General features: G+C 35.7%; 7 protein-coding genes across 10 annotated transcripts in view; 3 read left to right on the forward strand and 4 right to left on the reverse strand.

Moving 5' to 3' along the window:
- Nucleotides 1-6,146: 6,146 nt before the first annotated feature.
- On the reverse strand, nucleotides 6,147-11,307 carry IAA9 (indole-3-acetic acid inducible 9). Of its 4 annotated transcripts, none has more exons than XM_021976799.2 (6): nucleotides 11,084-11,307; nucleotides 9,116-9,818; nucleotides 8,802-9,028; nucleotides 8,472-8,613; nucleotides 7,181-7,242; nucleotides 6,147-6,575 (listed from the first exon to the last, which is right to left on the reverse strand). In XM_021976799.2, exons 2-6 carry the CDS (start codon nucleotides 9,781-9,783, stop codon nucleotides 6,538-6,540), a joined length of 1,137 nt encoding a protein of 378 aa, XP_021832491.2. In that variant the 5' UTR covers nucleotides 9,784-9,818; nucleotides 11,084-11,307; the 3' UTR covers nucleotides 6,147-6,537. The 4 variants fall into 4 exon arrangements, with proteins under 4 accessions (XP_021832491.2, XP_088110850.1, XP_088110851.1 ...); XM_088254724.1 differs by having other exon boundaries at nucleotides 9,116-9,815; nucleotides 11,084-11,301; XM_088254725.1 differs by lacking the exon at nucleotides 11,084-11,307 and adding an exon at nucleotides 10,358-10,503 and having other exon boundaries at nucleotides 9,116-9,815.
- Nucleotides 11,308-16,722: 5,415 nt separating this feature from the next.
- Nucleotides 16,723-17,566, forward strand: LOC110746871 (hydroxyproline-rich glycoprotein family protein). Its single transcript, XM_021947099.2, has 2 exons — nucleotides 16,723-17,134; nucleotides 17,332-17,566. Exons 1-2 carry the CDS (start codon nucleotides 16,904-16,906, stop codon nucleotides 17,491-17,493), a joined length of 393 nt encoding a protein of 130 aa, XP_021802791.2. The 5' UTR covers nucleotides 16,723-16,903; the 3' UTR covers nucleotides 17,494-17,566.
- An 8,336-nt stretch (nucleotides 17,567-25,902) lies between these two features.
- On the forward strand, nucleotides 25,903-29,228 carry LOC110772361 (Homeodomain-like superfamily protein). Its single transcript, XM_088254196.1, has 2 exons — nucleotides 25,903-26,886; nucleotides 28,283-29,228. The coding sequence occupies exons 1-2, from the start codon at nucleotides 26,011-26,013 to the stop codon at nucleotides 29,018-29,020; spliced, it is 1,614 nt and encodes a 537-aa protein (XP_088110322.1). The 5' UTR covers nucleotides 25,903-26,010; the 3' UTR covers nucleotides 29,021-29,228.
- A 1,125-nt stretch (nucleotides 29,229-30,353) lies between these two features.
- On the reverse strand, nucleotides 30,354-32,351 carry LOC110772359 (transcription factor bHLH93). The gene is made up of 4 exons (XM_021976796.2): nucleotides 31,467-32,351; nucleotides 31,113-31,283; nucleotides 30,823-30,990; nucleotides 30,354-30,714 (listed from the first exon to the last, which is right to left on the reverse strand). Exons 1-4 carry the CDS (start codon nucleotides 32,118-32,120, stop codon nucleotides 30,628-30,630), a joined length of 1,080 nt encoding a protein of 359 aa, XP_021832488.1. The 5' UTR covers nucleotides 32,121-32,351; the 3' UTR covers nucleotides 30,354-30,627.
- Nucleotides 32,352-46,984: 14,633 nt separating this feature from the next.
- On the forward strand, nucleotides 46,985-50,870 carry LOC110744642 (Glycosyl hydrolase family protein). The gene is made up of 6 exons (XM_021944633.2): nucleotides 46,985-47,897; nucleotides 48,206-48,372; nucleotides 48,474-48,571; nucleotides 48,690-49,040; nucleotides 49,367-49,783; nucleotides 50,072-50,870. The coding sequence occupies exons 1-6, from the start codon at nucleotides 47,127-47,129 to the stop codon at nucleotides 50,668-50,670; spliced, it is 2,403 nt and encodes an 800-aa protein (XP_021800325.2). The 5' UTR covers nucleotides 46,985-47,126; the 3' UTR covers nucleotides 50,671-50,870.
- A 9,924-nt stretch (nucleotides 50,871-60,794) lies between these two features.
- On the reverse strand, nucleotides 60,795-65,998 carry LOC110773243 (DNA-binding protein, putative (duplicated DUF1399)). Its single transcript, XM_021977743.2, has 9 exons — nucleotides 65,839-65,998; nucleotides 65,342-65,511; nucleotides 64,911-65,028; nucleotides 64,569-64,823; nucleotides 63,637-64,092; nucleotides 62,607-63,145; nucleotides 62,150-62,348; nucleotides 61,738-61,893; nucleotides 60,795-61,630 (listed from the first exon to the last, which is right to left on the reverse strand). Exons 2-9 carry the CDS (start codon nucleotides 65,497-65,499, stop codon nucleotides 60,995-60,997), a joined length of 2,517 nt encoding a protein of 838 aa, XP_021833435.2. The 5' UTR covers nucleotides 65,500-65,511; nucleotides 65,839-65,998; the 3' UTR covers nucleotides 60,795-60,994.
- A 4,639-nt stretch (nucleotides 65,999-70,637) lies between these two features.
- The window catches only part of LOC110773242 (endoribonuclease E-like protein), a 3,193-nt gene continuing 2,875 nt past the window's right edge, over nucleotides 70,638-70,955 (reverse strand). The window contains exon 6 of the mRNA XM_021977742.2: nucleotides 70,638-70,955. This exon is cut by the window's right edge and continues 74 nt beyond it. Coding sequence (XP_021833434.2) covers nucleotides 70,816-70,955 — 140 coding nt within the window. The 3' untranslated portion in view covers nucleotides 70,638-70,815.

Here is a 70,955-nt window from a genome sequence, read left to right on the forward strand (position 1 = left end):
TATGCATGCATCCAAACATATATATGTCTAAATTAATTCAGCAAAAAATATATAATATAATTTAAGCAAGATATAAAATTCCAAGGTGTGACAGAAATATACAATTGAGCTATGATGAAAGGTAATTAATTATGTTCACCTTTTGATCATTTTCTTAAAGTAAACAACTTGGTAAATAAATTAGTACATGATTTACTCTCATACACATTCTAGTGCCATTATAACTTGGGGAGGTAAAGTTAAGTCACATGGTTAAGCATATAATATAATCAGTTTCCAAGCAAATAATTAATAATAAATAGGATTAATGATCATACAAGTTTATGAAATTTGTAAGATTTTCCACTCTGGTTGGTAGTTGCGATGGGTTCTCATTATTGGGGCACATGCCATGAATATAAACTGCTACGATCTCTGTCAACCCATCATAATACTTGCATCCAAAAAGAAAATGCTAATTATATATTAAGAGTCTTCCTGCAACAAGATCAGAAGATGCGTCCAATTCGTTCATATTGGTCTCCTAACATTTGGGCATTAGGCAATCCAATATAAGAGGTTTGTGAGAAAGGCAAAAAAAAAATATATATTTAGTTAATTAAGGGCTCGTTTTGAAGTGATTTTGGATAGACCAATAATCACTTTTATGGAGAATTATTTCTCCGTATGATGTTTTAAGTGTATATATAGAGAATCACCTCCTATGTGCTTCTTTCCAGAATCACATAAAATTACTTAAACGTGCTTCTCCCCAGAAAAACTCAGCTCATTGCCTACGTGAGATTCAAAGGCTTTGACTTTGAGGGGATGAAGGGTGCCACCCCTAAGTTATAAGGTATAACGTGGAAATTTTGATACCTCTACAATGATCGTATTTATTAAATTTAGGCCTTAAGCTGAAAAAAGCCTAGGCATCCAAATATTAATGAGCAAACGTTTTCGGAAGAGGCATTTAAGGCCTGATTTTGACTCTCACCTTCCAATCTCAGATCTTATTAAGTTTCTATTTGTTTTTAGTCAAAAGGAAGAACAGAAAGAGAAATCAAGAATATTCTAAATGGCCAGGGAAGTGAGTCCGCCTCTTTGCACCCAAGTTTGAATTTCCCTCTCTTAAATTAGATTAATTTAGAGGAAATTCGAAATGACTGTAAAACATGCCACAAGTACTCCTAATTAAACCATCCTTATCAATCTCTCTCTCTCTCTCTCTCTCCCTCTCTACATGCAATGAAAATATTAGCCATGCACGTTCCCAGATTTCATTTCCGCAGGACCAGCAATGTTTTGGAAGCTGCTGAAACTTAAATGCAAACATACTTAAAAAAAACATGATCAATCGGTATCAAACGGCATCAATTAGAATTAAATTCATGTCGTACGTAGCTAGGTGAAAAAATTAAATACCAAAATTGTGACACATATGCATAAAATAAATGGGGTAGTAGGAAGAACACGACGATGGCTTTAAAAAGAAAGATTTGCAGCCATTGATTCGTACGCAGCAATGTGGCAGCATATATACAGCTCATATATATATATATATATATGAGCTGTGTCAAGGCACTGCTGAAAATGAATGCTTTGATCAGCATATACAGTACAGTGAATGTGTTGTTGAGGGCTATATATATATATATATAAATGTATGCATAGAGTCTATTTATGCCCAAAACGTACTTAAAAGAAGGATTGAAAGGAATGTGTCAATGCAAATAAGAAGAAGTCTTCATTGCTGTTGGGACCTGTTTAGGGCATAGAGGAAATGAGAATGATGGACAACAACAACACTGTCTTGCCATAAAAAAGAAAATGTTCATTTGTATCGTTGACGCATATAAATAATCGTTAATTAATGTCGATGTATACGTTGATCTATGAGTTATCGACTCACAGGTAGTGGCTTTGGTTTAAGGGAACCCACCAAACGAGTCTACATAGGGCATGCAACTACTTGTTAGTTTCCTTTTATAGGAGTAGTGTTTATCTACAATTAGTTGTATATAACTTCGTGTCTATCTCACGTAATGAAAGGATAAATACATTATTGTTGTCTAACTAGCTCTTTTTATAGGATCGTAAGTACATGATTTTTTTTTAGAAAAAACAAAAACAAAAAAAAGGAAAGTGAAGAAAAACAAATGAAATCATCAAGAGCATGTGTATGTGTACACTACAAAAAAAAGTGACAGCAATTACTATTATTTGGTGATATTTCGTGACTAAAAGTCACCAAAGAAGTAAAAAAAGGGTGACTAATGTCTTTTGTCATGGCCACAAATATCACCAAATAATGGTGATTGTTGCCATTTTTTTTTACTAGTGGTATGTGTATGAGTGGTACTTCCCTTTATATTTATAATTTTGACTTGAAAATGTCATAATTTTCTTTATAACGTCACTTGTGCAATTACTCTTCCCTTCCACTAACAGGTGGAAACATTAACTTCACAAAAACAACAAAAAAACAGATTCTTCTTTTAATCAAGTACTTGACGTGTACTCCAATTCCTTTTTTCCAAATTCTTGCACACAAATAACTCTGCACAAACAAAACTTAGACTGTTCAATTTAGACAGGACAGTAGTTATACAGATGATTTCTTTTCTAATTTTTTTTCTTTTTAGGGGGAGGGGTCTTTAATGTACGGAGAGGGGGATTGAACTCGAATACAAAGAGGCGGACACACTACCTTAACTAACTGACCTAATCCACGTATACCAATTTCCTATGAATCATTGTTGACTCTAAAAACCAGATGCAGACAAAAAAATATATGAATTACAATTAGTTTGTTACACAAACTAGACAGTTGTGAGAGATGCTGAAACCGATAATCCAAATGATGAAAGGTCACACTCAGCTGAGTCAGCTCAACTCATGGCACCTTGATTCATATGAGTTGTTCCATTACCAGCAGGTACATGAAAATGATCACTCAGCTCCCATGACAGCTCAAATGGCCCATTTTAGAAGAACCACCATAACTATAGACATCACCAGTGGCAAAAAAAGGGATCTATGGAGAGAGATGCTCATGTTATTTTCAAAGGGTCTAATAATATGTACACATTTTTGGGAAACATTGGGTGGCCGAGAGGTTAAAGCGATTGTTCAATGGATGGGGTCGCAAAACAGCTACCTTTCTTTCATGTAGTTCCTGTTCTTTCCAATCTTACCTTGTAGTTGTCTAAGGTTTGCAGTTCGAGGAGATATCCTTATTTCCGTCAATTGAATGGATGATGTGGTCACGTGCCTCGCTCGTGATTTAAGTCCAATATAAAGGTTTTAATTGAAATCGAGTTAAACTACATGAATTTTACACGCCCTAAAATGTGTGTGATACATTATCATGTTGTTAAAAACATAAAAATTCATTGAATTGTATGAACTCAAATTACAACTGCATTTCTATACTTGAATTTTCCGACTATTACATCATAATTAAGGTACGTGACACCGTGCATATATTGAAATGATCATCATTTTTCTCGAAGTTGAAACAATCTTAATTATGATATCAAGTTTGAAAAACGATTACAACTTGGGTGAAATGATCATGTCTAACGTTGCAAAAATTGATCAACATTAATGGGATATGTCGCCTCAAGGCTCAACATTAAGGAACAAATTTACCAATTTCTAAGAATTACTCAGAAGCAATTCACTAGTACTTGTGTCCCCCACTATCAGCCCAGCAAAGAATGACCTTTGCCGTCAATCACATTTCTTTTACAGTTTACTGCTGCCACATCTGACATCTGAAATCTGTCTATTTCTTCGAGGAAGATTTGAGCCACATGATGGGCTTATTATTGGTCACTGTAAATTATAATTTTTTTTTTTAATCTTTGCTATAATTTTAACCAGACGAGAATATTCCCAACCGAACAACTTCAAATGGACAAATGATTCCAACGAATCTCACTAACCACCACAGCTTTTTCCCACTAACTTATCATTGATTTCAACTAATTTTACCGACCCCTTCGGATATCGTTTGATATTTGTTTGAATAGTTTACAATTTTTCGTGTTGATTTTGTGCTTATGTCTAAAATTAATTATACATACGCACTTATAATTTAGATTTTAAATACTAGAACATACAAGTACAAAATGGATGTAAAGTTTCCCCTAGAAATCACTCTCCTAGACAATATTGCATGTACTTATGGTGTTGGTGAGCAAAACATCAAACATTGAACTACTAATATTGGTTATGGAACAAAATGCGCATACAACTGCTAACGGGTATAGCCAAATGGAAAAATAATCTTAACTTACAAACTAGTGATTTCAAGTTCGAATTCCCATAACACTTTGACAATGTACGTTTACCCAATTTAAATTGGATGATAAAAAATGAACCCAACCTCGAACTTATATGCTCAAAACCCGAGCTAGCAAGACTCAAATGACAAGGCCATGTTTAAGTACAAACTTTGTCAGTTATTTTTAGGACAGTGAGGTGCAGTTTATATGTCTGATTTGATAGACAATAAGATCTATGAAATCACCCTTTAGTTTCCACCAAAAGTATTGCTACTTCAAATTTACATTCAAAACAAATATCACAGGTTCCATGATAGATGGGGAGAAAATGACAAAAAAAATATATATAAAAACTCTTGATCAAGGGCTATGATTTTTTATCAGTCAGCAACAACATCATCATAAGCTACCCACTTCATATGATTGAAATCAAAAGTAACATGATGGTTCATGGAATCTGGAATTAATAAATCAAGTCATAAACAATATTAAATGTAATTAATCTCATGATTATGCTTTGCACTCACTCACTAACCTCACAAGAATAATCCAAGGAATTATGAACCAACCACAGCATCACCTGGGCTTGAAGCCAACAAACACCACATGATCAAGAAAATGGTCAACATTGCAGAACAGAAAAGTCAAAAGGTGCATTCATCAAGCTCATATGAATTAATTGTCACATCAAATATAATGACAAATAAAGAATTGTGGGCGGAAAGCTTGGTTTGATAATGCTGCAGCAATGGAGCTATTTGGATGATGTTTTTATTTATATATATATAAAAGTGGGAAATTAAATACTGGAAAGGAAGGCTTACCCTTGAAATAAAATTAATAATTATTGCTTCCACTTATGAAGATTATGATATACTTATTATTTTAGCAAATCTACCAAATATTCCTGCCACAAGAAAGTGATCGATGGAAGTATTTTGATGCATCAAAAGTCAATGTGTATATCCACTGAGCCGGATGCTGCTTTATTTGAGTTACTGGATCTGATTGCATCTCCCCTGACCTGAATTATGAAAATTGACAAAGTACCAACCAGTCACCAATGTGCTATCTAGCTAGCAAACATCATTTTTGGCTTTGAACTTGGGATTATATCATAATTGCCTTTTGATTTTATGAAAATGACTTTTATACTTTTTGTTTTTTATATTTTGAAATAAACTACCGGGCTAGCAGAGACCTAGGAATATCTGAGTTCAGTTTTTGTTTTGGGCCTTTCATCTTTCCAAGGGATATACCGTGCAGTTCCTTTGAGCTAAAGCTTCCGAGGTGTTGATATATATCCCGGCAAGTGGCTTATCCATGTGCTTCATTTAGCAATTACCTCATTTTGATTCTATTTTAATTCCAAATAAGTAAAATCTTGAGAGATTGGTCGACCCACCTAACCCGGCCTACCCGATTTTCGGAGGACTTGGATGGACGGCAATCCAACCTCGAACCAAATTCTGAACTTAAATGAAGAGTAAGCTAAACATGCTTCAGTTTGTTAACAGACAACGGCCTCTACTCTATGCTCTAGTTAATATACCAGGAACAGGAAGCACTTGAACATTTTGTCTATACCTCCTACACTCCGACGGCTGAACATGATTATGACTGGTAATCATATATAGAACACAAAGAGACAACATCTTTGCCACATGGGGCGGTAGTCAATGTGCAGAGAATAGAATCTCGCAGATTAAAGAACATGGCCTGTTGAACATAATCTTAATGCATCACGTTGACTGAGTTATTCATAAATCTGAGACAGCCAGGCCGGGCAGCAACAAGACCTATTTATGGCCCGGTACGAACCCAGCCCAATCTAGCCATTAATGAGGAACAAGGCTGAGCATGAGGCCAAGTAAAGAAACCGGCAAAAAGGGAAAATTAGTGACATTACTGAAAAGGAAGCCTATAAAGAGAGTGATGAAGAAGCATTACATGCAAGAACAATAATCAGCATCACAAACTTCAACTAGTTGGCTATAACATTATGAACTCCACAAATCCTAATATTCTTAACATGTTTTAAGATGTTTCATAATAAACAGACTAAAAAACAATGGCTCATTTTTTTCTTCTTCAGACAATCAAAACATCAGCAAGACAAGATGCTCAACATGATACTGCCATCCAGCCCAGGCCATACTGTCTGTGTTCTTCCTTCCAAGTTCCAACTTTTGCAGCTTACTCCTCTTTCCCCACGATAATGTTCAATTGAAAATGGGAACCCGAAACAGTCGATTTCAGGCACTGTCTAGTTCCTGTTTTTGGATTTCTCCATGGCTCTAGGAGCTAAACGAAAAAAACCAACAAAGAAAGGGCAGTATAAGAGTACAATTTACCATATGAAACTGAAACCATCACTTCAATGCATTCTACCTCGAACAGATATTGCAAACATCATTTATGCTGTCAAATTCAACCTTAGATGAACTCCACTAGAAAATAGTTCATGTCAAAATACCAACTTTACTTGTTATACCCTTTCACTGCAGGGCTCGGAAAGTCAAAACAGATTCTCCTATATCACATGATCTTCTTTGCTTAGCATTCAAGTCAACTAAGACAGATCTATTCATTGCTGGATACCGATCCTCAACAAACCAGCCTACAAAATTCACCCCTCATTCACTGCCTAAAAAAATTTCAGCCTATATTGTTTTATAATCATTTAATTCCCAATATCCATCTGATAAGGCCATGAAAATATTTATCAACTGGTCCAGCTGAGCACGCCAACAAGATAAATTTGGTAAAACTTAGAAATGTATCTTTCTACCCTTTTGTTTACAGACATAAACACTCCCAAACCTAATATGACATTTTTTACCACATAAGATGATTATTATCAGCCCAATCAGTGCAAATAGTAGTAGGGGAGATCATTAAAGACAAACCTAAGCCAATGGCATCGGAGCCCTTCATTATCTTCAACCTCTTGCACGAATCAATAAACATCCTGTTAAAAGTCGAATTGGAGTTAAAATCGCAGATGCATTACATAAATCAAAAATAAAAATGCCTGAGATGAGTATCATGGCCTATGGATACATGATATTAGAATGAACTACTTTTCTTGCCTTTGTTTTTTTCCCCATTATTTCCCTTCCTCTTTTGTCTGAGAAAAATGAGACTACTCATGATTGCTGTTAATACTTAAAACTCTTGAACATTTTTGCATCCATAGAAGGATATAAATTATACAAAACAGAAGAACTTAATTTTAGCATATGGAACAAGGTTTCTTGAGTTGGTAGTTTATCATAAAGTAACTAGTTGAAGTCTTTCTACTATCACATTTTCAAAAATTTATGAGTGAGCTTATCAATTAAAAACTTGTCAATTTTGAAACTTTAATACTACAAATGGACCTTCCTTTTATTTATTTATTTATAATTATTTTTATTTTAATCATTATTAATATAGAAAACATATACAAATGAATATGGAAATTGAGGTATAACATGTATAATTTAAATAGTTTATGCAAGAATTCATCTGAGGTAAAAATATTGTATGTCAACCAAACAAGATTCGTGCATATTCTCATATTTCCATCAACTCAGTAAATGATACTATGATGGTCAACCTCACATCCTTAGTCACAGTGGATTTCTCTCTCTGTAAATAGGAAAATAAAAGTTGCACGATAGCTTTGTTGTCCATCCCATCTTGCACCCCACATCATATGATCAATGAACTTGCATACATTCTCATCGCATGGACTCAATTAATGTAAAAATCAAAGATAGAGGATTTGAATGTAGACTAAAGCAGACCATGCAATCCTTGAGATGCTTCAGAATCTCAAATCTCTAGTTTCTTGGATGGTTTAAAATGTACAATATACTATCACCCTCCTGACATGAGGTGGGTAATGCAGTATTTCATTGATAAATCTCTCGCCCTTCTAGTATCACCCACCTTCACAAGTGAACTATAATATTCCTCACTCAACCATACATGTAAATTTTACCAACATACATCAAATTTTTACTGTTAGTTAAGTAAAAATGGCTATAACATTTATACATTCAAATGATATGACAAATATAACTTCGAATGAAAAGCTTAACTTTTGGAATAAAGCAACAATGTTTCTACACTAAATAGTTTAAAAAATTGTCTTTGTGGATGGAAAGCAATAAGAGAAATATTGGAACACTAAACGGGTAAATCAGAACTTACTCCCATGGGACATCCCCAACAAGCATCCAGTCACCATCCTTATCCTCATATGTAAGCACATATTCTGATCCATGAAGAAGATCTCTCAGCTTACTCTCACTCAGTCTTTCCCTTCCCGGAGCTCCATGGGATCCATATTGCCCTGAAATCACAATTAAAAAATGCACAAATTGGGTTCATGCAGAAAATGGGATGGTTTTCTCTGTTTGCCCTTTAGAAATCTCAGATTGCAAACATCCATCAATATCCAAGCATGAAATGACCGCATTGATAAGAAAAAGAAAATAAAGGCACGATATTACTATTAAATAAACTAGAGCAATAGTTCACCTATGGTAAAACAGCTGAACATCTTTTCGAGAGCAGAAGACAGCTCTTGATATGTAGAGTAGGTTCTCAGATCTACCTTCCTCAAGTAGGGAGCACCATCCATGCTGACCTTGACAAAAAGACCACCAGGACCAGGTTTTCCATTAACTTCGTCATTATTCTTTGAGGTGGTGGCTAAAGAATTTTTCCTAAATGATCTAATTGGAGGCCACCCAACAACTTGTGCCCTGTCAAACAAAGATGAAGATACGATTACAAACAACCACAACTTTCATATAAAGCTTCACAATCCTCAAATGAAAATTTCATCTTACTTAGCAGCTGGGGCACTGCTGTTGTTAGAAGCACCCAAAGGGTTATGGCTGGCTCCATTCGTAGCATGAGACTGTTCTTGTAAAACTTTAGTGAGCACCTCTTTTGTCATGGTTGGCTGAGTCCCAGAAGGCCTGGATGATAGCATTACATTGATTGAATTCACAGGAAACTTCCCTTGTCCAACAGATTCTGGAGATTCAGAATCAGAACCAGCTGCATGAAACATCCAATTTCCTTCAGTATAAACAGAACTTTTCACCTCTGAGAATCCATCCATGGTGTCAGCAAAGCCCCTTTTGTTGCCTGAAACAACATTCTTCTGTGATGAGGAGCAGATTCCATCTTTTGACGGAAGCAAAGGAAACAGTGGCTTCTCGTCAAGTTTTCCTGGGCTCAGCAAGCAAAGATCTGGTTCCCGTTCTGGTGATTGGGATCCAGGAAGACCAAGCCTCAACTCAGTGGCCTTAAAATTCAGCTTGTTCTTCTTTTCTTCTGACAAGCTCGAAACCGTGGAGCTGTCAACCGAAGAACAATCTGACAACCCAAGGTAGTTGCGTTCTTTCAGTCCAGACCCATTATGGGAGATACAGTCCATAGAGCGTGAAGAAGCTACCACAGATCCATTGCTCTGTCCTTCCTCCTCACCACCCAACAGTGGTGGAGACATTAGAAACTACACTGCTTTAAATGGAAACTACACTGCTTTAAATGAAAACAAAATTAAAAAAATTATCAGATCTATTGCTTGCCTAACCAACACTGAAACCAAAACATGAAAATCCTGACAGCACAAGATGGGGAAGGTACACTGATTAAACGTCTAACTATTTCATCTGATGGAAATTAAATTCACAAAAAGTAATAATAGAGTTCTGGAAATTTTGATCGATTGGACATCATGTATTTTCTCATCATGATTGCCCCACTAAAATAATTGAGGGGATGAATAAAGATTTTTCAGTATGCAAACTTCCTGCTAAAAAAAACAGTGCCTAGCAGAAAATTAATGAAATTTTTAGCACCACATAAATCTCTAGCCACTAGGTTCATGAAAGGGTAAAAGAGACAGCTTGGACCAGTGGCCACTGGTACTGCACCTATAATCATAAGGCTTCAGAAAACATAGAAATCAAGGTTCAAGAGTATTGTTTTCTAAAGCCCAAAAAAGAAAACATAGAAATGAACCAAGAAGAAACTTATACAAAAGAACATCAACAAGAAACTTATACAAAAGATCATACCAAAAATGGAAAAGTAAATTCACCACCAATGAAAGGATGTAACAAAAACATGAAGTAAGCTCCAGAATGTCAGTTTCAGAAGCTTATAAGAAACTAGCTGTAATAAAATTTCAACGTTCCATCCAAAAGCCAAAACAAATGCACAATAAAAACAAACTGAAAAGAAGAACCGCGTTTTTCTACTTCCTTTAATAGGAAAAAGGTCACCTCGGTTTTGTAGCATTTGTCTGCATGAGCTAAGCTTTACCTTTTCTTAAAAACTTGTAATCCCCTTTTCTCTCATTTCCCCAATTTTTCCAGGAAACCAAACAGACAACGGAAAAAAGTAAAACATTTTTTCTGTCTATAAAAACAGGGAAAATGGTAAGATCCACTACAAGCTAAAAAAATCCAAAAAAAAAAAAAAGGGGGAGTAAACTGAAAATGCTCGAGACCTTGACCTGAAATAATGAACAGTGAAATGCAGAAGTTAAAAAATAAAAACCCAAAAACAAAAACCAACCCAGAAAGGTGTAATTACAGAGAAATCAAAGAAGACTAATTTCCAGAACGAACTCAAACTTAGACAGTATCAAGATCTCAGAACACAAAGACCCAGAATTCAAACAAGCAAAAAAAGCTTAGCTTGAACCATATTCCAAATTACATACAAGTAATAAGAGTATAAAAGAAGCTTTTAAGCATGAAAACAAAAAATAAAAAAGAAGGAATATTCGTAGCACGTACCTGGGGAGGAACTTGTGTTGATCAGACAAAGAAGAGAAGTCCGACGAACCCTTTACTGAAATCTCAAAGAAAATGCAGACAAAGCAAGAAAGCAGAGCAGAGAGAGAGAGAGAGAGCTTAAGACCCTTCCATTAAGCAGAAAGCAACAAAAGCTTTATGTTTTAGGCTGAGCTCGCCGAGGAACTCGAAGCTCACAATAGTGATTTGTTTTTTCTTTTGAAAAGAAAAAAAAGCAAGTAGGGGCAGAACCGAAAATACGGATAAAAGGTTGGCTTTTTTTATTATTTTGATATATGCTTTGTCTGCGAAATACGGACCGGCTGGTTTTGCACGGCGCCGATCTGGGACAGGAATGGGAGGATTGAAGGCTGAGATTGACTAAATTTAATGAATCCGAGCCGTCAATTCTTGGTTCCAGTGAGAACTTTATACTATTTTCTGTCTGGTCTTTTTAGTTTCGGAAATTAGCAAACAAATAGAATTTTGGCGCATAGACGGTTTGGTTACAAGGGCTTTTAAGGCATGCTCGTGTCAAAATATTATAAAGCTTTTTCTCTTTTTGTTCAATTATTTTATCTTATTGCTCCTTTTTTTTTTAATTTATAAAAATCTCATTTCCTCGACTATAATGAGGTATACATGTTGCAAGGATATGGATACAGCGACATGGATATACGATACAGGGACGTAGAGGAAACAACAAATCTCAAAAAACTAGGACACGAGGACACAACAATTACAAAATAAATTATAATAATACTTATATATTTTTAAAAAACAAAATATTGATGTTCATACTTCAATTTCACAATACAATACAGTGAAATTCAAGTTTTCCAAGTTTTTCAAATGTATTTTATTAAATTTATATGAATTATAATTGAATTAACACATTAGTTGACTCGTGTCCAGCGAGTGTCTTGACCATGAACACGACGTTGATTGTTGGACAAAGGTGTCCGAGTGTCTAACACTGGGCTTAGTGGAGTGTCCGTGCAACATGCCTTAGTCTTCCAACTCAATTTTAGTTAATATAGTCCTTCAACTTGACCATATGTCATACCTTTAGTTATTTCCGACACTTTTGTAAAATTTTCAATTTAAGGGTAAATGAGGTTAAACTTATTCATGGGTTACATATTAGTCCATCAACTTGTATTTTAGTTCTTGTAGTCTTGCAAAATAAAAATTAAAAAAAAATAACATTTAATAAAGTAAAAGGCAATGGAAATAAATTAAAAATTAATGTTGAATACTATATAATTGATCATAGTTACATTAATGTTGCAAAATAAAAAATAAAAATTAATGTGTGTGTGAAATCCGCCTCCGCATTCCCTCTAGTTTATCCACTTTCACACCTCCTAGCCCTACCACCTCGAGCCTCGCGTACCAAGCCACTGCAAACATTGACTCATGCACCATAAACTCTCACCGTATCCCTCTAGCTTTTACCTTGAATAACCCTACTCGTCCCCAACCTTTTCCTACACTAGTCCGAAAGTCGAAAGTCTAAAGTCTAACCAAGCCAATCTCACCGAAGACGTTGTCTCTAGGCCTTTGAAAAATTAAAAAGTTTGATTACTGAAAATTAATGTTGCATACTATATAATTGACAATTAATTTAAGAAATAAAGCAAAACATAAGTAAGTGGCGACAAAGTCTTTCGCATTCAGAAGAGTAAACCAAGGCATTAAACCAGGAATGCGATTTGATCATCAAACCAGATATCCATTATTAACTAGTTTTGTATGATTTATGTCCTAGGTTTTCGCAACTTGCATTGCTATTTAATCTTAATATTAAATGGTTGCTTGAAGAAATCAATATTAAATGGTGGATTTCGTTGAGATTTTACGAAATTACTAGGGACAAAATAGGGAAACAAATCAGAAAGCGCATGGATGGAGTAGGTGAGACGGTGACGCAAGGGGCAATTAATGGGGAGAGAGATTAGGGAGGGGGACAGAGAAAAACAGGGGTTGGCAGTGTGATTAGGGGACAAGAAAACGGCAGTTGACGTCCGTTTGCCGGGTGGTGAGCAGGACAAATAACCTCCCTCCTCCATCATTTTCTTTTTTCCACAATTACCCTTTTAATAATCAATTATTATTATTATTTATTATAAATGTCTAAATGTCTAAATGCCTAAATGAAAATAAAAACAAAAAACAAAAAATATTTGGGGTTATAGTTTGGGTTTGGTCCGGTCTAAACGAACGAGAGCATGATGATGAAACTGGCAGTAGCGGTCTTGCACGCTTGGGCACAAGCATTCATGTTTCGTGCATGCCACAATGTTATCTATCATCACCCTGACATCATCCCCCACGTCACTTTCACATACTATTTATTTACTTTTTTCCCTTTTTTTGGAAAAATAATTGTATTACTATTAATGGTAATTTATGTAGCTAGCTACTAATAGGAAGTCTAGCTAGTGTATAGAATATAGATGTAGGGTGGTGCGTTCATTAAGAAACATGGGGCAGTGTCGTTGTTGCCAAAGACAAAAGCATGTTGCTTGCTTTGCTTGCTGCTGGAGAAATTCTAGGCTGCCTGAAGCCCGCCTGGCCTGGCCTGGCCTGGCCTGCATTTTCCTAGTGATGAGTTCCCTGGCAAAACCAAATTTAATGCACCAGATTTTGATTGGGTTGAATTCCTCCTTGAGATTCTAGGCTCCCTTTTCCCCCCACCCCAAAGCCCAATGTCCTTAGCTTAGATTTGAAAATTCCTACCTACAATAAAACTTTTTTTATTTCCTTTCTAGAAGAGTAAACAAGGAAAGCGTCATGGCTTATTTTACTATTTGGGTCCAGTAAATCTGAGTGTTGCATCTTTGAATCTCGACGATGGAGATAGTTGAAAATCAATTGACAGGACCCAATTCCGGATTGGGCTTGATATGAGTTGAGCTTGGGTTTTGGTTGGGTTCATAACTCAATTTGAAGCCTTCTTTGTGGATGGGCTCTATCTTCTAAGGTTTCTGTGCAACAAATTACAAAGTTATAAGAATGGTTTTCAAGATTGAAAAAGTAAAAACTGACCCATTACTTAATAGGAAATTGCCATCCATACAATGGACAACGGACTGGAATAGACCATATGAATTAAAATAGATAAGAGTCTTAGCCGTTTTTGGCATGCTTAGTCTGTATTTGTTAAAATGGATAACAACTCAACATATTATAAAAACTAGTTTGGACTCAACTCCAATCCAATCCAATCCAAATCGGGCCACCAAATGAAGTCGAAACGTGTATGGATAACTATTTTTAACGACCTAAGCTACAAGCTCCTTTCACAAGAGATAGGCTACCATGTTTGCTTGCTTGGGTATAATTTTCTTGGAATGTCAAACAAGGTAAGACCAAAAATGAAGCTACCAAGAAGTTGCCTTGGTGTGGACTCATCAATGCTCCTCTAACAGAAAGGAGACTGTTTAGTGTTGGGCACCCTTCTTGGGAAGCAACCCAGCTCCGTTGGTTCTTGCAGATCTCTGTGGATAAAAGGCCGAAAGCATATGAAAATGACATACATGTATGACCTCAATTAGCACAGAGCTCTTCATAGTCTTTGGAGTGTACGTAAGGACCGGCACATTGGACAAGAAAAGGCAGAGCCATATTTCACTCGGCTCCAATAAGCACTAACAGCCTAGTTGCCGATATTGTTTTGTCTTTTTAGGGTTTCTCCTTATTATTTTTTTCTCTTTAAGAATAGAATTAACGCATCTAACTCGAACTCAATTGATAGTTAGTAATGAATGAAGATGCCCGATATTTTATACACTATTATGCGAGGCTCTAGTTTCTTTGGGGAATTGCAAGAGTTCAATTGTTACTTTTCCTCTTCTCTGTTTTTGTTTTTCTAAGGATAGAATTAACGCATCTAACTCGAAATCAATTGATAATTAATAATGAATGAAGATGCCCGATATCTTATACACTATTATGCGAGGCTCATTTTCTTTGGGGAATTGCAAGAGTTCAATTGTTACTTTTCCTCTTCTCTGTTTTTTTTTTCTAAGGATAGAATTAACGCATCTAACTCGAAATCAATTGATAGTTAGTAATGAATGAACCCTATATCTTATACGCTATTATGCAGGCTCTATTTTCTTCGGGGAATTGCAAGAGTTCAATTGTTACTTTTCCTCTTCTCTGTTTTTTTTTTTCACTGGGTGTGAAGAGCATGTCAATGAAGTGAAGGTGAAACACACAAAACTCAAACAATTGGGTCAATCTTTTTAGCTTCATTCGTAGAACAAGTCCAGATCGTGAAGAGAAAAACAGTACGGAAGGATTTTGCTAGTCTTAGTCTAAGGGAATTGGAGTTAATTTACAAGTCAAAAAAACAGGTAAAGTCTTTGCCAAGTATTTTCAAAATTTGAGTTCCACACGGCATATCTTCTAAGATAGCAGCAGCAACTTTGTTGTTGTGCTTGATCATGTCCTTTTACGGTCGCTGAAATAAGACTTTGGTTGCATTAGCAACCACATGGTATGTTCTTTTTTCGGCTGCTCTTTGGGTCCATATTTCTTTAATTAATTTGTTCACAACCGTAGCCATCTCTTCAAAAACACTCAAATGGAATGGAAGTGCCCCATAGTCCAAGGCACCACATTAAAAAAATTTGAACACTTTTTTGCAGAATCCATGAAATCTTGATCCCATTGATCATTCCTTTACTTTTTTTCTCAAGATTCCATGAAAATTTGAATAAAAATTGTGCAAAAATTTTCTTTATCCAAGAGTTGGTTGACACGTTTGGTATTTAGCTTTGTATGGAAAAAGTGATGTCAGTCTCATAATTGGAAAAACTCACCTAACTACCTACACGGCTGCTTTTGCTCGGAAAAACTCATATGTCTTAGGTGTCTGCCATTTTAGCCAAAAAGAGGAGGAAAGAAAAGGACTACGGCTCCACCCCCGTGGTAAGGGATAAGCAGCACTGCACAAAATGGGCTCCCCTTCACCACAAAAAGAAATGTTAATTCAACAAATTTGTTCTTTTAATTGAGATTTGCACTAAATCCAAGCGGTTAAAGGTTTCTGTACTTTGACGTTTTGTGTTCGATTTTCCCCTATGTTCTGCGCAGAATACTCACCGACTTCATGCATGCATATGATTGAATGATTAAAGGGGTCTATTATTAGTAAACAGGTGGTTACCCAGTAATGATTTACACATGCTAATTGATTAACAAGTGCTTGGGAAAACATATTAAAATTAGGGTTTTGGGAATACAATAATTCTTCCTTTGGACAACAATAACATGCACCAGAGCCAGCCATCCATACATGAACAAAAAGATGAATGGTTTCCTTCAAGTAGTAAGCATCAAGGCAGCCAGCTCAAGGGCATCTTTCTAATTGCTTTCACATTTAGATCCAAAATTTTCCCAACTATTTTTAATGTTATCTTCTTTTGTTTTTTCTATCATTTTGTTTCTTTATTGCCAAGGAAACAATCAAAAGCATAACAAAATAAGGTCCAAAGTCTAATTCATTATGCTTAGCACCAAGCAAGTAGACCCCACTCTCATTCCGTACCATGGCCTGGACATTTGAGTGTATCCTTTACACGTACTCTCTCTCTCCTCCCCCCCACCCCAACCTCATACTCATTTTTATAAATTCCCATTTCCAAACACACCAAAAACCCATCTCTTTTAAATTCTCAGAATCCCATTTCCTCAACCCAAAAAAAAAAAAAAAAACTCTGGCTCCTCTGAGTCCTCCTCACCACATGAGTGAAGGAACAGGACCATCACCACCTTCGTCTTCGTCAGCAGCAGCAGCCTCAGATTCAAGTGATGGAGAGCCAGGATTTTTCGCCACCCCACGTGGATGCATCTCGGCCGTCCTTGGGCTTCCCTCTTGGCACAGCACTCCTCTTGATCATCATCTTCAGCCTCAGCGGAATCTTCTCCTGCTGCTACCACTGGGACAAGCTCAGATCACTCCGTAGATCTTTCACCCAAGACGCAGACCCCGAGGCCGATGCTGAGCCACAATCACCCTCCAAATCCAAGCCTCCTCACATGGTAATTGCAGTAAACTGTAAATTCATTCATTTTACAGTCGCCGTGCATATTTTATTATGTTATGTTATCAAATTGTCAATTTAAACTACAGTTTAAGTTTACAGTTCTTGTCCGTAACATAACATGTCGGATATCTAAAAACATTTACCCTGTTCTTTATATTGAAGATAAATTAATGGACTGTTTGTTTTTCTTAGGATTTAAAGCAGAGGCAGAGCTTGCCTGTGATAATGCCTGGGGATCAAATTCCAAAGTTTATGGCATTGCCATGCCCTCGAGAACCTCCAAGGGAAGAGAAGATTGTTGTGAAGGTGCAAAAGCAGCCAAAGCCACCTCGCTTTCCTGTGCCTTTGTATTAGCAATTTGATGACCATTTTCGTGTGTACATAATGAATATATAATTTACCATTCAATTAAATTTTAGTTCACTTATTTATGAGACAGAGCTAGAAATTTAGACCAGGCACCACTAGGACCATGTTTTTGGTGAAGGGGTTTAATTTGAGTGGTTTTGTTATACTTTTTCTGGGACTTTCTAAGTGAACATTTTCCAGAAGGATTAGGAATATAATTACATTTTTAAAAGTAAATGTTGTTTGCCTTTTTTCATAATTCATTGTTATCCAAATTTGAACAATTCGGTGCAATAATATGGTGCCAATTCAACCAAAAAAACATTGATTGCCATTTGGTGTTCCCTTGAAATGCCAACTCCATGAGAATCCTTTAGCTAGTCCGGGTCTTTTTTGTTTTTTTGGGTCTGATAGCTAGTTCGGGTCTTGGTTCTAGTGGATTCTCCCTATCTATGTATCTGTTTTGGTGTGTTTTGTTCCGATTGTGTATTTCTTTTCAATGCACTAATTTCGACAACAACAAAAAACCACCTCTGCACTCGGAGGGTAGCAAAGTAATTATAATAACCAAAGATCCTATATTCTCTTTTGGTATAAAGTCATTTTTGGTCCTTATAATTTACCACTTTTACCATTATGGTCCATGTAGTTTCAATTTGATCAATTTTGTCCCTGTAGTTTCAATTCCGAGCAGTTCAAGGACAATCCCCATTTTTTTTTGTCAAATTACTCTAATATGGAGGGCATTTCAGTCCAACTTACAACCCCTCCACAACCACCCCCACAAACACCCAGCAGCCCCTCCCAACCACCTTCTCCCATCTCCCCTCCCCCTCCCCACCCAACCTCTTCCTCCTAACTCAACCCACTCCCTATTCTATAGCCACAACCCAACCACCCCCACAATCACCCTATAAAGCATAAGAAAAGCTAGAATAGGGGTTGCTTGGGTGGTCAGGAAGTAGTTGTGGAGGGGATGCATGATTGGCCCGAAACGCCACTCCACATTAAAGTAATTAGATAAAAAAAAAAATTGGGGATTGTCCTTTAATTGCTTGGAATTGAAACTATATGAACAAAATTGATCAAATTGTAAAATAGAGGGACCATATTGGTAAAAGTGGTAAATTACAGGGACTAAAAATGACTTTTTGCCTTCTCTTTTTACATTAGAAATTTAAATATATTATATTCAAACCTAAGACCACTGATATGCAAATTAATGGCTTTTCTCATTGGACTAGATCCCATTAACTCTATAATATTATTCAGGTGGATAAAAAAAGGTTTTTTAAAATATTTATTTATTAGAGAACCTTGACAGAACGAGGGAAACTTTATTGATAAACGAAAAATTACAAGGGGGGTTGGGGGGAAGGGACAACACGCCTGACCTTGACTCAACAAATCACAGAATAGGGTGTCCTGAATAAGATTATGGGGCACCTCAAACCAAATAAAGTTGTTCACAGTATGCAGACCAAATCGAGCAAGTCGGTGTGCAACACCATTTCTTTCCCTATGAGTAAATTGAAAAAGAGAGCCAGGACATTGTTTATGAAGATGCTTTACGTCTTCAACAATGGTACCAATGTTGGAATAATCATGTCCTGCTCACTTTATGGATGCAACCACCACATCAGAGTCTCCTTCGAAGATGGGAGATGCAATCCCGAGTGAGAGAGCAAGGGCCACCCCTTCACGAGCCACAAGAATTTCTACATGTTCAGCCGACAACACTTCCCCAACCGATTTTGCCATTGCAACCACAAAACCTCCATCCGCGTCTCTGGCAACAACCCCAACATGCCCTTTGGCCGAGGTAGGATCAAATGCTCCATCAAAGTTGAGTGTGAGGTGGCTTGACGGTGGTGCTGCCCATCTAACGGCATCTTGCACTTAATTAGTTACTTTGAACGGAGTACCATTTACTGTAATAAATTCATGCACATATTGTTAAGCAAAAAACACAACATCATGTGGAGATCGTTGTACTCCCTTCCTTTCTTGTTGTGATCATGTGATGGTTAAATATAATGTGAAGACACATATTTCCCATGCTAATGATGGCTCTCAAGTATATGAAATCTTTCAAACGATTGAGTATGGTTCTTTCTAAACAGTAGATCTATTTTAGTGGTCTAACAATAATAGTTTACCTTCTTTTTTTTGCCAAACAATAATTGTTTACCCTTCAGCCACTCAATTTTATGGTCAGAAAATGTGCTGATGTGCTTATGCCCTAACAGTAAATATCCCAAAAAAGACCCACTACCGAGCCGAAAAGTGCACATCATTTGCACAATTGCAAAAGTACCCAATCAATTCAAGACTAAAAAGCACCACTACCAGCAGCATAACCTAATTAAACAACTAAACAAGCACACTGTTATGTGCACGACAGATTACAGTGACACACAAAACGACCACTCTCTCATCAAATTCGTATGGTCCTCCTGTCCCTAATTTCCTTCTTTGTCAAAATAAATTAGGTATGGACTGCAATGTGGAACATAAACGTCCCATTGTGACACTTAAAACACAAGGGATATTCTAGGTAAGCTACTTGGAATTTGCAGCATTCACTGTTTGCACATGAGTCAATGGCTTCATCAAGCAGAAATTGTGTCTCGAAACGCAATAATGTACATGACTTCTTTTTATGGTGAATTTCACACTTTTGTGCACAAATGTCCAATTCATTGTACTGCACACAAACAAGAACTTATTTTTTGGTCAGTACTATGTTGAAGAATCACAACAACAATTTGTGTGTGCATTTATATTTTATAAATTTAGCGTTACCATATGACCTACACTTCAGTGACACCTCTCAAATAACGGTGAGCAGACTCATGTAAATGAGACACATTTATGTTAATGAGATTAAGTGCAAGAATTTTCTTAGTAGATTATTTTATTGCATGAACCACGATGGCGGTTCTACTATTTAAAGAATAAACCTCACAACCAAAATAAATCTGCAAATGGGGGAACAAATAATATGATATGACATGCAACACAAAGCGTGAAGTTTCAAGGAAATTCAAGCATTTTAATTAGCCGATTAATTTGACGTCATGGAAAGTGACCCAATACCCAAAAGAACATGATGGCTAACAAAGACTATCCAACTTTGTTTCAACCACTAAATTCCGATCAGCCCCACATTGATCAATGATCACTCTTCATTTTCATGTCCTAATTTCACTGTTCCATGGACCATAGTGCTTCAAAGTTTCAAATATTTCCATGACGATCATCTCAAGACCTTTTTTCTCCTCTCTGTACTGAAACTTTGTACCCTCCTCCCCTTGATGCCAGAGTACACATCACTTTTCCAGTTCTGTGTGATCTTTTCACCAACAGTGCCATTTTGATGATCCAAGTCATTGCAAAATTGCAATCAGAAGCAAGTGGGCACTATCTGGTGTTGTTGGTGTTGTGAAAAATACCGTTCAATCACATTCTTTGGTCTTTACACAAGCTATGATATATATGCACCCACGTTCTCATTCCTAGGGCATAGGGGTTAGGGGGCCCGAACAAATATCTTTCCACTCTTACCATATATATGAAAAGTCACATTTTCCCACTCTTTTCTATATTTTTGAAATGTTATTGACCCACCTTTTTTGTCGCAAACTCAAGTCTCGCTTTCTGTCGTTGTACATAATATTTTTGTGCTCACAGAAGTCGTTCATATTGATTCATCACATTATTTGTCAGAAGCGCTTATGAGCAGAAGTCTTTTCATATTGCTTATTAAAGAAGCACTCTCAAGTGCTTTTCCAGGAAGTACTTGGATTTTTTTATATAAAAATTCAAGATTTTTATTATAAAAACACTTTTATTAGAAGCGCTTATGAGTAGAAGTAGTCCCAAATGAGCCCTAATTGTATATGCTGAAAATGGGTATGACAAGTCCACGACAGTTGCTAAATAATATGATGAGCAGTCATCTAATGAAATTTCAAAATAATTCATGTAGCTTTACTCTTAAAGTCAATATTGTTATGTCATGTAGTGTGCTTAGATATGCTTTGGTGCAATAACAATGTTCTCTAAAACTATATATCCTTATATAGAAATTTCAATTCACTTGGTAGCTAAAGATGAAAAACGGGATTTGACTTGTTATTTTTTATTTTAGAAGAAACCCCACTTGGATTATGGTGAAATCATATTGATCCCGTGGATCAAAATCCACCTTGAAACAACACATTTTACATGGTAGTTAGTTAGTAGACTTTTCTAAAGCAAACGCCATGATGATCCAAGTGACTTTATCCAATTTTGAAGTTTGGTATACGAATTACGAGTTTGGGTTAATCTTACATAACCCAACAACTGAAGTTTGATCCAAGTAACTGTCCCAACAATTGAATTTTTCTTAAAACACCTCATTTCAAATATGTCCTTCAAATACCAACTACATTATAGAGCATGAAATAGATGTCCCCCCCTCCCCCAGAAGCAGCCAGCGGCTAATTCTTTTCAAAGAAAATCAAGCGAAAAGTAGGATTTGTAAACGTACGGTGATGACAAGCAAGCTACGCATTTGGGTCCCAAATTGCACTAAAATCACATGGGGACACAGAAGCTTTTGAGGGACAATTGTTAGTGGAATCCCAAGTGGTAGTCTCTTATCTCAACAGTGCCCTGGTGATGTAACGTGCATTTTTGTTCTTACCCATGAGCCATCCTCTTAATTATAATTTAAATGTTTGATTAATTTTTTCTTGTCCTAATCACTGCTTTAATAATGCCGGGGGAGAGCATAATTGACGGAAAAAGAAAAGGAAAAAGAAGAGAATGGTTGATATATATTCTTGGATCTTGATCACTAGTATATATATATATATGTCAAACAAGAATCAAGAATCTTTCATGCAAAGATCTGCATGTTTGTCGAATGCAGGAATAAAGAAATTGCTTGGGCAGTACATCATTGAAATTAATTAAAAATTGCATCATGTTTCTTGCACAAACTTATTTTTGTAGATTAATTATTTATATGTAAAATTAGTTCCACGGTAATGGAAACTTGACCTCAGTCATTAGATAAAAGAAATAGAGGGAATGAGGTATATAGGTCATGAGTGAAATTTTGTGTGGTTAGAAATGCTCATGATTTCATTCCGGATGTCATGATTAAAGATTAGGTAGAATGATATTCTTTAATCTTTCAATAAATTCTCCCTCATACCGTTGATGTTATGAAAAAACCAGACAAAGGTAATATGTATTTTAATTATTATATATAAACTTAGAATATCCCTGAAAAAAGTTGAGAATAAATGCCATACGTGTGAGAAATATTATTGAGCTTTACACTTTGTTTCTGCACCAAAATACTACTTGACTTTCCTAACTAAGATCTAGCAATTGAAAGAAGATAACATTTTTAATCTCATGCCGACAGTATTTGTAGGCGGAATGGGATATGGACACTAGTATATGTGCTTCTTACCATTTTAATAAGGCTTTTTATCACAAATGGTGCTTAACGTTTAAGATTTTATCACGAATGGTCCTTGAGGTTTTTTTGTGACACTAATAGTCCTTAACGTTAGGGCTTTTTATCACAAATGGTCCCTCCGTTAAAAATTCTGTTAAGTGTATGATGTGGAAGACAAGTGGAGCCCATATTCCAATCACATTGTGACATGTGGATGGAAAAATAATTAAATAATTTTTTTTTATGAAAATTCCTTTTTTTTTTTCTACAACTTTTCATCCCCCTTCCTCTACTCCATCTCTCTTCCCCTCTGCCCTCGCTCTCCATCCTCTGCCCTCTCTCTCCCCCTCTGCTCTCCCTCTCTCCCCCCTGTCCTCTCCTTCTCCCTCTGTAAAAATAATAATATAAACCATATATCTTTCTCCATCTTTGTATAGTGGTATATAAATCATAACCCACAATCCCCCTTTGTTTTTTTCTTGCCCATTAAAAAATTGTCTTTGGGATTCTTTTATTAGTCTGTGTTTTTTTAACACAGCCACCCGCAAGCCGCAACCGACGCCCAACTCCCCTACCCTCTCCCACTGTATTTTCTCTCCTCCTCTACTCTACCCCTCTGTTTTTAATTATTTTAAGTTGTTTGAAAAAATATTTGCGTAAAAGGAAATGTGAAACTACCTTGTGCAAGTGATTATGCAAAATATACAGAGGGAGAGGGGTGGGTTGCGGGTGGGTGGGCATGGGGTGGTCGGGCTGTAGAGGCAAGGAAAAAACAACAGAGGGAGAGGGAGAGCACAGGGAGGAGAGAGGGCAGAGGGGAGGGGGAGAGAGACAGAGAGAGAGTGGATTTTCATAAAAAATATATATATATATATATATATTATTTATTTATTTATTTAATCCACATGTCATGATGTGATTGGACATGTGGGCTCCACTTATTACACTTAACAAAATTTTTAACGGAGGGACCATTTGTGATAAAAAGCACTAACGTTAAGGACTATTAGTGTCACAAAAAAACCTCAAGGACCATTCGTGATAAAATCGTAAACTTTAAGGACCATTTGTGATAAAAAGCCTTTTAATAAAGGAGCACAAATTCTAACAAAAAATAAAGGAGCACAAAGCCATGGCCCATGTTAAAAATATTTATCTATATAAGAAAAATCAATTGGCATCAAAAGCTTTGTAGGAATCGAACTACATTCCCTTGAAAAATATTATTTCCTTTCAATTCAACCACCACCCACAAAACTTCAATTAGCATCAAACCCGTTTGTAGCTAAGGAATCAAACAACATTGGCTTCCACAAAGAGATTTATTTTCAATGGATAGTTTACACACGCATAAATAATTTGTCAATTGTTGATATATGTTAAAACACAAAATGAGATTCGCAAAAATAATCAGTTAACACTCGTTTGGAATTTCCCTTTTCACCATGTATAATCATTTCAAACTAAATAAAAAGTTGACATTTTTGGGGAAAAAAAGGTTGATAATTGGATTTCAAACAATAAACCTTATTAGGGCAACACTACATCTACATCACAAAAAAGGGCAAAGAACATTACCATTTGGGAAGGTTAGGTCTTTGCTCCTTGAAGCTCTAACCTAGTTCAGTAGGCTGATGTTGATGGTAGGTAGTGGGGGTACTACAGGCACGCAGAAAATTCCATCCAGTGGGTTTGTCCCAGGATTAGCAGCAATACTAATAGTGGAAATCCATGTAGAAAGTAAATTAGGTTTAAGGCATAACAAGCAAGAATTTTGAGCATTTGCTTTCATTTTCTTTCCTTTCTAGTGGCTTGTGGGAGCCAATCTGAAATGGATATCCTATTTTTCTATATCTTGTGTTTTAATGGGCGTTTAGATTTATATTTTAAGGTTCCATGGGTCTGCCCAGCCAATCACGTACGTAATATTTTACTAAGAATTTATCAAGTGAGTGGGATACTTGCTCCAAAACACACATCCTCTACTTTGTTTTTCCTTTTCCTTTTTTTATACATTTCAATTCTTGTTTGGTGGGGGGTTTATTCTGTATATTTTTTCTTCTTCTGTGTCTCTACTTGACATGAAGATTCTAAGACTTGTACATGCAGTACATAATTGTATATCTTTGTAGGCATTTGTTTTGCTTTGTTTTCTTCGGCTTAGAATCTTGGGCCTTTGTTTTGTTTTCTACCTCCCGTTTCATGGTGTATTCAGAATAAACTTTTATTAATTCAACAAAGAGAAGCAATCCATATTAGACCTTATGCTTGGCTTCTTGTAGAGACTAGATATATATTTATAGTTCTTTTCTTTATCTGGAAAGGTTTTATTTTTTTGCTAGGAAAATATTTTATAGTTTAAGGACCTCATTTTGACTTTGATTTTTGTTTTTGGTTTTTTCTAAAGTCTAAGTTGTGATAAGCACATATGGTAACAATTTTTTTATGGAAAAAAGTTTTTTTTTTTTTATCTACGTAGTTTGCCGGTTTCATCATTTTGGACCTTGTAGTTTCAATTGTTTCATTTTTATCCTTGTAGTTTTCAATTTAGAGCAATTTCAAGACACGTCTCAATTTCTTTCAAATTCCTCCCAATTCTATTACATTTTGAGCACGTGCCCCTCATGTGGAGGAATACATTTTTGCTCATTGCTTTAATCCAATGTGTATCATCACCACAATTCTTAACACTTGACACGTGTCCATATGCATAACCAATGGTTTCATAAATACAAAGTAACAAATTAACCATAGTTATGCCTATGAACTATTAAGAAGGGTGGTGAGAATACACATTCAGTTAAAGTGGTGAGCAAAAATATTTCCCATGTGGAGAGGTAAGTTGGCCCACTCAAGAAACCAAATCAAAATAAAAAACAAACCGGTTGATTTGGGTTTAGACTTTGGTTTTATTAATTTCTGTTTTGCGGCCCACCGTTGTATCGTTTAACGTGTGGACTTACAGAGAAGCCCACTTAGCAGTTTAAACTTTTGAATACCATATTCTCTTCCCTCTCAAAAACTCTCTATATGAAAAGAGAGACCACCAAGTGTTCGCGAAAATGCCCGAGAGAGACTCCATAGTCAACACACCACAACAAAGCATAACTCTCCGAAGGTCTCCAAGATTTCTTCAACCCAAGAACACTCTAGAACCAGAGAAACCCCCCAAGACTCTCCGGAAGTCTCAGACGCTTGTCCACCGTGAAAAGAGCGCTTCAGAATCCAAAAACTCGAGAACCGCCAAGTCCAAAAGAAAAAGCAGATCTGTTGTTCGCTCTTCGAGTCCTTCACTCAACTCTAAGAAATCGAGTAAAGCTCATGGGTCCAGAAAATCTCCGAGATTGAACACTGGGGTTGAGGAGTTTCAGAGTCTCAGACGTTCTTCGAGGATTTTGAATCGGCAGCGCGTCGTCGTTGATGCTGGTAAGGATTTCCCACAGAAAGTCTCGAATAAATTGGTCAAATTTGATAATGGGTCGAGTAATTGCACGGATTTGAGTTCCGGGTCAAGAAAATGTGGAAGAAAATCTCTGAGGTTTTGTATTGAGCAACCTGTTGTTGATGTACGCACGAATAAGGCAACTAATACTAGATCTAAAAATAAAACAACTAGTTTCTTGGATAAAGAGGAATTCTCAGATGTTGGAAAAGATGGAGCCTCTGTTAATTCACCCGAAGGAGTTCCGAAAAAGAGCAAAAAGGTGACTTGGAGGAGTTCAGGTGGTGGTGAAGTGGTTAGTTCGGAAGGTAGAGAAAGGAAAAGGCAAGAGTTAGATGGTGGAAATAAAGAAGTTGAGGTTAGGAGGAAGAGAAAGAGAGATGAAGAAGGTATTGGGGTTGTTCATGGATGGACAAAGGAACAAGAATTAGCCTTGCAGAGAGCTTATTTGGTAGCAAAGCCGACACCCCATTTCTGGAAGAAGGTTTCTAAAATGGTAATTTGCTACTCTTTTGATGATTCTTAAATTCACAAAATCTTGTTTCATGTCAAGCCTTACAGAAATCTTTCATATTACTGACAAGAACAAGAATAGATACATTATTGGTTCCGATACTTTAGGGCAAATTGCATTTGGTTTCTATACTTCTGTCTTAACAAAATCACCCTTATAGCTTGGTAACATATTTTGGTATGATCTAAATTTTCACTTCCTCCACATTGTTTGATGAAAAACTGAATTTTCATCCCCTAATTTCACCAAGCTGCAAAAACTAATGTGACGGGAATATAGAACCAGACCATGGTGAGAGGTAAATGTGTTCACTTTTTGATAATTTTGTTAGCCAATGCGATAGATGTGTATGCTTTGGACCACATTGAAAACCTTAACAAATTACAAGGGCAAACTTGTTGGAATTAGAACTATAAGGATTCAGGTGGGGTCAGTGTTAAACATTTGGGATCAAAGTATAATTTAGCCTCCTAATATTTAGAACAATACTGAAAAAGAGTAATGAAACTTTTGCATCTTTATGTATAAGCTTTTGAAGTCTACAATTTGGATTTTGTTATGAGTGAAAATGGTAAACTTTTGTCATCAAAGTTGACAGTTTCTCTCCTGTTTTATTCGTATTGTGGGACTAGGAGTACTGCTCTTGCTTTTGTTTCTTTTACGTCTGCAAGTTTTCTGTTCCAATGACACCGAAAGGCAAGATACTGGAGGGAAAGTTTATATAATTAAATTGTGTAATGAAGATCAGTCTAACTCTTGAAAGAATAATTTTTAAGATATAGGGTACATGCTCTTTCCAGTGAGTGACAATATTGGTTACATGCTGGGAGCTGGCCTTGATAATTGTGCTCAAATTCAGTGTGATCTTGGATCATTTCACATACGTAGTTGTGGAGCTGATACGGCAGTCCACCTAAGTAAAGAACTCAACAGTAATGCTAGGCTGAAAAGGCTGGTTTAACTGTAATTAATGAGGCTTTTGATTATGCAAGTATGGTGATGGGTCCTGCATGATAATCCTTTTAGTTGTAAGAAAAGGCCATACTGGTGGTATAATTGGAGTTTCATGTTCCAATAATTAGCATTTTAAAGTTAGCTGTAGTGTTACCCCTTGTGAATTACATCCAATTGCAGTTTTCTCTTCATTTTCTATCTTGCGAGTTACTGATTTGAAAGTTAGTTGCCATTGAGGCGTTCAGCTATGAATCGATGCTTTGTTTCAAAGTCCCTTGAATATTTTGTGGGCTCATTTAGATTTGTACTTGAGACAGTAATTATATATCTTTGTCCTTTGACATGCATAGCCAAATTTATATTTCCAGTGCTTTATTCAGATCATATATAGAGAACTTATGTTTCCATACAAATTTAATCTCAGGTGCCTGGAAAATCTGCACAGGAGTGCTTTGATAGAGTCCATTATGAGCATATAACCCCACCTCCACCTCGTACCCGATCAAGGGCAGAGATCTTAAAAAATTCATCCCCACTTGGACAATTTTCACTCTCTGCAAGTAAACTACTTAAACCCACTGAGCCAAAGGCTAAAAGGTCAAACTGCAATAAACAGAGGAGTCATATTGCCCAGAAAACTGTCAGAAAGTTATTACAAAAGCATCATCAAGTGTACCAGGATTATGAGGCAGATCTATTTTCAGTACTTGAGCCCAGTCTAGATTCATCTACTGAGAGTCAGCCTAGTGTAATACTTTCTACCCCAAAGAATTTAAAGGGAAAACAGGGACTTCTGCAAAAGTGCAGTCAAAGATCTTCAGATCATAATATGAAGCCCATGTCGAGATTTAGTAGCTCATGTGGGGAACCTCTTGTTAGCCCCCCTGTATTGAAGCAGGTCAGAAATAGGGTCTGGCATGAGAAGTATATTGACCAATTACATAACAGGGAAGCTAAGAGAAAAGCAGCCTCTACATGCACTAAAAAATCCACCGTCCAGGAAGTGGATATGGTCAGAACTGCAAAACTTGCCCTGGTTTCTGAAGCAAGAGATGCTATCAATAAGCTCCAACATCTGCAGGCCAATGCCATGGAAAGCTCTTCTGATTTGGATGAGGATGGGATTGTAAATGACGATGAGGAAGGCGAAGACGATACTTAGTGATGTGATTTATCTCCTTTCTTTTTCTCAGCTATGTAACATACTAATAGAGATGTAGCATTTCCTATCACAATAATTGAAGATGCCTTCTGTAACTGCTTACTTTGGAACCTGTAGTGTATTCTATCATTGATCCCTAAATTTTGTAATTTTTTTTATTTTTTATTTTGTAAAAGAAATCCAACTTCTTCTTTGATGATTTCATTATTTGTTTCATATCCTCATGCAATGTATTTAAAACTCATCTGATTTCAGCTTGGGTAATTAAGCAAATGGAAGACAACGACGGGTGAGATATGTCGGCTAATCTTTGACTAATTAAACCCTATGAATCTGTTTTTATGCATGTTGCGTCAATTGTGGACTTAAAGAATGTTTGGTGTAATTTCGCTAACCATACCTTTGTCGTTATAAAGAATGTTTGGCCTTGCAGTGTTCCATCTTGAATTATCTAAAAAGATGAGGTCTGTATCCCACAGAATGTCGTGTTCTCGGACTATTGGACCCGACATTCTGATAGTTATATTGTCAAACTGTGAATTGAATCGCAGATTCAAACAAGAACAGTTATATTGTCGAACTGTGAATTGAATCGCAGATTCAAAGAAGAACGTGCAAAGAAATCATTACCCTTGGTTGAAGGTGAGGGATCACATCTGATGAAGATTTCTGGGGGAAAACAACAAGGTTTTGCTAATTTATTAAACATGAACAGTCCTAGCATCTCATTAATCAAGAAGTGTAGATTAAATTAGCTAGTTTGGCCAAGTAAACTATCGAGTGAAAGGAACAACAATTGTTTTGGCTTTAAGGCCTCGTTTGTTTGGGAGGACTCGACTAGACTAGCAAAACACCTACATTTCATGTGCAATCCATGCATAATTTGGATATTGTTGTCTAACTTGGAGGATGAAAGAGGACTATTCATAAGAGGTTGATGACTAAAACTTATCCCTCATAATCCCACCATTTTTAAGGGATTAGGGGGATAAGTTTCAGTCATCAACCTCTTATACATAGTCCCCATTATTCCTCCAAGTTAGGCAAAATATGCATATTATGCCTTGAATGCACATGAAACATAGACATTTTGTTAGTTTAGTCCTGTCTAATCCTCCCTATCAAACAAGCCCTGCATAATTGGTGGGAAAAAGAAAATTTTGATGACTCTTCATGAATTAATTTCTCTGGTCGTTGTCATGGTTTCTATGCAGTTTATCATTTCTGGTGCTTTAGTTTTGTTCTTCAGAGATTTAGGGACAACAAGTCTCTGCCCGTAATATAGCAACAAGAAAACATAATGTAGCCATTGAAACGCAGAAAAGAAGCAGAAGAAAATCAAAGGCAAAAATCTTTATTACTGTCATCTGTTTTGGTTAGAAGTGGAACTAGTGACCCTTATGTTGGAAGATATATATATACCTCAACTTCAGTGGATAATACAGAATAGACTTCTACAATGGATCTGATAAATGGACATTTATTTAAAACGACAAATCTAATTACAGCTCCTCACTTGGAAAATCTCATGGAGACCTGTAAAAACCATCTCTCCAGACTTCAATTGTAATTTGTAAGCAGCCGTTTTCATTTTGCACCTCTTGTTCCTACAAACATCTTCCTCCATACCCTGCATTTCTGAACAATGCTTGCTTTATGTCCTCAGGACTTAACAAAGTTCTCTGCTCAGCTCCCTAAAAGGTCATTAGAGAAACATAAACATTAAAAACCAAAGTTTTATTGGAAGCTTTTGCACAACCAGCTAACATATGTATAGGCCAACCAAGTTTATATACACAAACCTCTGAACATGAAGCTTGCATTGAAAAATCATTGAAGCAGCTTATAACACACTGTTGAATCTCAAGGCCCAGTGCTTCTATAGTATTCACTGTTGACAGCAGCAATCCTGGCTTGGCTGCACAGCAGATGTCTATCCGGGTATCCATGTCTCTCCTCTCCACCTCAAACTGTATATATGGTCAATGAGGCAAAAGTGAGAGAGAGAGAGAGAGAGAGATGAAAGAATTGAAGTAATTGGATAAAAACTTGATTTTGAGGTCATAATGTGAAATTGGTGTATGAATTTTACCTTGGGGGAATTTCTGACTAATACCTCACTTGGCTTTAGCTCCTTGGAGATGTCCATTAAGTTGATCTGATTAGTACCCTCTTCAATTCCTTCTTCTTGCAACTTATTGATTCTTTCCAAAAGCTCTTTCATATAATCTATTGTGTCTCCAAGTATAGATGTTCTGTCCATCTGAGACAAATATCTCAATATTATTAGTAGTGTGGATTTGGCCAACCTCAGAAAGCAGATAAATTCTGTTTTATCAGTGGAACATCAAGAACAATGAAATGAAATGCCACCATTATTGATCTTGCACAATAATGATAAAAGGAAAAAGATTGAAACTTTCAACAAATGCAAAACATAAATCACCTTGCTTATCTTGGGGACTATTGATCTGAGCATGGAAAGGCGGTCGTTTAAGCGCTTCCTCCTTCTTCTCTCTGCCATAAGATTCTTTGAAGGTTGCCCTTCTAACTTCTTAGCCTTGCTTCTTTTCTCACCACACAACCCCATATTAAAAGCTGAAGGAATATGATCTGTGGCTTGTTGTTCCATCTCAACTTTGCAAGTAGCAATGTTCTTGCTTTCCTCCAAACAGCTTCTCTGATTCTCACTTCCAAGAAACCCCCCAAACTCCTCATCTTCCACCATTGAAGGGTAATCTTGATCTTGTGATGGAAATGGGGGGGCAGTAGGGTCATTGTCCTTGGTGTATGATGAATCAATCTCTGGCACCGTACAGAGTCCATCAACAAAAGGGTATGAGGAGGCTTGATGATGGTCAGTAGAAAATGGGCATTCTTCAAAGCTTGGTGGTTGATCGGTTTGTGTGGAGAACCCAGAAAATGGAGGATTATTAACTGAAGAAACCAAAACTGGGTTCTCTTCAAAAGAATCAAAGCTCCATCCATTAATGGGAAATAACTCATTCAATCCAGAGGAGTTGGAGGAGTAGGTGCTCCAACTGTCTCTTCTTGGTGCCAGTAGTAGCTCCTCTAAGAAACCATGCTGGGTAAGCTCCATCTCTCTCTCTCTCTACACTGTTTAAGAAGGGAGTGGGGGAAAGGAAATCTATAGAGGAGCTAGGCTTAAGAACATGAAGTTGCAACAAGTTGAAGGAAATTCAGATATAAACATATTTATAAAATGGTCCATTTTCCTCATCAACAATGCATTATTAATTTATTGCAAAATGCATATAACTATATTAGAGTGTGTGTATGTTGTGTATGAAAATACGAAGGTAAAAGGTCTCACATTTGAAAGTTAAGAAACTCAATAAGGATTTATAGGGAGTTGAGCTACTCTCCTAATTATCAATTGATTTTGGGATGGAATCTCAACTTCTTTCATAGTATCAAAGCGGTTTAATCCGCGTATGAAAGCCTAACGATTACACGTACTTCACGTCACCTAATATGTGTTGTCCATAGTATGTGTAGCAGCACCCAAGAGCTATAGCCTAAGGCCCTAAGATTGAAATGGAATCTGCTTTTTCCTCTCTCTCTCTCAATCTCAAGGTGAATTTATGTCTTTTTCACCGAAATTATTAATCAGACAAACTTGTTATTTAAATATCCATACCCTGCAAGCTTTGACCCACAAATCTGTCTGAACCGAAAAAGGATGCATTTTAGCATCAGATTGTCAGGTATTTATTATTTTATTTTATTTTATTTTTTCTATAGCTTCTCAAATATGACTGGATGAACATGCAGAAATAATGCATCTCTTTGTTTCTCTCTCTAATGACTAGGCATGGATAAATCAGCCTATGTTTGTTCTATATGTGATTAGTGCATGTAAGGAATATTCAACGAAACAGGAAAATTAAAGTGCATGTACACTAAATTCCTATTACGGCAATTAATATAAGTTCTTAGCTAATATTTTATTGTTTACCTAAGTTTTTACTCTGTTGCATATAACATGTAAAGAAATTATTCTTTCGAGCGGATGTGCTCTCTATTCTATATTTGAGTTCGAATCCTCTTCATTGTAGTTTAGATTACATTAAAGTAGAATATTATTTGTATAAAAATTTAAAAAAATTGCTCTATCGCTACAGCGGATATAACATGTGAAGAAAGTATTTCTTTAAAGATTAATAGATGTTAATGTGAAGTATAGTACATAATTACCCAGATCATAGTAAAGAATCATACTTTTTTTAAGGAAGAATGGTAACCAAATTTACTTGCTCTCAGAACGAACATTAATTTATTTTAGTAGAACGCCTAATATACACATACTTACTCACTCTAACTACATATAAGAGTACATGGAATATAGAAGTCTCACATCTGATACGCATATAAACTTTCGAGTTTGATACTCTTAACTTTAATAAATTTTCTTTTACCCAATTAGAAACCTAATCAAGAACTTGGTAGTACATACCGATTTATGGGAAAACAGAATTCTTGCATCAACATGCATTTCCTGCAGGCTGTATGAATTGAAAACTTTAAGAATTGATTCTTTTCACTCATAATCGTAATAATGTATTGCCTCTAGGAAGCTAGCACAACCTACAAAGTATATATATTATTGCAGCAAGCACATGTCAAAATTTAACAACTTGTACCACCCGGAGAAACTAAGTTGTTCACATACTTAATTATATTGGAAAATGCAGGTTAGACGAAGCAATTCTCTGGGGCGCATCTTGTTTCATGCTTTGTCTAGGTATCAGTATTGGATGATCATGTGTTTTTGTTTTTGTTGGAATGACTATTAACTAATTGTTAATTGTTAAGCCACCACAACCCACATATACGATATCTAGACTGATTATAAACTGCTAGCAGGTTTCACACACAAGAGATTGTTTCTTGCATACTAGTGTCTGTTTTCGAGTGCTTCTGCAAGAGCTGAACCGCTTTTTGACAAATAAAAACGTTTTTGGATCATAAAAGAGTTTTTTGAAGAAGCACTTTCAAAAACTAAAATCGGTTTTAGAAGATAAGCACTTGAATTTTTAACAAAAATTTCGACGTTCTTATAATAAAAGGTAGAAGCGTTTAGCTCAAAACCAACTATAAATTTGGATTACTAATATGTTTCCCGATAATTAAAAAAATATATTAGTTACAAATTAATTACAAATTGTCTTATGTGCTGCAGAGTGCAGACACACAGTGCGACAATAATATTGGAGGGAGGGGGAAAAGTAGCCGTTTTGGAGTAAACATCGAATAATTCTACTTTTTAGCTGGCAGTGGCACCATCGTTAACCCAATTGTTTACCATAATTGATGTACAAAATTACACTAATTTGTATGGTTGACATCACGTCCTAATGTTAGGTCCTTAATTATTTATACATGCATGTAAAAGTTGTACGTGAAACACTATTAATCTTTGCGCCAAAAAGACAAGAGGGACATTATTATTATTCTCACATCAGGACGCTAACAATGTATATCAAACTACAAATTCACCGACAGATATTATTAAATGAAAAAAATTTGACTCCTTAAAATTCAAGAGGAATTCATTCTTAAGTAAATGAAATTTTGACGCTTATTTAAATGCAAAAACTGACTGAATTGTTTCCCTTCTTGTCAATGTCGCATAACACAAATTTAGCATTGTTTTGGGGTTTCGCACACCTTTATAAAGAAACTTTTACAAAGGTGTTTTTGCTTTTGTTTTGGGAGAAGCTCAAATTTAGAATCTTTGAGGATATACACAATCACTTGGTAACACAAAATTAACAAAATCATTAGAGTTATCGAATATGAAGATTAAACATTATTGCATCACATATATAATTGAAATTTTGGAATTATAATTTGACGCTTGTGGCATTTTATTCTAACATCACACACCTTGTAAAATTAAAATCAAGAGGCCAACGCAATTGATTTCACACACCTTATAAACAAAGCACGTAGCTCAAGGGGCCAATTGTGTGGGAAGGAAATAAACAAACCGACCCAAGAGCACGTGAGTAGTGAGTGCTACAAGATGATACCAAATGGCAAATGGGAATTTGTACTCTATAGGTATATTTATGTAATTTTTTTTTATAAGTTAAAAAAAATATTATATGAACTCAAATTCACAATTGTAACATAAAAAGAACAATCAATATGTAATTTACACAAACAAATTTATAAAATGCATCAAAACATCACTTAAATATCACTCGTCTTGCATTTTTTGATTCAACACATAATCAAGTTTTGCTTCCTCTATTTCTTTTTTTCAATTTCCGAATTGATTCAACTAGGTATAAGTTTAGAAAATAATTCTTTATTGAGTTTTCTCTTTTTAATTTTGAATTAAGTAATTGGGCAAGTTTTTCTTCTTCATTTTTTTACAGTGAGTTGACCTTTATTGAATTTCTTTTTTCTTTTTTAATTTTGAATTGAATGATTAGGTAAGTTTTTTTTTATATACAATAATTGGTTTGGGCATAACATAATATTTATATAATATAGTTTTTAAAAATAACATAGGTGTGTATATAGAAGGTACTATACAAATTGGGGGCCCTAGACGGCCACATTGCTTGCTTGTGCCCAGGGCCTCCCCTGATTGTGGGTATCTAGGAGTACATTCTAGATCAAAGAGTATGGAGCCAGATTAGGTCATATTCAATTCAAATATAAAATACATCCAAGATTACACCGATATTGTATTCAATCGTTTGGATAAAATGAGGCGTAAGACCCATCTAAATGTGGTGTTATAACTAAAAATGTCTTTACATGATTTATATGGAGTCACACAACCTAAACACCTCAGTACCAACGAAACTTGGCATATAATCTTTTCACGTCATATCAGAATATGAGGAAATGGGTTACCAAAATAAGACAAGAAATGGAATTGTACATCCAGTCGTTCATGTGCCGGAACCAGCTCTACCTAGAAAACCTTGGTGTGAGGTCCTTTTCTGCGCTACAGCCCAGGACAGATTTGCCCAAACATATATGCTGCCTTTGTGTTTGTGTACATCACATTCACATTGTATTTTGAAATTCAGACATCACATATATAATATACATATAGCATGCATAATAAACTTTATTTATTTATTTATTTATTTATTTGTACATCACATTTATATTGTGATTCGCACCAGACAGCATCTCTTTACAAGGAAGGAGGCAAAATAAACGGATGAAACCGCGGCTGTGAGGCCAATACCGCCAATAAAGAAAGCGGTTTTAGTTTCATTTTGATGAGGTTCGTTTGGCATTTGCAAATTGCATGAATACAAGAGGCAGCGCCCACAATATTATCTCACTCTCTCTCTATCCCACATCAAAACCGCTTCTCCTTTTTTTAATTTGACCGGGCTCCACACTGTCCCCCTTCTCCTCGATTATGCATTGCGTTTGAGAGTTGTGAGAGAGAGAAGAGAGGTGAACTAACCGCTGATGCACTTTTTGCATGAGAGCGTTCGTATGTGTAGGGGGGCCCCATGTGATGGGTGTGGGCCTCCCACTGCCACGTCAGTGTCGTTGTTTGTACAGGAAGTGAATGAATTATGAATGAACACATATGAATCGATGATGGGAAGGGAAGCTTCAAGCTTTGGTTGTGCCCTTTTATCTTCTTTTACTTGCCTATCTCTCAGATATCAAAGTCTAGTACTAATTCATCTCTTTTTTCAATGGAATCATGTTAGCATCCCGTTGGTCACAAGTGATCATGAGTTTCTAAATTTGAAATCACTCCATCAAAACAGATCCGAAGATTAATTAGTGCAAGGCCGAGAAACTTATAGCCAACTAAACACTGGCAAATAGGTATTATTTAAACCTATTTACAATACAGTAATGTGCTGTTTCCTTCCCGAATTATGATCCTAATCGAACTTATCCTATGATGAATTAAAAAAATCTGCCAATTTAGCATTCGAACTAAATGAATTTGCTAATTGCACGGCTACCGTTAAATTTCAGTTGATTTCATCCAAAGTTCTGTCAAAATTTCGATAATATATCCATGCACATATTGTATAAGTATCGATAATATACGAAAATATCGACTTCAATAATTTCTCTCACACTTGAGCAACATTTGGCCAAAATATCTCTATAATATCAATAATATTGAGATGATGAAGACAATGAAAATTTTGAAGAGTTATTTATACTAACACCTCTTGAGGTTTCTTGTGTTTTCACAAAACCACCTCAAGTCTCAAAAATTACACGAACACCCCCTAAGGTTTCAGTTTGTTTTCACAAAACCCCTTTTAGTTGATTGTTTGTCCAAAAATTGATGATTTCATTGAAAAAAAAAAACTTATGCAAATGACAAAATTAACCTCTTGAGGTTTCTTGTGTTTTCACAAAACCACCTCAAGTCTCAAAAATTACATGAACACCCCCTAAGGTTTCAGTTTGTTTTCACAAAACCCCTTTTAGTTGATTGTTTGTCCAAAAATTGATGATTTCATTGAAAAAAAAAAAACTTATGCAAATGACAAAATTAACTTTAATAAAGTATATGCAATCCAATTTCAAAGGCCAACTTTGTCATTTGGAGAATTTTTTTTTGGTATAAAATCACCAATCTTTGGATGAAAAATCAATGAAAAGGAGTTTTGTGAAAACAATTAAAACCTCAAGACGTTTTGTGAAAAATCCAAAAATCTCAGGGGGTGTTAGTTTAAATAACTCAAATTTGAACCTTATAGGAACTCTATATGGTACTAAGTCACTCATGTATCTTACCATACAATATATAAAGTGTAAACATTGTAGTAAATCATTATAAATAAATGATTATGGCATGTTTAATCTTCTTCATTAATTACTACATATATATTTTCTACATTCGCAGTGTTTGTCAGCTCACTAATATAATCGACTTAAATAAGTTAAACCCATCATGCAATGCATTTTCTTCTCATTTTTTGTGTGATAAAGTAATAGATAATTGACTAAATAAACATCCTCTAAAGTTTTGAAAAAAAAAAAAAATCAAGTTTTTCTTACAATTTTTATGGTTTTTATTCGTTATCAATATTGATAGTTTCTTGATGTTTTCATCAAAAAATTTCGTATTTTTGAACTACCGATATCCAAAACGATCGATATTTTAGACTTTAATTAAGGCTCATGGCTTTTAGCCCTCTTCGAAGTTGTATCCATAGTATCCCAATTTAACTAGGTACATTTATGGACCTCCAAGTGTGAGTATACAATTGAACAAGATATACCATTTAATAAACTTATTTATGGACAATCACTTCCCCAACGTGAAGCAATTGTATATGATCCACAATTCCCAACACTTTTTATTATAATCATATTTGCACGATATGATTATAATCAACTGAAAACTTGCAAAAGGAAAAGAAAAAATGGAAAATATTAGGGTAAGGTTCATCAACATGGAAAAGAAAAAAGCAGAGGGAAAAATTGGATTAATTAGCCTAAGCTTTCTTCCACCAGTTATTATTATATTGTGGAAGAGTTGCGCGTGGGGATGGTGTGCTTGGAATCAATTGATGATTCATGGAAAGAGAAGGAAGAGGTTTTCCTCCTCCTCCTGCATTCTGCATATTCTGCAAACGTCAGAAAGGCATGTCGCTGTTGGGACAAGGCAAGGGGAAAAATGGAAGAGGTCCCCACTGAGAGTCACATCAGCACAAGAAAACGAGGGGAAAAGAAAAAAAGGCCATCAAAAGGCGTGCAATTGACCTACAGATACAGTGACTGTAACACTATTATTAATTCATTCTAACCAGTAATTTATACACGAGGTAAAAGCATGGTAAACAATTAGTAACTCAAATAGTTAAAAGTATTTATCTCGTACGAAGTTCTAAATTTGATTCTCCTTTCTCTCAATATTACTTATATATATATATATATATATATATATATTTAAAAGTAATGGGTGGTACTAAATTGATGATTTAGAATGAGCATGAGAGGGTAATTGTCTAAAAAAATAATATGGAGTGTTAAATTAGGCTATCGTTATAATTAAGGGGATATTTGGTAGTTTACCCTATATTATAATCTCTTTGATGATTGGAAAATTGTATAAAGACTTCAAAAATAGTTTATTACCCTCCTCCCAAATTTACACAAATGGTGCATGCAACTATGTTTTTTTGTTGCCCGACACACAAAAAAAATAAAAAATAAAATGAAGTTGCTCAGCAAGGTAGGAGACTTTTGCACATAAACACAACATCCATGTATTTGACAAGAATTGAATGATGAAGACAAATCTGCAAAATAGGGCAATGTGTCTGCCTTGAGAGTGACTTTACGTATATAAATTAGATTTGGGATTGAAATTTGCATACGTGCAGGCTTGAACACATATTCTTCTTCGATAATGACTTGGCCACATCCATCCAAATGTTGCCTTGCCTTTGCAAGTGATCAATCTTCCAGGATTGTAATTTACTTCAACTCAATAATTTAGGTATAATATATATGGAAACAGGGAAAAAGAGATAAGAAGAAGAAAGAATGTTCGGATTTAGATACTTATTAGAAAATTATTTTCATGCAACATTTGAAGCTTGTGTATTATACAACTTTGGACTAGGCATTAGCTAAACTTGAAGACGTAAACATTAGTATTCGATTTTAATGAAAATTTTCCAGCATTGTGACCAAAAAACAAAGACATTATTTTTAATTAATCTTAAAAATAAATAATAATTAGTCACATGAAGAGAATCGCGCATGTACTTAACCTAAATGATAAAATAAATGGATTGAATATGGTTGGCTTACCTTATATAAAAATCTAGGCTCCAAGTCTAAGCTTTTGTCTCTCTTCACAATGTTTAATCCAAATCTTTATGAGCTTGTAGTGAAAATAACTTAGGGTGGTTATAATTAGCCTTAATTAGCATTCTTAATTTCTTAATCACTACAACGATGTTCTATGAGTTCTTAAAGGGCCATACTCCAATATTGGCTATTATCTAAAATAACCTAAACGATCAGATCGCAGTACATATTGAGCTTCTTGTGCTCAAAGCTGCAATATATTTATTTTGATTAGCTGCGGTGGGGACAAGGAATATTGCATGCAGAAGATAGCATGCATATATATATGACAAGTAATGATGAAGAGTGAAGACAATTTATAATGATATCTTGTAGAATATATATCATCATTCAGGTGATTGCCAAAGAAAAAGAGGAATAGCATTTGCTTTTTTCTTGAAGTCAATTGGGTTCTGTCAGCAAAATCATATACAAGTTCGATTTAAAAGTCAAATGGTTATCTTAAATTAAGTACTATTTCTTTTATTCTGGAAATGCTAGTTATTTCATCTTTCTACCTGCTACATCTTTTTACATCTCAAAATATAATTTAATAATCGAAAGGCATTCTTCAAGAATTGTTCTTACAAAAATAAAACAAATTGAAAATCCTTAAGTATCTTATCGAAATATTGTGTTCATCTTTTTACTTGATGACAGTTTACTGATTGACGAATGACTTCCAGTGAACTTTTTTCCTTCGAATTATAGCACGGGAGATGAGAAAGAAAAGAAAGAAGATCAATAATTGTGCATTTTTTTTTCTTCACCTTTATGCTCTTGTAGATTCGAAGCCCTTGAAAATACTCCAAGCATTGGTAATGATCATGTCTAGCTGATAAATCATATCAGAATTGGTTGGACTTTTTTAGGAGATCATATGAACCCAAACTTCTAATGAGAACTTTTAATTATCAACACGTGACTCTGTCTGCCAAATCCTCAACTGGGTTTTTGTTCCTAGTTATAATTTCACGTTCTCATTTTGTTTCATCGAGGAAAGTTTATAACCTTTACTTACAAAGTTGCTATTCTGTGGTGGAAAATTATCTAGGGTTCTAGCACACTTGAACCTAAGTTCATGCAAAAGCTCTAGCTCCAACACCAACTGTACATTTCTCAACTTTACCTAATCAAATTTAAACTTCTATGTCCTTAGTGTGTAATTACAATTTAAATTAATTCACGTGTCAAAGTTACAAAAAATTATATTCTAATCATCATTGCTTTGAGTACGTTTGTCAAATTCATTATTGTAATTCAGTGAATCTTTTGCAGCGAGAATAAGGATCGGTTTTTTTTTAACAAAAGGGAATTCCTCATCATAACAATTTGGCGAAGTACATGTTTGCTTATAAAGTTCAAAGTGTGAGTTGATGCCACTTTATTATTCACAAGGCACTTGGACAAAAAAAAAAGGTACGTTCTGATCATAAATTGCAGACTAAAATGACCAATGCAGCAATAAACTTGTTGATTTCTTACGTTTATGGTGTCTTATTATGGTTCAATAAAGGATCGATGGAGCATGTAGAGGTATATCTGGGTATGAAGCTAAAAGATTTGGAGCCAAAGTGATTGGGAATATAATGCTGTCTTTTTCATATATTTAGCATCGTCCATGGTCTCCCTAAAGTTCCAACATATTCATCAGAGGATTTCTGTGAACCCTCTATTTCCAAGATTAGCGAGGTTTGGCAAATTGGCATCTTGATCCGTGTTGCTAGTTAGTACTAGAGTCAAGGTGTTTTTCGGAGAGGATGTGAAGTATTGTCCTATATTATAAAGTAAAGAAATTTTGTAAGAAGATGGGCCATTCTTTTCCATTGCCATTTGATTTTAGGGTTGGAACCTCAACTTCTTTTATGGTATCAGAGGCATGTTTGCTCACGTGTGAAGCCCAACAACTCCTTTCATTTAGCTTAGAGCAACTCCACCGGTTGACAGCAGCCCTAGCAGGACAGAGCCCGAGTCCAAAAAGCAGCTTCCAGCAGGCTTGTGAAGCTCGGGCAGGCCATTGGTCCCACGAGACTGAGCAAGCCCACAGGCGCAACCAGCCCGAGGTTGAGCCGGAAGGCTGTTGACGTCAGCGCAGTAATTCAAATTTTTTCTACCACGTGGTGCGTTTTGGTGTGCTGATGCTTTTTTTTTTTCAAATCCAACGGCTAGGATTTTTTTGGGCAAAAAAATTCAAATTTTTTTTTTAAAATTCACCAAAAAATTCTGAACTTTTTTTTTTTTTTTTCCCTATAAATACCTACCATTCTTCTTCACTTTCAACACAAAATCCTCATATAATTTCTTCTCCTTCTATTATTTTTCATTTTCTACACAAAATTTTCAACACATTCCACATCAAACAAAATATAATTAAAAGAAAAAACCACAACCAAAGCATAACTAAAAATAAAACATAAACAAAGCATAAATAAAAATATTCTCCAAGTTAATTGTTTAGGTTTATAAAATAGAATTAAAAAAACCAAAAGTGAATAGTATTTGCCCCTTGCCATGGTAATGGGCGGAAACACACATTGCTTTTTGCAAGGGCAGCCACTATTCACGCGAATAGTGTCTGCCCTAGCCCTTCCTTGCCCTTTGCCATGGCAAATGGGTGGAGTTGCTCTTATAAGAATTGCCAATTGGTTTTGGGATTTGAATCTCAACTTCCTTGAAAGGTGACCTTATATCAAATGCCAACCATGATCACATTGAAACTTGAAGGTGTTAGACATATCTTTCTAGTACTTAATCGTAACCGAAAACGCTTAATCTGAACTCCAAAATGAAATTGCTAATTCTGGACACAAAGCATAATATCAGAAAAAAAAAAGAGTAGAGTCACTTATATGTTGGACAACTGAGAGCTGTGAGAAGGGGGGAAAATATCTCTTGTTTGAATTATTTTTCATAATTTCAGGAGGTCTAGTTTGACAAATTTGTGGATGCGTGTGAGTCATGGCACATATTAAACACAGCCGTTGGGCTGAAGCAACTAAACCTACATATAAAATCTTATATTTCCACATTTGATTTGAAAGCTCCTCCAAATGTCTAGTATAATATAGTTATATTTCCAGAAAAATTGATGTCCATATATGGCGTCTGTCAATCCTACTACACAAATTTTCAACAACTACTAGAGCTTTGGAATTTTTTGTGATTCACAGATCATTTACAAGTTGATCACTTTATTTTATTTGAACATAAAATCTTCAATTGTTTGTTGCTCTGAAACTTATCCTTTGGATGAAGAATTTATAATTATTACAATGGCTTGACTTAATAATATATATTGGATCACAGTAGGTCCTATATGCAAAGACATTCATGAGAATATTTGTGCCCTTATTTCCATGAATTTATATTAAATCGGGATCTTTTGGCTCAACTTTAGCCCTAAGGGAGCAACCCCATTTTTCATCTTGAATTGATCAAAATATGCGGAATTTCTTACTTTTTGTGGAGGATTATATCCAGTAACTAGAGGTCTATGGCTAATCGATATTGCACACCATCATTTAGATATTGCAATTCTTTTCCTAGTCAATGCGTATAAAAGATATTTTAGAGGCTCACAAAGGCCCATTTACTGGTAAGGGCCATAAAGGCCCATATGAAATCCTAACAACGTCATGACATGCTCAATAGTTGACTTATTAATCAAAAGAAAACTTTTCTTTTACTAATGGGGTGTTGGTTGGATTAGCTCAGGCCTTTGGTGTGCTCTCAAGTGGTCTTATGTGTGTAAGTTTCCTCCCTCTTCTTCCTAACTTTATAAAAATAATAATAATAATAATAATAATAAAGAAATTCAAGACATTAGCTTACTAAATAATTTGACAATATAACATACTAGAATACTATTCTAATAATGATGCTCATAAGAAACAAGAATAGCCCAAAAATAATGGCTCAGATTCCATGTAGCCCAAGTAAGGCAGAATTTCCAAGGGGCTGTTTGATAACCATTTCAATTTCCATTTTTTGTGCTAGGGTATAGAGGAAAATGAGAGTGAGAATGAGAGTGAAGATGAGAGGGGAGGGTGGGAGGGAGGAGTAACAAAAGTGAAACCAATTTCAAATAGATTTTAGTTTTTAGTTTTTGTTTTAACTTTTGTACTGTTGATTTTCTGACGGAACATAATCAGGGGATTCCAATTCCAAAACAAAAAATTTCGAAATTTCAATATCCTTTCCAATTTGGAAAACTTGGAATTTTCAAAAAAAATTCAAAAATTTTGAAACTTAAGTATTTTGGAAACTAGTTCAAAATTTTAAACATGCCTAACCATTTGCATGGTTAGAATTGGCTCAAAATTTAAAACTCATATTTGAACACTTGAAAAACTATTATATTCTAGTACTTGGATGTTGTTATCCTTTATGGAATAACGCGTCTATGTCTATTTTGGTCATTAAATTATATTTAGTTCAACATGAAATTAGTAATTGTATGTAGTCTAAGCTTGAAACCCCAATATATTTTGGAATTCGAAACTTTTCAGAATCTCAAGATACATTCCAATTCCAATCCAACTTTTTTCTGAATTTCCGGAATTCAAAACTTTCGAATGTTGGAATTTATTGGACTTGCAAAAATTGGAAATTTTTGGATTGAAATTGGTCGGAATCGGATTTTCCAATCAAACATGCATCCCTACTATTGTTACTTCTCCCTCCCATCCTCCCCTCTCATCTTCCCTCTCAATTCTATCTCCACTCTCATTCTCACTTCCATTCTTCCTCTTTTTTCTCTATACTCAAGCACAAAAAAAGAAAAAGAAAAAGAAAAAGAAAAAGGAAAAGAAAAGTTATCAAACGGGCCTTTAAAAATTATGTCTTACTTGGGCTTTATGGAATCTGAGCCATTATTTTTGAGTTCTGCTAAACGAACCCTAAAATTAATTGAGTACACCCAACTAACAAAGTATTTATTGAATTACTGATTTACCCTAATATAAAATGACCAAAAAGGATATATGGAATTGTGAAACAAATATAATTTTAATAAGTACACCCTATTCACCATACTCAACCCTAATCAAACGTAGAGAAGTTTTCATATAATTTTAAGGGTCTTTGATGCTTCAAAGGCTTAGAGCTTCCTTACAAAGACGGCGAAAGACAAGTGTCGGCGTTTCTCCATGTACTTGATTCTTCCTAATGTGAAAGATGGGCAGCCATATTTGAATGAAAAAGTTTGTTCCAGTCTGACTTCTTAGCTCAACATCATCCATACAATAAAGTTGAAGTGGATGACTTTAAAATCCCAGGGTTTAAACTTTTCTTCTAACTTGGAAGCATCCAAAATTCTCAAAGATTTCGGACTGGTGATGATGCATTTCACTAGTAATTTGACAGAGATGTTTAAGTCTCCTCCACATATTTCGAAGAAAATCACAAGGATTTACAAGAATCAAGCTTTGATTTAAAGGAGCTAGCAAATCTACTCCCACAATAGTTTATGATTGGCACTAGAGTGTTGTGTGATATAGTGTATTAGCGTGTACTAGGGGTATTTTTGATAATTAAATAAGGTGTACTTAGTTAATTTTACATTTTGATTAAAATATTAAGGTATACTTAGATCATAGGGTGTACTCAATTAATTTTAGGGTTCGTTTAACAACACTCTTATTTTTGGGCTATTCTTGTTTCTTATGAGCAACATTACTAGTATGTTATATTGTCAAATTCTTTTGTTAGCGAATGTCTTGAACTTCTTTAAATATAGCCTAAGTAAGGCAGAATTTCAAAGTAGGTGGGTCATTTTTTAAAACATAAATTTGTCCATTATGTGAACCCATTCTCGTAAAGGCTTTGTTCGTTTCCTAAGTACTTGTCATATATTTTGGAAAATGTTTAATCATTACTGATTAGTGGGCCATGAACAGTAAACACCAAACTCTAGATTAAATTATACCTAGATAAAAAGACAAGTGGGACAGAGACACAGGGCTAAGGCCCAAATTGAAAGGAGGGCCCTTCAAGAATTAAGGAAAATGGGCTTCCAAATACACCCAAAAACTAATTAAATTAATACACCCAGCTCAAAATTCCAATTGTACCCTCACTAACTTTAGTACTTCTTCTATTTGACAAAAAAACAAAAAAACTTTAATACATCTATAAAAAATTCAGAAAAAAATGAATCCAAGTTTTTCTTATCTTAAACTCTGTTGTTGTTAAGGATCGCTTTCTAATGGTGGTCTATCTGTTCATGATCGAGATATCTTAACTGTTTTAATTTTGCGTTCCATCACGAAATTACCACATATATGTCCATCTATTCATAATGAAGAGATCTTTTTAATTGTTTTCTTCTTTTGAGGTAACATTGTTCTAAGATCCATCACAAAATTACTGTATATATATACAGAGAGTGTCCATTGAGAGATCCCTAATTATCACCCGAATTCGAGCCATATGAGATGGTATCTTTCAAAAAAACCCACCCAGTGTATATTATTCTCCTCCCCCCTTTCCCAGCGTTTTACACAAAAAAAACATCAGCTAACAGCTTAAATTTAGAGACACAGACTTTTTTGGCCTTTACATGCGAAAATATACCCATGACAAAATCATCTACCGACATAATAACACGACACGAAAGAATAATTAATTGTTTGGGTCGAGCATTATTGGGTTGGATCTATGACGGATTGACACGATAGTGTACGATTATTAACAAGTTGAGTCCATGTTCATTCGTAAAACTAAAACGCATATTAACTTGATATTAACAAGTTAGCGAGTTTTGACCATTAAAAATAAAAAAAACAAGTTAGCGAGCTTTTATTAATTTATAGTTTCCAAAAAATAAAAGTTGCCTGAATATGTAACTCGAAGGAACAATTCATACAAAAATCATTCTAAACAAAATTGGACTTCTGACCAGAAAAACAAAACTAGTCTTAACTTGTTAATATATATTTTTTAGTATAAACGATAGTCTAAATTAGAGGAGAGGATGATTTCTCACACCCACAGATAATGTTATGAGTTTTGAATCTGAAACCTCTTTTCTGCAAAACAAGACCTTTTTTTTAACTAGTTTAACCACTGCTTCTTAAAATTTTATATTAACAATAAACAAAGTAAAGACTTGAAATTTATAAATTTTATACATAACAAAAACAGGACCATCATCATCATCATCATCATCATCATCATCAATTTATTTCTCAACTATTTTCTACAGTCTTTCCCCATAAACAGGACCATACTGACTTTGAGAACTCAAAACACTTCTCTGAACTCAATGTCTCCTAACTGGAAATCCCTCTTCTTCCTCCTCCTTCTACAACTCTTCAAATTATGCTTCAGCAAATCCCAGCCATTCACATCATCATCATCATCATCAAATTCAGACCTTCAATTCCCATGCAAGCCACCCCACTACAGCTCCTACCCTTTTTGCAACACCTCCCTCCCAATCACAACCAGAGCTCAGTCCCTAATTTCACTCCTTACCCTCCGAGAAAAAATCCAACAGCTCTCAAACAATGCCTCTGCAATTCCAAGACTTGGCATCCCACCCTATGAATGGTGGTCTGAGTCACTCCATGGCATAGCCACCAATGGCCCTGGTGTCTCCTTCAATGGCACCATCCCTTCAGCCACAAGCTTCCCACAAGTGATTGTCACTGCAGCTGCTTTCAATAGGACTCTCTGGTCCTTAATTGGGTCTGCCATAGCTGTTGAGGCTAGAGCAATGTACAATTTGGGGCAAGCTGGGCTGACATTTTGGGCACCCAATATCAATATCTTCAGGGACCCAAGATGGGGCAGAGGTCAAGAGACCCCTGGGGAGGACCCCATGGTTGCTTCTGCTTATGCAATTGAGTTTGTGAAGGGTTTCCAAGGTGGGAATTGGGGAATTAGACATGATGGGTTTGGAGAGAGGAGAGTTTTGGAAGGTCATGATGGTGGGAGTGATGATGCTCTAATGCTCTCTGCTTGTTGCAAGCATTTTACTGCTTATGACTTGGAGTTGTGGGGGAATTTCAGTAGATATAGCTTCAATGCTGTGGTAAGACTTTCTTTAACTTTCTGATTGTCATGGAATTTTAGCCAATTTCAATTTCAGTCGGGTTTTACTATGTTTTAGCTTGTGCAAAATCAGTTTTGTCTGTATCTGCAAAATTATTCTGGAGGTATCTCTTTCCATTACTGGTGGAAAAATTTAAAGAGTTTTTGAAGTGGAGATCAAACAAAAAGAAGATATCCAATTCTCATACCATGGAAACCAGCAGCAACATTGAACCAAACATTTTGGATAAAAATTTGCAATAAAAGGACCTTCTGGAATTTGGAGTCTAATTAATTTTTGTGTACTAGGTTTCAGAACAAGATTTGGAGGATACGTATCAGCCACCTTTTCGTAGTTGTATACAACAAGGTAAAGCTAGCTGCTTAATGTGTTCTTACAATGCAGTAAATGGGGTTCCTGCTTGTGCACAGAAGGATCTCTTGGACAAAGCTCGGAATGAGTGGGGCTTCAAAGGGTAAGAAGTTTCTTCTTGCTCTATATTTGAATAGAAGTTGGAAATAATAGATATTTCAAACAGTATATTTTAACACATCATCCCTTGTGGGTTAACTACAGATATATCACCTCAGACTGTGATGCTGTGGCCACAGTCTTTGAGTATCAGAATTACACAAAAAGTTCTGAAGATGCAGTTGCTGATGTTCTTAAAGCAGGTCTTATGATTGTTTCTTCCATTATACTTGTCTGTTGTTTTCATTTTGCAATGACCATTGACAACAAATATGTGGATTATTTTTCTTAAAAAGTTATAATTGAATCAGTTATTTGTAGGGATGGATATTAATTGTGGTACATACTTGCTTCGACATACTCTATCGACGATCAAACAAGGGAAGGTGCAAGAGGAAGATATAGACAAGGCTCTTCTCAATCTTTTCTCAGTTCAACTCCGCCTTGGGCTGTTTGATGGAGATCCCAGAAATGGGCAATTTGGTAGTTTGGGACCTAAGGACGTCTGTACATCAGAGCACAAGACTTTGGCACTTGAGGCGACAAGGCAGGGAATTGTGCTTCTTAAAAATGATAAGAAGTTTTTGCCTTTAGAAAAGGGTGTTGATTTTTCCCTGGCTGTTATTGGTCCATTGGCAAACAATGCAAATTTGCTGGGTGGGGGTTACACAGGTATGATTTGCTACGTGTATTACTGTGTGCAGTATCACATAAAGCTTCTTGGATTATTAATAGATCTTCAGTTATTGAAGATTCCTCAGGCTTTGATAACTGATAGAGTCATCATAGGTAGAAATAATATGTACTTGTGGACTATTGTTGGCAATTTGATCATGAAAATTGGGTATCTATGAGCCAACAACATTCTTTACTCAATCTTGAATGTCATCCACTTTGAAAAGAATAACATTTCTACTCTGGCTTCCAAATCTTTTTTCCTTTTTTCATGTTTTCCTGACGTTTCACATTAAACTAAAGGATTTGCTTTGGTTGTATAGGGATTCCCTGCAGCTCAAAGAGTCTCTTTGAGGGTCTTCAAGAGTACACCAAAGGAGCATCGTATGCAGCTGGTTGCCTTGATGTACCATGCAAGTCTCGTGCTGGATTCCGAGAAGCAATTCATACTGTCAAGAGGGCAGATTTTGTTGTTATAGTTGTTGGTCTTGATTTGACACAAGAAAGAGAAGATCATGACCGAGTTAGTCTTCTCTTACCCGGTAAACAAATGGCCCTTGTATCTTCTGTGGCAGCTGCAAGTAAAGAACCAGTGATTCTAGTTCTTACTGGTGGTGGACCACTTGATGTGACATTTGCCAAAGAAGACCCGCGAATCGCAAGCATTCTTTGGATTGGGTACCCTGGGGAATCTGGCGGGAGAGCACTAGCAGAAGTCCTCTTTGGAGATTTCAATCCGGGTAGGTTATTGGAAAACATGAGTTTCATATTATGGAGTTTATGTTTTGCATGAAATGAAATCACCTCTATTTATTGTACTACTCTGGGATGGAGTCACTTCCTGAAATATAATCATAAAGATGAAATTTAAACATGATATGGAAAGAAGGCCCCATCACAAATGCTATGAGTTGTGTTTTGTGCAAATGCTCATCAGAGTTATTTTATTTCTGCTAGGCATCCAAACACATACACTTAAATTTTCAAAGGCAAAATTTAACATGATCGCTTGATATGATTATAAATAGGTGGACGGCTACCTATGACTTGGTATCCTGAGTCATTCACCAATATACCGATGAATGATATGAACATGAGGGCCGATCCTTCTCAAGGTTATCCGGGAAGAACCTACCGATTTTACACAGGGAGCAGGCTGTATGGATTTGGAGATGGCTTAAGCTACAGTAAGTTCACTTACAACATCGTATCTGCGCCAAAAAAGTTAAGGTTATCAAGACCTCTCAAGGTTGATTCCAGCAGAAACATACTACACCAAGCAGGAGATACACTTGATTATTTACACATTGATGAGGTGACATCTTGTTATTCCTTGAGATTTTTTGTTGAAATCACTGTGACAAATATAGGAGACATGGATGGAGGCCATACTGTGATGTTGTTCTCCAGAATGACAAAAGTTGTAAAGGGTGCTCCAAAACAACAGCTGATTGGATTTAACCGTGTGCATACTGGTTCGTACAAATCTACTGCAACAAGCATTCTAGTTGATCCTTGCACACATTTTAGTTTTGCAAATGATTATGGGCAATGGATATTGCCACTGGGTGATCATAGGTTAATGGTAGGAGATATAGAACACATCGTCTCAATTGAAATTAATTGATGCTATTTATGTCAAACAGGTGACACGATTGTTGAAGCACATGTATCATTCATTTTGTTTTACAGAAATTAAAGTTTTCTGAACATAGTGATCTCTGATACTGCTAAATATCCATAAAATACAGTCAGAAGCTAAATGTATATTTTGAATTTAGAAAGAATTTTCTGCTAATGTGAATTTTCTACAAATTTTCTAGATAAGATTCAGATATGAAATTGAACTTTTCTCCATGGCTGTGTGACAGATGCTTTGTCACTGGGCTATAAGCATGTTGTTTTTTTATATTATTATTTGATAATTCAAAAGCCATTGATAAGAATTGAGATGGAAATTCTTAAATGAAAATGAAGACCCCTCAACTAATGGAGTTGGTAGAATGATGCAATTTGGAGGATATAAGGTCATAAAATAAAAGGTTGCGTCACAAGAAGCCTATGGATTAGTTAGTCAGTTTAGTAAGTATTGCTTTGGGATGAAGTCTGCAGCAATTACCCCAGTTAATAAATTAATAATCATTTCGAAAAATATGTCTTTGCTCTCCTATTAGAAAAGAAAATGCTTACACATTGCTCAACTTGGCTAATTCAATTTCAAAGTGTGAATTGCCAGAGCACAAACTTAACCTAGCAAACTTAACAAAGTGATTTTTCCAAAATCAGATAAATTTTTGTAGGTGATGATAGTAACACCACATGACATGCCGATAATATAATATAACATGCGATTGACGACATGCATGTATATATTGATGTATTAAAATATAATATTAATAAGGGTTTTTATCACAAATGGTCCTTAAGAATTACAAAATTATCACCTTTAATCTTTTATGTTTTTTTTTTTGTGACAATATTGGTCATTTATGTTACACCTCACATATTAATTGGGTTCCTTCCAGGAGATTCTGCTAAAATTTCTGTTAATACATCAAATAAATGGAGAGATAGAACCTATTCCTCTCAAAAGCATTCTCTTTTAAATTTCAATACGCGTGGCCGAAAGCAGAATAGCAAACCGCGTTGGCATTTTGACAACCGTAAAAAAGTAAACTACTGAGAGTGTGACATGTCAAAATAACCTTAACAAAAAAGCAGGCTTTTTCTAGGGGAATAAACGATCCATTCCAATTGGGTCATTTCACATCATATATTCCTTTAAATTCATATTAAAATATTTCCTTCACGTTCTTCCCCTCATCAAATCAAATAAAGCCTGCCCTATAAAGGCCTTGGGGTATTTTCACATATGGACTACTTCTGGAGGAATTGTTCAAGTTGATTCCTTGATGTACATTATTCTCTCATTTTCTAACATTTTTTTAAAAAGATTTAGTTGTTGTTTTGCATTGTATTACAATTTTGATTTCATAAAGGTACAAAAGAATGAATCTTTTTTGTTTTTTATACAAGTGATAATGAGTAACGATATATATATATATATTGTTCAAACAAAATTTAGGAGGAGATTGGCTACCACCAGCGTTAGGACAAACCCACAATCTCGAGTCGAAAGGATTTACGCATGGTAGCCAACTGCCAGCTGCCACCAATATGGATTTATCTAGGTAATTATAGATTGCACACCAACGAGGACTGATGCTGGCAGCGGGACTCGAACACTGGTGGGGTTACACACAATGCATAGACCTTACCAACTGAACCAACCTTGATAGTAAGGACTTGAACATATTTGGATATGCTTTTTCATGCTCTAAAACTTCATCTATGATGAAGTGATTAAGAGTAATATCCTGTATTTATCATCTTGAGGTTCAAAATGGTAATTAATACATGGTAAATTGGTTACTAGGCATGCCTTGCGAATTGAATGGTGAAATGAAGGGGATATTTTTGCTCATCACTTTAACCCAAGGTGTACCCTCACTACCATTCTCAACACTTGACACATGTCTCTTAGTATAACCAGAGTTAACTATTTACTTTGTATTTATGTAACTATGGTTATGTTAATAGACACGTATCAAATATTAAGAAGAGTGATGATGGTACACCTTAAATTAAAGTGATGAGCAAAAATGCTCCCGTAAAATAAAAAGTTGGAGCAAAAATCTTATCCAATGAGAATTTTATCAAGGTTGATTTCCACAATTGTGGCCCCTAGGCCCACTTTATTTGTAGCAGGACCGCTTTCATTACTTTTCTTCCATCAAATATATTTTCTCTTTAAAAAGAATTTGCAAGAAAAATGGATATCTTTTGATTTGGGCCCTCCACTTTGTTTCTTGATGGCCATATATAATTGATGAGAATTGACACGTCAACAGTTGAATTTCTAGGTGTCTTCTGTCAGGCCTTCACGAGTCCACGTGAGACATGTTCTTGTTGTTATCTACACACCATATGTAACCTTCTACGGAAATGAGAAGGTTTTCTTTCTTAATTACAGAAATACCAAGCTTGAGAGGAATTGAATTTCTTTGCACTGTAACAAAGAAGAAGAAAAAGGCCGTCGAGTGGACTATAGGTTTGCTGGTTTGCCCCCCTCTTTATCATCCAGTTGGCCTGGATTTGAATTCAAAATTCCCCCTTCTCTTTAGAATAGAATATAGTTGTAACTCAAAAAAATGAAAAAAAGAGAAAGAAACATAATAGCTTCTAAAGTACAAATTAGTTTAAGACTATAATATAAACAGTAATAGTAAGGGACTTATAGTTTAAATAGTTACGAACATTTACGTATGCAATAGAGGTTCTAAATTCTAGATCCTATGTGACAGAGCCACTAAGCCCATGCACCCCCAATATATTTGTGGCTCTTCGCAAAGTGATGGAACATGTAATGAATCACAACTAAGGGTCTCTTTGATAATCATTTCAATTTTAGTTTTTAGTTTTTATTTTTTGTGCTATAATATGGAGAAAAAAGAGGGAAAAAAATGAGAATGAGAGTGGAGTGGGATTGAGAGGGAAGATGAGAAGGGAGGATGGGAGGGATAAGTAATAAAAGTGAAAACCAAAACTAAAAGTTGAAATATATTTGAAATAGTTTTCACTTTCAAGTTTTTGTTTTCACTTTGGTTCTCCTCCCTCCTATCCTCCCCTCTCATCCTCTCTGTCAATCTCATCATCACTCCCATTCTCACTCTCATTTTTCTCTATATTCTAGGCTTTCTATTACAAAAATTGATAACTAAAAACTAAAATTGAAATGATTATCAAACGGAACCTAAGTTATTTACATCCCAGTCCTTCTTGAAATTGGTTTCTAGTTATTCATTTTCTTCGACAAGAAAAAAAAAAGCTTTATACCTCCGTTAAATCAGTGTTACTAGTTTCTTTGTACACACTCACCGAACATGACATGAGAGCTTACGCCAATGAAATTTTTTCAAATATAGATACTTACTAAGAAAGTGAACTTTTCATCAATTCTGGTGACTTATTTGATATGAGTTCAATCAAAATTACCCATTTACTTCTATATTCATGTCAATAACATTATGATACGTGTGCATAAAGTTTTCTTTTTATATTTTGTAATGAATTATTTATGAACATGTGTTAAAACGTGATTTGCAAGGAGGAATATATCTAGTATTCATAACTAAAACTAAGAAAAGAGAAAAGCGGAGTGCCCGAATCAAATCCTGTGGGTTGTAAAGAAAAGAAAGGAGAGGTGAGGCAGGAATGTTAAGTGGGTGGAAAAGAAAGTAAAGTGCATCAAAAGTGATGTATGCAATTTTATGAATATATGTGTTCATATTTAATTGGTTTGAAACCAGAACCTTCTAATTATCAGTATAAAAACCAGAACCTTCCCCATTTGCTTTTCCTCATCACTCTCTCGCAGTTTTCCTTCCCCTCAAATCTGTCACTTCGTTTCAGTCCAAAAGCTTGAGTTTGTCCCCGTTTCATTAGCAGAGATGAGCGACCCAAAGTATGGTTATCCCTACCCTGCTCAAGGTCAAGGAGGTACTATTTATCTCTAATTAAAATTAATTAACTTATAGCTATGTGTGATATTTTTCTCTGGGTTTTTCTTGTTCTTAATTTGTAGTTGATCATCATCAGTAAAGTATATGAGTTTGAGAACATGGATTAATTATTTGATTAATAAATTATTTTAGTTTGAAGAATATTAAGCTTCTGTATATAATATATGTTACTGTGTGCTCATTGGATTCTTGGTTGAGAACTCAAAGTTGTCTCACCAATAAACCAAGTCCCTTTTCATTATTACTTTTCCCTGTTTTGGATGATGAGAAGAAGAAGTACCTATTACTTAACCTTTTTTCAAAAAATAAAATAAAATAAAAATATTTCTTTTCTATTTTTTGGTTTATTTTGTAATTTAATTTTAAATTATTTGTTGGCCAATCTTGTAGGTTATTACCAAGGCCCTCCAGTAATGGCACCTCCACAATATGCTGCTCCACCACCCAGGAGAGAACCAGGCTTCCTTGAGGGCTGGTAAACTTCCTCATCCATCTCTATACATCTGCCATCTCTGTCATTTTTACAGTTAGAAAATTAATTTTGAAAGTTTGGATTTGTTGACAGTCTTGCTGCTCTGTGTTGCTGCTGCCTTCTTGACGAGTGTTGCTGCGATCCCTCCGTCCTCTTTTTCTTTTAGAATATATAATGTATCCTCGAATAATTCCACTCCTATTGTAATGTTTGAAGGTGATCTTGTTGGATCATTTTAATTTATTTAGGGTTTAGGGTTTATTTATGTACAAGACTTCTAGTTGTTTCTATTCTTCGCTGTATGTGGCATAATCTCTCACTCACGCTTATCCAAAGTAGTTATCTTCTTCAGAGTCAAAATTCCAATTCAGCCAAAAGGAAATATAAATATAATTTTATATTCAGTATATTTATCCATGCGTGTGGCATATTCCGTCCCTTACACGACACGTTATACAATTATACTGGAAAACCTTATAAGTCCTTGCAAGATTTCTCAACTTTCTGGAGTTAATACTCAGCAATTGATATTCCTTCATTTGTGCATAACTGGAGAAGGTAGATGGAAAAATTCAAAACGAAACTTTGAGCTATAACTTGGAAATTGGAATGATGCAGGTGATGACGACAGTTGAGTCCCCACATTTTGAATTTTGAATCAAAAGCTGAGGAGGAGATGGGGCTTGTCCCGTTGTCCTCCAAGATCTTCAAAACTGTGGGGCATGAAAAGAAGAAAGGGTTGCTTTTGGAAAGGAATAGGAGTCAACACAAATTGATGCAAACACCAATCTCCCAATCGCTTGTATTAAAATAATAAATAAAAAAACTTGTTCAGAATAGATTTTCGTATGTAAGGACTTGAGTTTTTTTTTTTTTTTGGTTGGGTCGGAAAGGACGAGTCTTTATAACAGGCCCAATAAGGATTTGTTAAACCCTTATTGGACTCAATTTTTTCTGTACACAATAGGGCCAGAGGCCCAATAAAACAACCAAAAAAACTAACCCAGGCTTAGCCTTGTTAGGTTTGTCATTAGATTATTATTATTTTTTTTGGTTCTCTCTTGAGCGCACGTCCCTTGTAAACCTCTGTATCGCATAATTTTGGGGCATGTCCCTTGCCAAAGTATACATCCCCATATTCACATCTCACCATTATTTACACTTCTCGGAGATATAAACAAGATGTAAAAATGATTTTACTTTCAGTGAGGGGAGATGCTCTTACAATAACATAGTGGAAGTATATACTTACTCATATTGGGTTAATTTTATTTCAAGCCTCCACTTATGTGTACTGCTGACGCCAAAAAGTGGTTCACAGGCTTTATGGGTCAACTTAGTAATTTTATGCCTTCGGTATCCTTGTGGTCTCGGTATAGAGAGCAATCTGCAAAAGTAGTAAACGCTCGGTAAGACCTAGGGCACCGGTGTGGTACCGGCTGAAGGCTCTCTAATGCTTAAGTAAGTTCGGGATTAGAAAGTTCAACTGATAGATTAATAGGCTTGTATGCCGTAAGTTCTGATTACCTCTATTTTGGGGTAGTTTGCCTCCTTTATAGGCCTTGGGAGGTGTGCACTTTGTTGATAATTTCGATGTGGGACTGTAGACGTCGCTTGGGAGCATGCCACGTGTCCCAGGAAGGGGTGTTGCCCTAATAGAGCGATCGGTAGGCAGGGTGCCGAAGGCTTCCCCGACCAGGCTCAATTTCTTCCACGTGTCTTGTTCTCATTGGTTGTTCATTTTGGGTATAAACATGTACCTAGTCGTACCATATATAATCAATATTTATTTATCAAGAAAGCAATAAAATAGTGCTGACCAACTTAATTATCCTAATTTTGACAACAACAAAAAAACCTTAATTATCACAAAACCTTGAAAGTCTTCCGAAAAATGGAGCAAATAACTTGTTAATTGCTACGTATTTTAAAGGAGGCAGATGTAAGGAGCTTGTAGTTCGAGTGGTTAAGAGCATTTATCTTTGCACCTGAGATCCTATGTTCGATTCCTCTCTTCTTTTTTATTTTTTGCCAATTCGATTTCCCTTTCCCCTATTATCGCTTGTATTTTTATTTTTTTTTAAATTTGAATTTTCCCCTTCAAACTAATTTTTTTCTTACATGCAATCCATAACCTTATATTTCTATAAATAAAACATGATTTTTATAAGTAAAACCTTAGGATCCAACTCATTAAGTTACCTAATCAAGCTTAAAATATGATTTATTATACTTTTCAAATTCCAAATGTACCTCTAATTACATTTTAAGCTTAAATACAAAAATGGTCCCTGTGTTTTACCATGTTGGCCAATTTAGTCCTTGTGTTTTCAATTTGGCCAATTCGGTCCATGTGTTTAGTACCGTTAGCCAATATTGTCAATTTTAACAAAAAATTAAAAAATAAATAAATATTAATTAAAAAAATAACTATTTGAATACAATTTAAAGTTGAACAAATAAGAGCAAAACTAAAAAAAACCAAAAAATCAAAAAAGGAAAGACCCCAACTCTAATCCCAACCGCCACCACCACCTTCAATCCCAACCACCAGCCACCATTCACCACCCTTCTCTCTTCTCTCTTTCTCCCAACAACAACCCACCACCCCAACTCCGATCCACCTCACTATCTCTCTCTCTCTCTCTCTCTCTCTCTCTCTCTCTCTCTCAACCTTCATGTTTTTGAATGTTTCAGTAGGTAGTGCCCTGTGGGGTTTTCCTTGTTTTAGTTTCTGGTTTCGTTTGTTTCTCTCCCGCTTGGTCTTGCCCTTCCGCTCATCACTCTCTTTCTCACCTCTCCATTCGCTGGGCAAACCCTCCCTTCCCTGACAACATTTTTTTTCTTCAATATTTGTAGAAAGATGTTTATTATGTGTATTTAACAATAAATTTAACGGAGTGGACAACATTGATTAACGGTCCTAAACATTGGAACTGAACTGGCCAAATTGAAAACACAGGGACTAAGATAATAGGGTTTTCTTAGAAATTGTGAAAATTTAAATTAAAAGATGGGGTGAACTAAGAGAACTGTGGGGTTTAAATAGAAAATCTCTTTTTAATTGGCATAAATTTAGAGATTTGTTAGGCAAATTGTTTCCTTTTTTCTTTGTTAGGGCAGTTTCCGTTGGGATTTTAATACCCTTCTTGGCTTTGTGTCGTTTGGCTAATTAGACTCTACTCTTATCTATTAAGAAAATTCCTATGTTTTGGGGAAAAAGGTACATTTCTTCCTTTTTTGTTGTTGTCAAATTTAAAATAGGAAAAAGTCTTTTGTTTAAATGATTTTTTCAATTTGAGAATAATAGTGTCCATATTTTTTATTTATTTATTTTCTTTTTAACGAATGATAATATACTTATTAAATTTTTATTGTACCTATAAACTTTTATCAATAATAATCTACCTATTATCTTTTATGAATTATATTTTACCTATGATTGTGAGTTAATAAAAATAGTATCTATACTATTCAAAATATTATGTACATGTCTTTAATTTATAACAAAAACCCTAATAGCTTGCATGCATGGACAAGTGTACATAATTTTTTCAAAGTAACGCACTTATTTTATATATATATATATATATATATATAATGTACCTTGGGTAAAAAAAGAAAAAGAAAAAAGAAAAAAATGATTTAAGGATATTTTTTGGTCAAATTTGTAGGGATTTTTTTGGGTCGAAATTCGAGGGTTTTTATTTTGTCGAAATTTTAGGGATTAGAGGGAACACCAAACAAAAAATTGGAGTCATTAATGTGCTAAAAATCAGGGAGCTAATGACATGCTTTAAAATAAATTAAATATAAACCATGAAGGCAGATCGCATATATTGGAGTCATTTTTATCTAAGATTCTTAAGTTATGTCTAGAATTAAAGTTGTAAGGACATCTATGTGAAGAACCCAAGACGGCACATTGCAATGGAAAGCCTGAGCACACAGAAATGATAAAAAACCAAAATAATTTTATTCAACTAAAGAAGGGTACATACGCTTGAAATTGAAGATGACAATCCAGTCTAGTAGGATAGGAGCCCCCCCACCTAGCCAACTTAAGAATCTTAGATAAAAATGCTAACTAATTAATAATATTATGGAATAGGGTTGAAAGAAAATCAACAAAAGCAATGGCAATGATGATGGTTGCCAAATAGTTTGCAGATGCCGCCTTTCTCACAATCTGAAGTGCAAAATGTCCAGCATTTTCCACCGTCTGGGTTGTCATCCGCACCAGGGACACACTTTCCAAGTTCAGGATGATCAGTACAACACTTAGAACCTTCAACAGTTTCTATCTTCCAAACTGAAATTTAAAAATTAAAAAAAGACATTTAATTAATTCTCCAAAAAGATTATAGTCTTAGTGCGATATATATGAACCAAAAATTAAAAAACAAAAAGCCTCTTGAACCAACTCTGCAATATATAAAATTATATTACAAAATATTTACGGAAAAAACAAGTGTAGACATGGGTTTACGCATTTGAGCAAACTCTAGATTCTTAGATTAAAAGTAATTAAAATTGATCCAATTTGGGTTTTCTATCGACTCATACACTGATCATAAAACAAAAGAAAACCCTAATAGCTTGCATGCATGGGCATCTGTTTGACCATATATATAGGAGATTGAAAAGCCTAACTAACAGGAAAAAAATAAAAAATATATGATTGAAGATCATTGAAACAAACCATTGGTGGTTGACAAGAGCACCAAAATGAGGACGAAACAAGGGATTGTAAACTTAGCCATCGTAGAATTCACTTCACTTCTTCTGCCAAAAAGTTGGCGACGATGTGCGATTTATATAGAGAGTCAAAAGTCATAAATATATAATTACGTTCAAAATATATATGGTATTTTTAGGGAATTAATTTACCTGAATTACGTTGTTACAAAATCTACCAATATATAAAGCAAAGTTGACTACTGAAATGTTTGAGAATTAAGCCTAGTCTTCAATCACGCCGGTTGCAAAACTAGGAAAGGAAACGCATACTTTCTTTCTTTTATGGGGTTTTTATTATTATTTCGAAATCAATTATCTTTCCTTTCAAGATGCACTAGTTATTCCTGGTATGATACTTCCCCTAGGATTATTCTTCTTGTAATTTGCTTCACAATAAATTTTCCGTTTCTTCTATAAAAAGTAGAAAAAGAAAATAATACCAAAATAAAGCAGAAATTATATATTTTCCAGCTCTACTTGTAATAGAATTTGCTTCACTGATAATCAAAATAATATCATTACTGATATCATTGATAAACATGATCAAAGCAAGGATGGAGTATCTTTCAAAATGCCCGTTCTAATACCACACCTCTTCATTTTGAAAGTTGCCGTTGCTAAAAATTTATCACGTTTACCGACCTTGGTCTGGCCGGAAGACGGCCTAGGTTGGCTGTAATTTGCTTCTCTCTCTAAGCTTTCTAATATAGTTATTTTGAAAAAAGAAAGAAACCAAAACGAAAACCTTTTGTACTCCAAAATATTCAACTCAATTTACATATAACCTATCAATGTGATGTTAGTTGGATTGGATCTGGCCTTTGATGTGCTCCCAAGTGGTTCTGGGTTCAAATCCCCTTGGTACCCATTTGTGTGAGTTTCCCCCTTTCCTTTCCTAACTTTGGCAAAAAATTTACACATGCAATGCAATCCACAGAGAGCACGAGAGTTCAAACGGAATGGAAGGTATATGCGCAATTATAACGCTGTATTTTATTTCATATGATACAATTTACAACACAATAGATGATAGCATACAACAAGAATTTGATGATTGACAACGGAGCATACAATGATACAAGAAGTATGAGCGCTGCATAAAACTTTATTATGATGCATGTAATTTCATCATGCTGATATTCCGGGTTGCTTGGGAATCAAGCAACGGCTACCTCATTCACACGAGTGGACGCTTCGTTTGGGTGTCCACCGCTCTTCAGAATGCTTCCACACCCACCACCACAACCACCGCATCCACCGCAGCCACCACAGCCACCACTCTTCAGCATGCTTCCACATCCGCCACCACAACCACCACCACAACCACCACCTCCACCACACCCTCCACAGCCGCCACTCTTCACCAAGCTTCCACATCCTCCACCACAACCACTGCCACATCCCCCACCACAACCACTGCCACATCCAGCAGAGGCACTCCTTATTGCATTTCCGTACCCACTGCCACATCCCCCACCACAACCACTGCCACATCCAGCAGAGGCACTCCTTATTGCATTTCCGCACCCACTGCCACATCCCCCACCACACCCTCCACCTTTTTGTGGCATCACTACATCTTCAGTCACCTCATTATTCAGCCCTCCTTCGGTCACTCCTGAAGAGGTCAGGTTGGTTGTTTTGCCTTCCTCATGATTCTCATTAATTTCTTCAGCTACACTACCTATCTCCTTCGCATTAACAGAAAAGCCATCATATCCTTCCTTCTTTAGCATATCACAAAATATGAAAGCCAACGTGATCCCAGGAACTAGCATCGATTCTTCCTTTACCTGTTCAATTTTGAAGTAAAATAAGTTAAGTTTTTAATTAACTGTGAAAAATCACAGGGAAGTGATCCGACAAAAAAAATATATCAAGGGAACTGATCATACAGTACCCGGACAAATCCGGATTTTAAGTCAAGCAATGCCACTGCTTTGCCGTAAGGATCTTCAGCAGAGAATTCAACCAAGGTCATGAACTCTTGTTCACTTTTATGTTTCTCACAATGTTTAGATTCATAGTCCAGCTTTCTTCCGCGGAATAATTTGACCTGTACCAAGAGATAATTAGGAGACATAATCTAGTATTCCATCTCAGCAATTTATCTTCATACTGAGATGAAGCACTCCAATATCTCCAAAACATTACTTTGCATGCTAGTGGCTAATAACAATGACCAAGAGAACGTTATATCTGGTTGAAGAGCCAATCCATGTATGTGTATGATGGCAGCAAAATAAACTAAAAAGCTCTACAATTATGATGTGACTTGGAAATACATAAGCGCATGGATCATGAACGCATACCATATTTTTTCCCTGGAGAACAAAGAGGTGGCCATCTCCATTGGGAATTTTTTTAGGGTGAAGGAACCAGTGAGAATCCATCAAAGACCATCCAGTCCCTACAGACTCTGCAAGAGTAGATATTTTTCCAGACTTGGTAATTCCAATCACCTCTTTCTTAAGAATGGTGTTTGCCCTTGGATTTGCCTTTTCAGGATGCCTGTAAATACAATCCATCCAAGCCGGCACAAAGTAAAGGTCAGAGCTTCAGAATACATCATAAAACGCAAAAACATTCACAAGTTGCATGAGAAGCAATTATCATTCTGAACATGCGAACATGCTTTCATACTACATATGTATAAGTTTACATTCCAGTGGAGAGAGAGAGAGAGAGAGAGAGAGAGAGAGAGAGAGAGAGAGGGAACCACATGCGTGAAATTCGTCACATTAGTGCATGCAACAACAACATGTATACCTCATTTGCAGACTGATAAGCTTTGTGCCAGTTTCATCAATCACATGTGTGAAATTCTTAGCATCTTGATCTTTCCCAAGAAAGGGCAGGAAGCAAGAACTTTTGGACAATGGCCGAGAACGAACCATGTGGAGTGCATGTTGTGCTAAGGCTGGAACAGTAAATGACACAGCAATCCGAAGGTAGATTGGTTTCGAGTTCTCATTTCCAGAAGTTGGCACTACCTCCAACCAATTTTCTGCATCTAGTTTAGAGAGTGGGATCAGGAAGTCTTGAAGAGAGAATGAAGTAGAACCCAATGTTTTATATGTCTTTTTCATCGGTAAGTGGGAAGGTGAACGGGATATCAGTTCAAAAAGCAGCTCTCCAGTAGGTTCACACTGGAAACAAGCAACCTGTTTCTCTCCAGACTGGGACAATATACTCAGTCTCCGCTTAGCGTGAAAGAATAGATCATGTTGGGTCTTACTAAATGAGACAAAGAGACTTCCTTTGTGTCCCTCTGGTAAGTTCCTAACTTCAACAAACTCCAAAAGGACCTGGAAAATGAATAGGGAAACAACTTAGGAAAAATAATTACAGTATAATTGGCTCAGGTAGGAGGCAGCATGTGTCCTTATTTAACATCTGAATGAAAAAAAGGTGCTCACTTATATAAGCATTGCCTCAAAAGTATAAACATATAACAGAAATGAAAGCCAGCTACGGTGCTCATTTATATATCAACACACTTAATTCAAAAGCATGCTCAAATTTTGCTCAAAGTACTATCTCGGTTCTCAATTTTCACTGGAGGCGAAGTATTCAATCTTTACATGTAAATTACGGTTTTGACCAATGAAATGATGAAACATTTCTAAATCCATATTCTTAAAGGAACTTCTAAGGTGAGAATCCACAAGTAAGAGGAAGCTGTAGACTAAGTTCCATGTTTAAATTCAAGGCATCTCTTCGTGTCATTTCTATAGTATTTCCTGATTACAAGGAATATAAAAGGGAAAGAGAAAGCATGCGAGGTAAAGAAATCTACCTCCACAAATTTAACCTCTGGAAGCTGAAGTACTTTCTGATACTCGGTGGATGCAACTACATCCTTGCTCATCATGCTAGATTTGTAAGGTGTAGTTGTGACAGGACATGGAGCACTGCCTCTATGCATGGCCCCTGCCTTCCAATACCTTGTACCAAAGGCCTCTTCCCATTGCTTGGTAGTTCCAGAAAACCCAACATCAAGTTTCTTCCCTTTAGTTCTGTCAGAGTCCATGTCATCATGCTCCAATACCTTGCCAAGGAGTTCATTCAGGTCTTTACAATAAGATACAGGATGCAATTGGTGAGAATGCCAGATAAGGTCAACGTCGTATGTGGGAACACAAAAACGTTTTAGAGACTTCTCTCTGTTTCTCTTGATTAGATGAAGAAACCCTTTATACCTAGCCACAGCCCCTTGAAGAAATACATCATGGTTCATATGGGGTCTGGATACCTGTCAAAAACACAAAAAGGCAGGTAAGCCAGAAGAAGCAAAGAAACAGAAAAAAGAACAATGGAAAGTTAGAGGGGAGAATCATTCGGGTGGGTCTTGGTGTGTTTATTTGTGGCTACAGGTGTTATGTGAAAGAAGGACAGTCTCTATATAATACATTATGCAAGTAAATTTAAAATTTATGATAATTGCACAATGCTTCTTTCGACCCTTGAATTTGAAATGCATGCAGGTAATAGCATACTATATAAACTCTCCTTGCATCCAGTTACCACAAGGAAATCTTTCGATGGCCTCACAACACCAAATAAGACTCTAAGAATGTGTTCCAATCTAAAAGTACTCCAAATGATAGTTCCTTTTATACCGATAATATGGAACCATATAAGCACTTCATTCCAAGACATATTACTGTTAACACTTGATAACTCAACATACGTATTCTATCCATTGTATTAGCTGCAATCTCATATTACCTGGTAAAAGAAAGGACTCTGTCTTTTAACAGCTGAAATCAGATCATATTTGGTGCATTTTTCAAGTCCAGAAATCCGTTCAGATATATCCTCTGACAATGCCTTATTTAAGTCTAAGTTGTAGGGTTCTTCTGGATACATACTATTCCAAATTTCTTCAGTTTGCCCTTTACAAGAGCCTTGAACCGAGGATAACACATTAGAATTGTCAAGGATCTTTCCATAAAGTTTCTCACAGTCAGTCTTGTATTGAACCTGAATAACAAACCAAAAACACTAAGCTTAGCAATTCAAGTCATCAAACAAAGATAACCAGGACTATAACAGTTCAGAGAAGCCTACAGGATTTAGTCTGTGACAATGCCAAATCCATTCACAATCAAGAGGTACAACCAAAGGTCCTTCAGAAATTTGGAACTCAGAATATTTGGCAAGCATCGGAAGCCAACAAGCATTATACCTGAAAATAGAATTTTTGGAACATGAAGTGTAAAGATCAAATGCCACAATGAAAATCCAATTGAAAACACAAATAGATTATCATTTTATGAGACTATAAAGCAAACCCGATTAGCTATTAAAAAATATATAAAAAAAACGTACTCCTTATTCCACCACAATCGAACAACCAGAATTGAAAACAATAGGAAACCAGAAAACAATATTAAAATATTACAAATGAAAAACCAAAAATGTGATCTAGTACTGGTACTGCCCAAGAATCTAATGCACCCAAAAACTGAAGAACTGAACCAAATCTACAGGACGTGTACCTATAGATTGCCCTTTCAAGAGCAGGCCCTTCATATAGAAACCGATTTCTATCTACAGCAGCAAGAAACAGAAGCTGCTTTTGGGCTGCAGCCACAAGGTCTATGCTTATGCCAATGTTCTGAGCTTTGATCCACTCAACCTCTTGTTCCTTCTCCATCTCTCAGTTTCTCTAACAAAAGGAACACCAAATTTCAGTACCTTCATAATTGCAGTTTCCATTTCTCATCATCAATCTAATAGAAATAGAAAGCTTCAAGATTCTTGAAATTCAAAAGCAAATAACACAGAGTCAACGCATAACCACAGTAAAGACCCAGCATAAAATTCATGCGCACAAGCTTGCGAAAAATCTCAATTTTCCAGTTTTTGTTTATTCACTCAGTAATTAACACGAAAATCACCGCCGATAGGAGAAATCAAACAAACAATAAAAAAAAAAAGAGCTTTGAAAATAAATAGAGAGAGCTTCAAAGCATCAAATGCCAATTCGAATTACCAGAAAGGATTGGAAGCCTAAGTTTGACCAGTTCGCCGGAAAGTTGACTTCGCCACCGGAGAGTTGTTACGCGCAATTTGAAGACTGATTTTTTTGAAGCTTCTTCGACTTTTTTCTTCTTATTACAAGTTACTACAAAATAGAGATTTTCGATCAGATATTTATAGTAAGGAATTTGAAATAGTACACGGAGGATCGTCCTATCCTCAGTACAAGTTATTTTTAAATGACAGAAATACCCTTTATGTTTCAGATAATTTCCAGCTAACTAATATTTTCTCTATTTGCCCTTTTACTTAGAGATATTTAGGGCCTGTTTGAGATTGCTTTTGGAAGGGCCAAAAGTGCTTTCTAATAACTAAAAGTGCTTCTGACAACATTTGGCAGAAAAGTTTAGAAGCGCTTCTGGGTCATAGAAGCGCTTCCTGGAGAAGCACCTACTATGTGCTTCTTCAGGAAGCACTCCCAAGTGCTTTTACATGAAGGACTTTAATTTTTTATGAAAATTCAATATTTTTATAATAAAAGCGCTTTTGTTAGAAGCGATTATTAGTAGAAGTACTTCCTAGAGAAGCAGTCCCAAACGAGTCCTTAGTTATATATCCATTCTTAGCACTAATGATATAGATAAATCCTATACTATTTAATTTCTAAACAAACTAAAAAAACACCCAAATTATGACAGCTGGTCCTAGTGAATTTTATTTTGATTATTAAATTACTTTGATGCCCTATTGAGTGTTTTGGGTTTTTTTTAATGAGGTTTTGGGTTTGGCTTGTTTTAAGCAATCGATGCCAGTTTTGTAATTTATAAGAAGTTAAAAGCCTCTTTATTATGTTGTAAATAGGTTTTGGGTGTGTTTCTAAAGTCCATTTCATATATAATTTTGGCTTTTTATCACAAAACGTCCCTGACGTTTACGAAACTATCAGATTGCATCCTTAAAGTTTTTTTGTATCACTCATGGTCCCTAACGTTAATATGAGTGCTCTTAAATGGTCCTTCTGTCAACAAAAACTGTTAAATCCAAGGATATAATCGTCAAATCAATCCAAAATTATAAAATATATATTTTTTATTTCCTTCCCTCCCTTCTTTCTTCTTCTTCTTCTTCTCTCTCCGCCAATATCTATTCTTCTGCTTCTCTTTACCTTCTTATAGGTCAGCAGTGTATTCTAACAGGAGGAGGATGCCAAAATTAGCTTTGCTTGTCTCTCATCCATTCAACAAAATTATCAATAATCACAGGCCATGCTTGATCCGAATCATAGTTTTGAAGGTCCGGAAAACTTATCTGCCAAAAGTAAAGATTCATTGAATTAAAACAACTCAGTCAGAGAGAGAGAGAGAGAGAGAGAGAGAGAGAGAGAGAGAGAGAGAGAGAGAGAGAGAGAGAGAGAGAGCAGGAGAGGAGGGGGGAGGTGTTGGGTTCTATAGAAGTCAGAAAGTTAGATCCAGGTACAGGAAGAGCTAATATCTCGAATGGAGGTTTTCACTTTTATATTCCCATTCTGGGTTATTGTTTAGTGTTTAAGAGTTTAAACTATCAAATAGGTCAATTAGACTTGAGATTATTCCTGAGTGCATTCTGATTCATCACACAACTCACTGATTGCATACTTATAAATTATTCATGAGTGCTTCAAAACCTTTACTTTACCTTGATAATACCCATGCCCTACTCTTGCTGTAAAACAAGGCCGTGAGGGTAGCCATGAGAAGCCATCAAACAAAGCTTATCTGCCATGGCCGAGAGAAACCAGTTTCAGAAACCAAATTTCTCTCCTTTTTGGTGCGTCGTGCCTCTTCTTCACACCACCATAAACTGATCCATTCCTGGACCTCAAAACCCAAGATTTCTCACAATTTGGTCTTTTTCATTTTGAGCTGCAGCCACACATAATAAAAATCGAAAATAACAAAGTCGGATGTTATGTCATCCAGTTGTTTGATCGATAAATTTCTGATCTCAGAATCCAGGTAGGATTTCTCACGTCAGACAAAAAGTGTTTGTTTTCTTCCACCTTGCTAGGAAAGAAGAAAAAGGAGAGAGTGACAGAGGATAGGAGAAAAAAAAAAGAGAAACAGAGAGAGGAGATAATCTGGCGGAGAGAAAGAAGAAGAGAAGAAAAGAAAGAGAGAAAGGGAAGGAAAAAAAAAATTATAATTTTGGATTGAATGACGATTATATCCCTGAATTTAACAGTTTTTTTGACAGAGGGACTATTTAAGAGCACCTACATTAACGTTAGGGACCATAAATGATACAAAAAAACTTTAAGGATGCAATCTGATAGTTTCGCAAACGTCAGGGACGTTTTGTGATAAAAAGCCTATAATTTTTTAATAATTTGGGTCTTTATATTAGATATAATAGTAAATCTCCTTAATTATTATTCGTCTCATATAACCAAGTTAATGCATAAGGTCATTTAGAGGCCACTTTTTATTTATTTATTAAACAACAACTGTGATGAGCCCGTGCACAAGATTTCAATATGGGACCTTCTCCAATAAAATTAAGTTGTTTAAATATCACTCAAAAAGAAGAAAGAGCAAGTGACATTCAAAAAAGAAAGAAAGAAAAAATCATTTTTATGGGATAAGAGATTTGAATTCGGGTACGAGAGACCATACCTAGAATCCTATTCAACTAATCTATACTCACGTTTGCAAATAACAAATCACATTGATTGTATATTTTTCTAATCCTTTAAATGTTAATTGAAGTGTAGAAATTTAGAACAAGCTCTCGAGCTTCAATTTTTTTCCAACTTAGGTTCTTGTGGCTTTTTAGAAACCTTATAAAGATGGAAAGGGTCATTCAACAAGTGTTTGATAGTGTATTTAAAAATAAAATAAAAATAATCGTAAACTATAAGGGAAAAATAGTTGCTCACATACACACACTATTAAGGTTCAAATATGAGACTATTGATCTGCAAGTCAATACATTTTTTCACTGAGCTAGATTCCGTTAACTAAAAATTATAAAATTAAGCAAGAAGTATTTTGTAGAGTGTTTGTAAAAATTGATTAGTAATTAAAGAAATGTTTAGGGATAACAATAAGTGAGCATACATCTTAACATCTCAACATCTTATATATATCTCTTAGCTAATGATTAATTTATTATTATAGGTAGCCAATCTTCAACCACAAGTCCTTAATCTAAATTCTGGTTGGGCTAACAAACGTGTGTATATATCAGAAACCGACAACATAAATAATTCCTAAATATCAAAATAATAATATATATATATACTAATTTGGTCCCTATGTACAATTATGTAATTTCACTTCCCAACAACAGCAGCGGGCCAGCTTTCTTCTTGCTTCTGTTAGAAGGTGATAAAAAAGGCAAAGTGAATGACCTAAAAAGACATGGGAGTTATAGCTGCTAGAATTAAGCTTAATTTCCAATCTAGAAACAGACAAATAGGAAAACGCATGCAAAACGTGCCCATCACGCCATGCGTATGCAACCTTTTTTTGTTTTGTTTTTTTATATGGGTGAGACTGTCTGTGCGCATGCGAACCTTGCTCTATGTCTTTGTCCTATTTTTCCGTGTACGACACAAATTAGAGGTGCTTGTAGTACAAGGAAGGGCGCAGTACCAGACAGAATGCAATACAAAGCATCACCAAATAGGTGCGGTACAAGAGTGCTTACTTCTGAGACCAATTGTATTAGCAATTACATCATTGAAGATATAAAGGACATGATGCAAAATAATACTGAGTTCCGCTTTGTCTTCGTTTGTCCAGTGTCAAGCAAATTGTTAATTTTCAATGAATGTTTGTAGATTCCATCATGAGGAGATTTACATAGTACACAAATATATAGAGAGATTGAGTGAGGGCAAGAAACCATCATACAACATGCCTTACCCTCACTGCAAACGTTATCCACAAATTAAGTTATAAAGGCCGAACACTAATTACAAGGAAACCTTAAATTAAGGAAAATGTGGTAATCACAACTCACCAATTAGGTAGAGTGGTGACTACAACCTAACCTATACAGAAACTTTCAAAATATCTTCAATACAAATGAAGTGGCACACCGCCTTGCTCGAGTTGCTTTGAATAACGATGCTAGAATTGAATGGTTTGAGGAGCCACTTGATTTAATTTAGAATTCTCTATTATTTGATGTTTGTAATTGGGGTTTATCTGTTAGTCCCCCGTTTTGATTTTATCGATCAATAAATTTCCCTCATATTGTCGAAATTCATTAATGAAAAAAAAGGAGAATCAAAATTTTGGTTAGATTATTATTTATTTTATTTCTTAAAAAAATTCATTAAACATGAGCGGCCTTGGTATGTCCTTGTAACAGGTTCGTCTTCTGCTTGGACAGCCTCCAGGCGTGTCGCTCTTTTACAAGCACGAGGTTGTGCTCATAACCAAGCCATTGCCTCCCCCTCTTACCTTGTACAAGACAAAGAAGACGTGGAAAAGGAAATCTTGGGAGGGACGGTGAGATTGGGGCTGAAGGTGTTGGGTTCGTATACGTTTAAGCCGGGTAACCAAGGTAACACGTTGCGGCTCTTCTGCGACCGTCTCCGGTTTATTAATCATGATAGTGAAAATGAGACCGAGGTGGTGACAATGGCGGGGGATCATTCCACGGTATGCAAAGCGTATTATTACTGAACACAAGGTTGGCTTGATTGTTGGTTTGTTCCACCAGCAAGTAGCTAGTGGGATAGGTTAGATTTAGAACTAGATTTTACCTTGTATTTTGTATTGAGACATTTTGTTTATTTATCGTTTTGGTTTGGTTTCTTTTAAAGAAAGAAAGAAATGGCACTCAAATTTCTATTACATCCTCTGAAGTGTCAAAACAGAGCCAAACTAAGAAGATGAAGGATGGCATGATGCCATAGTTCACTACTCAGCTTCTTTGTAAAACTAAGATTCTTCTCCCACATGAAGATGGCATCCCGAAATAAAGCTGTCACTAAAGTACTTCATAATTCCTCTGGTTTGGAATCCTCTGTTTGAGACTTTTGATCTGTGCTTCGTTCCAAATATTCCTCTTCAATAGTTTCCTTGAGGATGAACAGCCTTTGTATAACCACAGGCTGAGTCATCTGCTTGGCTTCCCTAA

Source organism: Prunus avium, chromosome 6, assembly GCF_965620075.1.
Source record: "Prunus avium chromosome 6, drPruAviu1.hap1.1, whole genome shotgun sequence".
NCBI classification, from domain to species: Eukaryota; Viridiplantae; Streptophyta; class Magnoliopsida; order Rosales; family Rosaceae; genus Prunus; species Prunus avium.

Excerpts from the sequence above, each read along its gene's own strand:
- IAA9 (XM_021976799.2), bottom strand. The coding sequence starts at position 9,783 with ATGTCTCCACCACTGTTGGGTGGTGAGGAGGAAGGACAGAGCAATGGA. Across the intron at positions 9,029-9,115 it reads AGCAGTGCCCCAGCTGCTAA|GGCACAAGTTGTTGGGTGGC; the intron begins GTAAGATGAAAT and ends TTTGTTTGACAG. Across the intron at positions 7,243-8,471 it reads GTTGGGGATGTCCCATGGGA|GATGTTTATTGATTCGTGCA; the intron begins GTAAGTTCTGAT and ends GACTTTTAACAG.
- LOC110746871 (XM_021947099.2), top strand. The coding sequence starts at position 16,904 with ATGGAGAGCCAGGATTTTTCGCCACCCCACGTGGATGCATCTCGGCCG. Across the intron at positions 17,135-17,331 it reads AATCCAAGCCTCCTCACATG|GATTTAAAGCAGAGGCAGAG; the intron begins GTAATTGCAGTA and ends TGTTTTTCTTAG.
- LOC110772361 (XM_088254196.1), top strand. The coding sequence starts at position 26,011 with ATGCCCGAGAGAGACTCCATAGTCAACACACCACAACAAAGCATAACT. Across the intron at positions 26,887-28,282 it reads GGAAGAAGGTTTCTAAAATG|GTGCCTGGAAAATCTGCACA; the intron begins GTAATTTGCTAC and ends ATTTAATCTCAG.
- LOC110772359 (XM_021976796.2), bottom strand. The coding sequence starts at position 32,120 with ATGGAGCTTACCCAGCATGGTTTCTTAGAGGAGCTACTACTGGCACCA. Across the intron at positions 31,284-31,466 it reads TAGTCCCCAAGATAAGCAAG|ATGGACAGAACATCTATACT; the intron begins GTGATTTATGTT and ends TATTTGTCTCAG. Across the intron at positions 30,991-31,112 it reads TAGTCAGAAATTCCCCCAAG|TTTGAGGTGGAGAGGAGAGA; the intron begins GTAAAATTCATA and ends CCATATATACAG.
- LOC110744642 (XM_021944633.2), top strand. The coding sequence starts at position 47,127 with ATGTCTCCTAACTGGAAATCCCTCTTCTTCCTCCTCCTTCTACAACTC. Across the intron at positions 47,898-48,205 it reads GATATAGCTTCAATGCTGTG|GTTTCAGAACAAGATTTGGA; the intron begins GTAAGACTTTCT and ends TTTGTGTACTAG. Across the intron at positions 48,373-48,473 it reads AATGAGTGGGGCTTCAAAGG|ATATATCACCTCAGACTGTG; the intron begins GTAAGAAGTTTC and ends GGTTAACTACAG.
- LOC110773243 (XM_021977743.2), bottom strand. The coding sequence starts at position 65,499 with ATGGAGAAGGAACAAGAGGTTGAGTGGATCAAAGCTCAGAACATTGGC. Across the intron at positions 64,093-64,568 it reads AGAGTCCTTTCTTTTACCAG|GTATCCAGACCCCATATGAA; the intron begins GTAATATGAGAT and ends TGTTTTTGACAG. Across the intron at positions 62,349-62,606 it reads CTTATCAGTCTGCAAATGAG|GCATCCTGAAAAGGCAAATC; the intron begins GTATACATGTTG and ends TTGTATTTACAG.